We start from the raw sequence: 72,089 nt of genomic DNA, 5'->3' as shown, positions 1-72,089 counted from the left end.
ATTTGGGGGGCAATGATTTGGTCACCACCGGTAGACGACTTCTCCTGGAGGCTATGCTTTCCACGGTAAGTTGGTTAGCGAGGAGAGTTCCGGGGTGCATAATTGCGTGGTCTCATATGATCCCACGAAAAGTGTGGCGGGGGGCTATCTCGATCCCTGCTTTGAATCATTCTGTTAGAAAATTGAATAACAAAGTGAGTAGGTTGTTCCGTGCCAAGACATTGCATTCGATCTCGCATAGTTGTATTAATGATGACAGTATGTATCTGGGGGATGGTGTGCATTTGTCAAGGGTGGGGAATGAGTTACTCATAGGAGACTTCTTAGCTTGGTTAAAGTCGTTAAAACATGACCTTTAGGTAGGAGTTTTGTGGGGGGTCCGGATAGCCGGTCAACTATCCGGACCTGTGGCGGTAAGGTCATGATCGGTGAGCACTAATTGGTAGATCCCTATGAGTGGGCGTCACCCAACACGGATGGGAGCGCTCGGGAGAGGTGGCCATTGGCCCCTCAAGGGGGAGGCGGTCCCGTCTAAGGGCGGGTCGCCGGAAGTAAAGGAAAGGCGGTCAAGGCCCCTTCCTTTGTAGGAGGGGTTACAGCCCCCTCCTGGGGAATTTCCCGGGGCCAGTGTCATCTGCGACGGCAGATGCGGTAAGTTGTGTGGGGTGGGGGGAGGTCCACGATACCTTCCAGATACCACACACAAGTCTTCGAACGACCTTTAAATGGCGTCGAGTCTTAAGTGCCCCCGTCAAGTCAAGGGAAATTGTTAGTAGTTGCACTTGAGGTAAGCCTCTGTGCTGTCGCCCCTCCCAAGTGGGAGGGGTAAGTCTGGTTAGGGATCTTGACACCGGTTATGACCTTGCCGTTGGCCCTTAAACGTTAGGATGTACAATTTCAGTGTTTCTAGAGAATGTTTTGTAGGATGCTAGTTCGGCTAGGAGAACCTCTGTATTAGAGAATATGTTAAGGTTAGCCAAACATCGCAATGTGATAATGAAATTGTACATAACATGAAACGTTTAATGTTTTAATTTTTTGTTTTAATAAATACGGCCGGGAGGGTCACTCCCTCCCACATCCAAAAACTTTAAGAACTGTTTCCGGTTTCCCTCCTTTTGGGGATTGTGTTGAGAGGGGGTGGCGGGTATCTCAGCCATATGAAAAGGGGCGACCACTCGGTCCCCCCGAACGTATGGCGGAGTGCCTCGATCCCCCCGGGAAGCCATTTTTTGGGCGGGAGGCGCGTCTCGGCTGGTATGCCCGAAGCGGCGTAGCCAGGGCGCGCTTTTTCCCGCCCTAGAGTGGGCTGGCCTAGACACCGACGTAGCCAGCCCCGCCCTAGGGGCAGGCAGGGGCGGGTTCTCGCCCGCCCTGAAGACGGATAAAGAGAGACGCAAGACCAGAAGACGTCCTCTTGTTCTTGTGCTCCGAAGCTGCACCTCCTCGCTACCCGTGAGCTCGGGACAGAACGAAGAGCCAATTTTGACCCACCCACCAGCCCCTGAGGACAGCAAGTCATCGTGCAATAAAGTGAATGTTATAAGTATGTTTTCCGTTTCGTTTACAGGCTGTGAAAGTATCAGTTTGTTATTGATCATAATAAAGTATGGTGAATATCGTGTAAGTTGTTACGATTAAAATGATTTGATGTAGTGTTGCATTTTAAGCATGTTCTTTGGGTCGTAGCGACCAATGTTTTCCTGGGTTTGAGTAAGAATTGTCGTATTTATTTTTGGTAGGCGGTAAGGTCATGATCGGTGAGCACTAATTGGTAGATCCCTATGAGTGGGCGTCACCCAACACGGATGGGAGCGCTCGGGAGAGGTGGCCATTGGCCCCTCAAGGGGGAGGCGGTCCCGTCTAAGGGCGGGTCGCCGGAAGTAAAGGAAAGGCGGTCAAGGCCCCTTCCTTTGTAGGAGGGGTTACAGCCCCCTCCTGGGGAATTTCCCGGGGCCAGTGTCATCTGCGACGGCAGATGCGGTAAGTTGTGTGGGGTGGGGGGAGGTCCACGATACCTTCCAGATACCACACACAAGTCTTCGAACGACCTTTAAATGGCGTCGAGTCTTAAGTGCCCCCGTCAAGTCAAGGGAAATTGTTAGTAGTTGCACTTGAGGTAAGCCTCTGTGCTGTCGCCCCTCCCAAGTGGGAGGGGTAAGTCTGGTTAGGGATCTTGACACCGGTTATGACCTTGCCGTTGGCCCTTAAACGTTAGGATGTACAATTTCAGTGTTTCTAGAGAATGTTTTGTAGGATGCTAGTTCGGCTAGGAGAACCTCTGTATTAGAGAATATGTTAAGGTTAGCCAAACATCGCAATGTGATAATGAAATTGTACATAACATGAAACGTTTAATGTTTTAATTTTTTGTTTTAATAAATACGGCCGGGAGGGTCACTCCCTCCCACATCCAAAAACTTTAAGAACTGTTTCCGGTTTCCCTCCTTTTGGGGATTGTGTTGAGAGGGGGTGGCGGGTATCTCAGCCATATTCGATTAGCAGCAAACTGCACGAGACTGCTCTGGGAGGTGCAATAGAACCTAGTTGAAGGGAATAAGCAAGGTGGCAAGTTACACCAAGGAACAATTGTAATCCTGGCCCAAGAGGTACAGTGCCACATGAAAGGCTGCTCTATGCGTGTAAAAAAATATAGGGAGGACCAAATTCAAATTCAAAAAGCTTTATTCTGTACATTTTCCATGACCATAAAAGCATACTATAAAAAATAGAGTATCAGATATATAATTTACAATCATTATCAATATGTATAAATACAGTCCGTGTTAAACAAAACCAAAACATAATTCAATAAATACTATTTAAAATCTCATGAATTCACAATTATTTAGGAAAAACGAGTAATCGCATGTTATATAAAATACATTCCGTTTTAAAATTATAGATATGAAGTATCTAAGGGTCATTAGTTTTCATAATTTTCATACATTAAAATCTCCAAATACGAATAAGTCTTTCTTTTCTTAATTGCCATTTGGACAAATTTGCAAGCAGCATTCATAATATTTTCGTTCTCCAAGCTACAAATTATATTAAAAGCTTGTTTATAATGATAATATACATTTGTTTTGAAGAGGGGTTTCAAAATAAGCTTACGAATGTCCCTATAAAAAGCACAAAATAATAAAAAGTGCAACATTGATTGTGGCGAGTTACCGTCGCATGGGCAGTTTGGTAATGAGTGGTACATTTTCCTCTTTGCGGGGAATACAACCAAATAATGTAGACTGCCTAGTCTTAATTTAGTAAAATCGAAACTTAGCTGAACATTTCTTATAGTAACAAGGTAAGGTTGTATACACATAAAGAAAGGACGTTCATAGTAAGATGAAACACTTTGGGGCATATTATCAAGGGGGTTTATCTCCGCTTTTTTGGCTTTAAAAGCCAAGAAAGCGGAGATAAAATTATCTCCCTATTACCAAGCTGTCGCTAACACCAGTTAGCGACAGCTAGTAGGAGATAGCGACCATCTTGGGCCCCACTTTGCATGTCAGTGATATTTATCACTAATGAGATGCAAAGTGGGCGTGCCAAGATGTTAGAGACTGAAAACAGTCGCTAACATCGCTATCTCCTATTACCAACTTTTGGAGATATTCGCGCTAAGCGGGAATATCTCCAAAAGCTAACACCTGCCCTGAGCAGTTCTTAGCCATGTTATCCAATGGGAGGTGGATAACATGGCTAAGAGCATTTGCTCGATAATGCATGAATATCGCTGACTTTTCAGCGATATTCATGCATTTCGGCCGTTTTTTATCGCATTTGCGATAAACCTTGTTAATAGCAAGGTTTATCTGCGATAAAAATCGCCGATGTGCGGCGATAATTTTTGTCTCTAAACAAGTTAGAGACAAAAATTATCGCTAGTTGTTGGTAATATGCCCCATGGTTTTTAAATTTCCTCTCCTTCCCTCGCTAAGTCCATAGCAGCAATAAACCTTCTTTTCAGTTCTTTCTTACTGTGTTCTATTATTAACATCGGTTCTTTATGGTCTAGCTTGATGTTACAGCTTTCTAGGAGTAGTTGTATATATTCAAGCCACACTATTTTCTTCTCTTGTCTAAGGCCAGACAGTCTAATAATATATTCTGTGTAAACCTAGCTTCTTCACGTGACCAAATGCCATGCCATAATGTTACACTGGCTATTTTTATAAAGTCGCTAATATAAGGGACAGACAATTCTCTATGAACTAAGCAGTTAGGTGTAGAGCTTGGAGCTGCTAGCAAACGTTTTAAAAACGTATTCTCCTGTGTTTGGAGGGTTACTACACTAGCTCTCCCCCATAATGCTGCGCCATAACTTGCAGTTGAGACTGCTTTTGATCTATACAGGGAGAGAATTTCCCTCACGGGTTTAATCCCTATTTTTTCTGAAAATCTAAAAATCCCTTCCATACTTCGAGTAAATTTTAATTAGGCTAGATTAATATGTGATCCCCATGTCCCATTTCATTAAAAAGTAAACCCAAATAAGTAAAACTCGAAACCCTTTCAATCATAATACCATCCACATGATGTTGTTTAATCATTCTTTTGTTTCTACCACAGGTCATAACAAAGTTTTTGTTAAATTTATTTTGAGGTCCATTCCAGTCATAAAAAGTGCACATTTTTCAATCAAATGTTGCAAACCATTTGCCGTCTGCCATCCCGACGCAAAAAGGGACCGCCCGCCATAAGGGCGGGAGTCCCGTGGGGGACATTAGTATGCGCCTGCCACACTGGCGGGCGCATCCCGCATTTTTAACATTGCGCAATGCTAAAAATGCACATCATGCAGTTCAATGCACAATGTGATGTCCAATGCTTACTAATATACCCTGTTTTTCTCAGTGTTATTTCAGGAAACTGAATCTGTAACTAAGTTTTAGGCCCCCAAAATCCAGCTTTCCCATCATTTACCCCATCATCTGCACTCCTTCTTTGCATATATGTGCATTGTAATACCTAACATTGTTATATTCTCAAGTTAGGCCCATAAAACGAAGCAGCTTATTTCATACATTGTCCTAACAATATAACATTTTCAGCTGCGACCTTTAGCACATATTTGCGTGCATGACAATGTTGTTTACACATCCTGATTCGCACAACATTGTCACAACGCCCTGAACATAATGTACAAGGTCTTATTTTGCACTATGTACAAATGTCATCACTATCTTCATCCATGGGGCAACAGGTCTACCTACATAAACATGACATCACTAATCTATACGCACATCACAAGGTAGCTTTCAATTATAAAAGAAGAGCAACCCGAAAGATTAGCAGAGGAAGCACTTCCACTGATACCGAGGGCCGTGCATGCTGAGAAATCACCATACAGTGGACTGACATCTTGTGAGGAGTGTCCAGTTCATGACCAAGGTGGGGTCCTTCATTCTATTCCATCAGGTAATGGGGTTGGATCGTCCCTTGGAGGGATTCTTGGCTTTACACCTACACACACTCTAGGTACACTTAGAGTAGGGTTCACCTTGTAGAAGTACGCTTGGTTACTGCCTTCTTTTATATGCCAGCATATATACATTGTTTCAGCACCATGGTAGAACTATAGTATGTACGCTTTTGGTTCTTGTAATCACGTTTATCTGCTTCTGTCTACTAACCATTTCAGCACATGTATTTTATGCAAGAATAACAGTGGTTCAAAAAATATTATTGAAAACATCCAACTTTGTATTATCTGTATATTTCTCTCACAATAAGTGAGCACGAGTGATTGAGCGAAAGGTTCTGTACTATTTCCATGATCCCTTGTCATGTTCAGTGGTTGCCAGAAACCATTCGCTCCCCGACAGGTTAGGGGGGGTTACGGCGGCACTATGAGCTAGCTGGTGTATAGGTCAACATATCGTGCGGGGTGTCTAGAATTCAGTTTTGACACCAATCCCATAGTTTATGTTGTCCAACCAATGTGCAGATCCTAAGGATTAATAGGAACTACACTACATGGTGCCGCCACCATTGGCTAGGCTCTTATTTAAATGTCAAATCTGAGTAGTTCAATCATGCTTTCTCTGGGACCCCTACTCACATTTTAACCAGAGATGTCCGTAGTAGGAAGGAAAACAAATTAGACACAGCTGTGTAGGTACATCCTATGTATTGGCTGTAGGTTAATGATGTTGAAAAACAGGTAGTTGCACTAAATATTTCAGAAAAGTGCATATAGGCAGTTACCATGAAATTATTACAACATGGTCTACCGGCAACGGGTGGAGATGTTACATTCGTGGGTGAGGGACACGAAGCATTCAGAAGAAAGGTGTTCTATTCTTAGGCTAAATTCTCACCTGCAAATGCACACACACAATTGTTTCATGAATATATTGAAGTTGAATCACCTGATGAGTAGTTCCCAATCGTGGACTTGGAAGTTCCGCTTACTTACCAAGAGCACATTAATTGGTTAAAGAGTACCCTACCCAGTACCAGAGAATATGTGAAACTCAGTCTGCTCAGCAGAGAAGGATCAAACTGGCTGGTATTAGCTTCATATACAATGCATCCAAATATTGTTGCTTTATCAGCATCAGGAATTTACAGAAGTCTTACACCATACATAATGAGAACATTAACAGTTCAACATGCAAGAGCTGCTCAGGCTACACAACCACATATGGCTACTATAGATATTAGCCCACAAATACTGAATGCCAATATTGAAAAGATTCCCACCAGCCGGGAGCAAATCTCATTCTAGATAGCAAAAAAAAAAACAGCACAGCTTGAAGCAGTTTTTCCCAAAATGGGCCCGCAGGATAAACACTGAATAATGACAATTTGCTTACCAATTTGGATGGCTCCCAAGATAGAAGATTGTGTCACTTGGGGTACAATCTTTGCTGTCGCATATACAAGAACCCATGGTACCCACCCAACAGCAGTCATACCAGATCTACTGAAACAGATTCAGAATGAGTATGGGGCAGAACTTCCCTTAGATCTGGGGATGAAACTGATGGGCAATTATGCCCAGATATCATCCATTATGTTGAGTAACATAAAAGGGGAGGTAACAATGGTGGCTATACGCCAACAATTGAGGAAATTCACTCCTGCACGGCCGGAGCGAGAATTGCCTAAGATTATTGAAGATACATATGATTCACTTGGTAGAGATAATCTGAGAGCCAGGCCTGAGAAACCAATAGTTAAGAACAATTCTGAAAAGGATAACTCCAAGCAACCACCGACTCTTCAAAGAAGAAATGGGATGATAAACAGAAAAATAAACAAAACACAGCCAGTCACAGGGTGGGTCTCCTCAACAGGAGCACACCAACAGAAAATACAATTTGAGAAACCGTGACAATATTATGAAGCCTGACAGGTATCAGGATACTGATACAAGTTCCTCTTGTTCCTTATAGGAGTCATATGAAAAATGTTCAGAGAGAGACAAATGGTCAAAGCAAAGATTGGAAGAGTGAGTCAAACCGAAGAGGGAGACACATCGCACTTTGGACTACATCATTAAACAAGAAGATTAACAAAAGACTTCTAAAATTCAATTTGAAAAGAAAAAGGTAGCCAGGATTAAAATTAGAAATGCCCAGCCTTCTGAAGACTCTGCTTCTGAATGGGGAATAGGCAGTGATGATACTGGACAGCACAACAGAAGTCACAATAGCTCAGCAGAACGTGATGAATTATCTGAAGGTAGCAGTACAAGGTGGGCACATCACAGTGGAAATGCCTGATACAAGTGTAAGTGTCCCACATCGTTTATACAAAATAGCACTCCAAATGGAGGGGAAAAACCCAGGAAGGTAAAAGGTCTCTTTTGGGAGAACCTGACATATGGTTACGATATTCTTTTGGCCCCAATGAGGGAAGAAGTTATTTTACCTGTTTTCTTCGACCTCGTCCCATAATCAGTAAAAAATGTAGACACGCACTAGTGGGCATTAGTGTTAGGTCCTTTACTTTACCGCAATCATGATGGGTGGGATGATGAGACAATACCTGATTAAACATCAAGCAAAGAAACAAGTCAGGGAGATCCTAGATCAAGTTGAGTACCAGGGTGTTATAGAAAATTCCACATCAGCTATGATTAATCCCTTGTTTCCCATAATGAAACCAGAGGAGTTATATTGTCTGGTCTTTATAGACATTTAAACACATCCTGACCCACATTTGCAGTACAAAATGCACATAGTGGTGCACTAACGAATATTATCATGCGGAAAAAATACAAAACATCACTTGACATTTCTAATGGATTTTCTCCCACAATAAAGCACCTAAGAGCAGATATTTGACAGCATTTGATGAGGAGGCATTGTCCTATTTGGATATTTGATGGACGATGAATTAATGCAACACTTGTCTAGGTTTAACCACATAATTCTTTGGTTCGCCCACCTGGGATACAAATTTAATAAAAAAAAAAAATCAAAACTCCCCACCTCAGTTTCGTATTTTTGAGGTAGGAATTGTCAAGTGAAGGCAAAAGTCTGGCAGCACAATTTTTAGAAAAACGTGCCCTGCTCCAACCTGCAACGACCCTGAAAAGACAACAATCCATTTAAGGATTTTTTAATGTTGGCAGGACATACATTTTGGATTACGCCAAAAAAGTAAAACCTTTCTACAACTTAATTAGACCTGATTTTTAAGTATATATATAGACAAAGGAACAAACAGATATTCTATGTTCCTTAAAAGCTGACAAGATAGCTTCTAAAGATTTACACACACTGGTTACCACAACTATCCTGGTGATCTGTGTAGTTGCGGGACCAACTGGGTATTCAAGTAGGGGGATACCATACCTATAGCATACAAATCACATTTGTACACAAACGCTGAAATGTGTTCTGCACCCACTGAAAAAAGTTCTCACAGCGGTACAGACTGTTATAGTTAGAGAGAGAGAGAGAGTACTTGCTATGGGCAAATGTATATTTGACATGACCCTAGTACCGACCCTTGAGGCCGTTACAAAGGCAAGCTTCCCGAATGCCAAAGTGTTACATCCACAGTGGATTCAATTGGCTTACTCTCTCACTGCAACAGTAGATTATATATTTGACTCTACTGTACAAACACAGGCAATCTTGCAGTACAAACAAGAATATCCTCTTCCGTTTGAAATTAAACCTCTTGATCAAAATGAATGTATCTAGATCTGCCCAGCCGGGCATAGGAATAAAACAGCAATATTCTGCAGCATGCACAATTGTGAAAGGGCACATGCATGACGGAAAGTTCCATCCTGGGAAAACCCAAACTGTACGGTGCATCTGGCAGATTTAAAAGCTCTGATACTGGCACTACAAAATACAGACTGTGTGCAATTCATTTTACTGAGTCAGGTCCTATAACAAATATTTACATTATTGGGGCCAGAATGGGGTTAGGGATTTCAAAGGTTGCAAAGTAAAGCACAAGCTGCTTTGGAAACACATGGCAAAGCTGAAAGAAGGCCTGCCATTGGCTCATTTTATTCATACATTGAGTTATCAACATGTCAGTGTTCACATTGCCGTTGCTGCAATAACTCACTCCAGTATGAGGATAGAAGGAACAACTATGAAAGCTGTCAATGCCACTTGCAACAGCTCAGCCCTGCCGCAAGGCTTTCTACTCAAGTAATCCTACAAGTTAGATGCACAGAGTATTCCATATACTTAGATTCCAGGAGTTGGAGATAGAGTAATACCAAACACTGATAGCAGATTGGGAGTTTGATATTAGCTGCACACAAGGGTCTAAGTTCAGCTCATGCAGGGATCACTGCTACAGTTTCACTACTAAAGCAGCGGTATTGGTGGCCAGGTCTTAATAAACAGACCAAGGACTTTTTCTTTTCATATTTGAAATCTGCCAGCAGATGGAGGATTCCACCGTAGCACTTCCACCACAAATACCTTAATGGATCTCAGACAAACCTCTTGTGTGTATATATTTGGATCACTGTGGCCCCTTACGCTGCGACGGGGCTTACAAGTAAATCTTGGAGGCAGTAGATTCATGCTCCAGATTACTGTTGGTTTGGTCACAGCGCTCGGCTGACGCTCAAACTGTTATCAAGGATTTGCAAGTCTTTATTGGCACATACGCAATTAACACACTACATTACAACCAGGGTCCAGGGTTTAGCTCTATGGTTTACAAAGAAGCCATGAGAAATTTGGGTGAGGCATTGCAGTACACCTTCCCTTACCATCCTGAGGAAAATTTGATAATGCAGAGGAAAAACTGTGACTTAAAACAATTCTTGACAGCGAGGGTATTAGGCTCAGGTGTTGGGTCAGTCATCTATATGGGGTCCAGAGGGCACTTAACAACATGCCAATAAAATACCTGGGGGGGGGGGTTTACACCTTATGAACTCCTGTTTGGGGTAAGGATGTGGGTACCCACTACCAGAGTATTGAAGCAAACTCACTGCAATTCCCAGGTGCGGTTGTGGCCATATGAGTCTAAACATCCCATTGGAGCATGCACAGTTGCCCCCAGGGACGCATTTTTTATACATATGTAATGCATAGGTTTTCTGATTCTGATCATTAGATTCTTGAGTTATCCTACTGCAATTTCAATGAGCTACTATGGCCGGGCGCTTCTAAATATCCTATTGGAGGACAGTTTCCCCCAGGGGGCCAGGTGCTTTCCCCACAGCATTCGTCTTGATGCCAGAGTAATTTTACTACAATTTCAATGAGTCTAAAGTTGTCATGTGACCTTGAGCATCCAATCAACACCTGGTCTCCCCTTCCCATGAATCCTGGTGCCCCCTCAACCGTCTGTGGTACTCTGATCACTTTTGAACATCAGTGGGAATAATGCAATCACAGGCTATTTAAACTGGATGCAGTGCGACAGTCAGTTCCCTCTGACCTGGCATTGCGTGCTGCCATATTGAGGAAGCTATGATAGTAAGCGGGTTGCAGCAGTGGTACATACTAGTGATCTACATTTAAAAGTAATTTTTTGGTTTCCAACATGTTTTATAGTTGCAGGCCCAAGATAAATGATAGATGTATCTGCAGTGGAACTGTGTCCCCAGTCATGGATTACTGGCGGTTGATTACCATTAATGAGGGCAGTGTAATCCTTCTCATAAAATATTCCAGGTTAGTGCATTAATCCCACACTCCTTACAGGTAATAATGACCGGTGGCTTCTTGTGGGACAGGACAGTATATACCGGTTGGAATTATACTGGTTATCACACATGCATTAATTATTACATGATTAGCTTTAATACAGTGGGGTTGTGTCCCCGTCATGGATTAATTGCGGCTAAGTGACATTGAGGAGGGCTGTGTAATCCTTGTGATAAAATGTTTTGGGTCAGGGCAGTAGTCACACATTTTTTACATGCATCAATGGCATATGGCTCCTAGTGTGACAGGACAGTGCACTCCGATAGGAATAAGACTATTAACTGCACATGCATTAATTAATACATGATCATCTTGAATGATGAAGACAGCTAACTATGTTCCACCTAATGGTCTGTTGAACATATCAGAATACAGTGATGTCCGCCTTTGGCAAAACAAGCGGCACTGATTTTGGATTTTAGCATTTTTTTAAAATCAATTTAGCTCAGCATTTTACTCGCTCCTATCTCTTATTGCTGCTCGTTGTTTCTTGCTCTCTCCTATGATGCAATGTAAGGGAGACTGTTCCCTGAGCCTCACACCAGGGCCTGAGTTGAGGTACCTATCCCGAAATTTAGTGGGTAAGCCCCATCCATCACCTGTCACACTCAACTGTCCCCTTAATTTGTCCATGAGGACACAGGATCTGTTGCACGGGTGATATATAAAGTGCATATATTGAAGAATCCTGCAATATCCCAATGTGGTTTTGTAGGTCTGTCTCCTTGAGCTGGTTTGTTCCTACATACTGTACGTGGTTTGAATGGCTAACACTATGCATAGTATCTCTTTCAGGAAACCACCAGTGGATATCTATTTTGAACTAATATGTGGACCACTGGATTTGTATTTCTATACTTTTTAAATGTTTTATTTTACTTTGTGCACTTAAGCAGGAGCATCAATTATGTAGGTCCTGAGAAATGCCCCAACACCTCTGTGCAGGGTGAGAGACACCTCTGCAGAGGGTGAGAGGCAGGAACATGTTGACCTGCTTTCTTGGAAATATCCAGTGAGTATGATTATACCCGGCTGGATTTTTGCTTGGTTTTAATCAGACCCAGGGATGCATGAATAAAATGTGTTGCGTACCTTGGAGCCAGTTTTGATTTGCTCACCCATGCACTCATGCTCTTCTTCCCTCACAACTCCTTGCTCTTTGGAAAGGTATTTACCATACCTCTAAAAACATCCCTGAGCTCTTATCTCTATGTGATGGAGTCGTAGCCCGCACCGTGACTAGGCATAACCGTGGGAGGAGGTTCCCAATTATGAAGCATGCTACCTTTTGTGGGTGAGAAAATGTGTCCTTTAATGGGAATACCCCACATCCACTAGGCATACTAACTATCACTTCTCTCCATTCCTCTATCCAGACCCAGGTGTTTGTTTGTGTTTTGTTATGGCTGTTGGGAAATCATCTCTTGTTGGTCTCTAGACCTCCACTGACCCATATTTTGTGGTTTGTAAACTTCATGTCCCTGCCTGCTGTCTGGGAAGAGAGGCTCAGAGGAAAGGCCTATCTGACAGGTCCGGAAGGAAAGTATGGATCCAGGCTAACCCAGGCCCTGGCAGCATCGGTCGGAGAACCGCCAGACCGCAACGGGTTCCAGAGTACCCTGTCCCTAATAATCCGGAGTAAGGCTACCTCCCTTTCTTGTAATCTGTGTGCACCAAGTGACAGAGTAGACCACTTGTTACTAACACTCCCATCCTCCTGGAGCCCTGTCTTGAGTTTGATAATGCAAATCAGCCCCTCATCAGAACTTCCAGGGCAGCCAGGATGATGGCTTTTTGTCCCTTGAAATAACAGCTGAGGCTGGCCAAGCAGTCCATCCCTCAACAGACCAAGCGTGCCCAATCATTCGGGGTATACAGTGCTTGCTGAGTCCTCCCCTGGCAAGCCATCCTGCACAGGGATGTTGGCTTCCGGTCCCTGCTTGCTCTCATGAAGGCCCAGGGCTCAGAGGGAAGGCCGGTCCAGCAGTGCTGGAGGCTGGAATGGACCTGGGCCCATGGGCCCCTGAGCCCATGGGCACCCGGCAAGCAGGCCTGGGCCTTGGTGCCACTAAGCTGAGTACTGCTGTTTATGCTAGTTGGAATCTGCAAAAAGGAAAAAAGAAAAGAAAAAAAAAAGTCCTGGAACTTTGATGTATAAGTGCACACGCTTCACCACCTATGTGCACAGTTGTGTCATGACACTCTGGGCATCCCAACATGTTGGAAAATTGCAATCAAGGTAATGGATATCATCCTCGGAGTGGTAACTAAGACAGTGAAAGAAACAAAAGGTGGTTGAAAGTGTTTTGGCAGAAGGAGTGGGTGGGTAGTAAAATCCTGCAGCAAAGGCTGTTCTGAAAGGTTTTTTAAAAAACTGAAATTTAAATACAAGACATGGAAGAGTAGGATAGTAACTGAGAGAGGCTGATGGGCATGTATGCATCACAATGGGGATGTGTTACAATGCATGCAAAAACATGCATCGTGATATGTTGATGGACAGTTTGTTATATTTAATTTACCATTCAAACACGGCAAAGGGGCATGTTAGCAGAGTAAATTCAAACTAAAATCTGATTAAAAGGTGCATGCTAGTATAAAAAATGGAAGCATGCAGCCGGTAGCACTTACCGGGCCCTCATAAAAACTAAACATTAAAAATAAAATATTTAAAATGGGGGGCAGGATGGGGAGCGTTGGGAAACCATGGAGGAACAGTTTTCCTTACAGCTTCATCAAAGGGACATTTCTGGATGAAGAGGCTTCTTTCACTTGCCTCCCAATGGTATCTTCATGTGAAAAGAACTACTATTTGTTAAGGGTGGGCGTAAGTCGCGTAGGGGGTCTACGTGGAGTGGCATGGAGATGGAACCAATCTCCGCACTCTCTGCATAGCTCCGCTATGCGCCGCCCGCCTCCCGCCCGCAGAATTAAAACTTTACAAAACATTATAAATAACAATTTAAATCACCTTACCTTATCAGTGGCGTCCCCGGGCTTCCCTCCGTCTCCATCGTGTCTTCTTCTGGGAAACTGCACATGCCGGGAGGCAGGTGGGAGGCCAACTCCATTCCGCCCGAGTCTGCGGAGATTTGTCTTGTTTCTTCACCTACATCGCGGTAGGCGGAAGAGGCAAATCTCCTCACATTCCGTGGGTGGAACAGAGTTGGCCGCCAAACTCTACTATTTGTATGGTCCTTGGCCAGTGGCTCCTCATGCATGTAAGCGCGGTGGGGAGGGGTGGGGAAGGGTGGAAGTCAACATATGACAGGATAATGAAAGTAAAATAAATAAATATATAAAACCACTTACCTTGTGCCGCTGCCTCGGCGATGCTGCGAGCACAAGTGGTTTTATTCATAATAATAACATTTATTTAGAATAATAAAATATTTTATTTATTATTTTATACTTTAACAAAAGATTTGAGAAGTCATCCCTTTAAAGACTATATCACAATGCAACTCAGTGACCTATCCTTTGACTCACTGACTTTCAGCTTGCCTATGAAAAAGTTCTAAAAACCTGTCACAAAATCTACGCCAAGATGACAAATCAATTTTGATATAAATATTAAACATAATAGTCAGTCTAAACATTAATTAAAACTTCAATATTAAATCAGATTGAGATAATAAAATAATATATAAATCAATACATTGAACACGTAAACCTTCCAATCAAAAACCTTAAAGAACAAACTCAATCCATCATGTAAACCAAATGCAGCGCATAAACCATACATTTGTGAATACAAATCCAATATTATTTACACAAACAATGAAATATAACATTTCACACCCCAAAAACAAATTGTATAACACTGTTCGAATCCAATAGACATCGCTCAAAACAATCCAAAGTATACAGTAACCATTAAAAACCTGAAAAAGTGTTTTTAAAAGAAAACGCCCAGGGAAACCTGAAAAGAGGAAATCAAAGCTAAAAATATTGGTTTACTATAAAGCAAAAGTGATTTCCTTGAAAAAAAACCTGTAATTTCCAATGCCCATAGGACACATTCATTGATAGAAAACCTTTAAAGTGAAAGAGAAAACTCAAAAATACATATACATTACACTGAATAATCATAAAATACGTAACACAGCACAATATAGCAAAATCTAACATAACATAATGAAACATTATTAAAACATTGCCTGAAAACCCCAGATTACACACAAGTAAAAACACTACTATAAATACAACTAGGGGGCAGATTATGATCTCGTTAGGAAGGACTCCGAACTGGATTCAGGTTTGCTGAATCCGATACGGAGCCCTTGTTTCTGACCGATTACGATGCCCGTAAACTGGTAGGGCTGTCCGAATCGGTTCCAAAAGTCTTTCGGCTTGGTTGAGTCTTTCGGATCCGATTCATGCAGCTCTATGGGCTCTTTTTACAAGCGAGCGAGAACGATGACCGGTTCGGACAGCCGTTCCGAATTGGTTTCTCTGGAACAAATCGGCTGTCGCAATCGGTCTTTGGAGGCCTGTAGCAGACCCCCCTTCACCCAGGGCCCTTCAAATTGGGCCCATGTGAGTACTCAAGGGACCACCTTTTGCAATCATGCACATGGTGACAGGCACCATGGGGTGTCTGCCATGGGTGCAAGGTTTTCTGCAACGACCCCTTTCTTCAATGGGAGCCTGAGTTCTCGTTCTGAAGGTAATAGTAGTCAGACCGAATCGTATCCGGATGCATCATAATCTCTCGGTCGAACTCCCCTGATCTGAGTCGTTAGGAAAGCATTCCGGAACTGATTCAGTTGGACTACTTTCCAAACAAGATCATAATCAGCCCCTAAATGTACAAAGAACACACACACATTACTTGGGTAGCCTCTAGACCTCCCCCTCTATAACCCACTACCCTTAAAATCCTTGATAAAAAAACTTTAAAAGGGACTTACTTGTTCCAACAAACAGCAGCACCTTACTGCGACCTCAAGAGTACAAAATAGAAAATGGCCGCTAAATGAAACTTAATGGGAATTTTTTTTCAAACGTTAGACAAATGTATTTAAAAATGTAAAAAAAATTTAAGCATGTAAAACATGTAATAGAAAGTTTAAAATCATTGTAAAGTATACATTAAGTAATAGTAGAAATACAATTATTTAATGTAGACAAAAAAGTACGTTTAAATGATGTTCAAAATATGTATATAAAGCAATGTAGGAAAAGTAAAAAAAAGTCAAACAATGGAAAAAAGTGGAAAACGTACAACATGAAATCCAATGTAAATATTTATATTTTATGTAATTAAAATGTATGTATATGTTTAAATGTTAATTTTTCATTTGAAATAGATATATTTTACAAAGTTAAAATATAAATAAAATAAACTCTGAAAACAAATAAATTCAGAAAAATATGTTACTTGTAAATAGCACAAACTATTTCTACTACATCCAAAAATCATTTAAACAAATTATTTCAGACTAAAATTATAAAATTCAATATTCACACTCCAACATAATTCCTTTCAAAGAAAGTGTTGGACAGTGAAGAGGTGACATTTACTATTCCTACTTCAATCTAAAACGATTTGGGGAACGCGTTTGACACAAAGCGGTGACATTTACTATTCCTACTCGAATCTTTACAAAGTCCAGGAAGGTGTTGGACACCACTAAAGAAGTGACGTTTGCTATTCCTACTCCAATCTATACCAATTTGGAAAGGTGTTGGACACTAAAAGGGTGACATTTACTATTCCCACTCCAACCTATACTGATGTGTGGAAAGTGTGGGACACTAGAGGGGTGACTATTACTAATCACAATCCAATCCACGGAAATATTAAAAGGGGGTGGACACTAAAGGGGTGAAATGTACTATTCCCACTCCAAACTATACTAATTTCAGGAAGGTGTTGCACACTAAAGGGGTGACATTTACTATTCACACCAAATCTATCCCAATTTGGTAAAAGTGTTGGACAATAAAGTGGTGACATTTACTATTCCCACTCCAATCTATACCAATTTGGGGAAGATGATAGACACTAAAAGGGTAACATTCACTATTCCCACTCCAATTTAAGCCAAATTGAGGAAAGTGTTGGACACTAAAATGGTGACATTTACTATTCCAACTGCAATCTCAAACAATTTGGGGCCAAGTGTTGGACACAAAAGGGTTACATTTACTATTTCAACCCCAATCTATACCAATTTGCGGAAGCTGTTGGACACTAAAGGATTGCCATTTACTATTCCCATTCCAATCTAACCCAATTGGTAGAAGGTGTTGGACACTAAAGTGGTGACATTTACTATTTCTACTCCAATCTAACCCAATTGGTGGAGGGTGTTATATACTAAAGGAGTGAGATTTACTATTCCCACTCCAATTGAAGCCAATTTGAGGAAGGTATTGAGCACTAAGCGGGGATAATGTACTATTTCCACTACAATCTAAAGCATTTTATGCAAGATGCTACACACTAAACATTGTATATATACAATCATTACTCCATACTCACACAAAAATTTGAATATATAAAATTAACAAAAATTCACTTAAAAACACCCTAACCATAACTACAAACCTATTTATATTCATATTTAAACATTAAATTATAAAATAATGTTCTAACACTATTAATAAATAATGCATTTTTTTAAAGTATATCCTACCATTCCTAAACTTAAAACCAAAAAATAGAAAAATGAATCATAATCCAAAATTTACAATTATAAAAATAAAAACAAAATAACACCACTTTGTAAAATATATTTTTAAAATGACATTATAAGTTTCAACAAATAAATGAAAACTTTTTTTAATTATAATGAATAAAATATTTACTTACATTTTACTTTGAAATATTTTACTTTATTACATTTCATTTTTACATCTTTTAAATTTTATTATTTTAACTTTTAATATGTATTATAATATGTACAATAAAAACGCAATATCCAGCTGCTAAAAAAATGCTGGATTTATATAGAATAGAACAAACTTCAGTTAGTTACATACAAAATAACATTACAAACAATATTAAATACAACATTTTCTTAATCAATGTTTTTTACAACGATATTAAAGAAAACACTTAAAACAATATTTTGGCCTTCAGTATTCCTGTTGATATTGTTGGAAAATCTGATATTCTTCGCACAATATTTTTGTATCACAATACTTTTTTTTTGATTTTGTCCTCACACCACTGAACAAAATTCTCAGGCCTGGAGAGACACAAAGATTTGCTGCTACTGCAGCCAAGGTCTTGTGTGATTTTGTCGGCTGGAAATACTGGGGTAGTCGTGAACAGATGCCACCTGGTATACTTCTCCTCCTGCCTAGTATTGAGGACCTCTACAATGTACTTTGAGCCTTTTGTAGTTATTCAATAAAGATAGTAAATGATCTTTCCTTCTGGACAAATTAGTATGCTTTCTGTTAGTAGATGTAAAGAGGTTGATTTAAAAAGAGATAACCTATATGTTGCCTTTTTTTAGCTCAAGATGGCATTTGACATGGTCTCCAAAAACACACTCTATTGTGCCCTTAAAAATCTAGGGTTACCTGCCCCCTTTACGATATTTTAGTAAGATTGCATTGTAACAACTTTGCCCAAATTCGTTGGGGGCACGGGGAGAGACAACTGACTGCTTGGAGTTCTACAGGGGATTCAGACATGGTTGTGTACCTGGCCCTACACTGTTTCTCCTCTTAATAAAAAGCTGTTTCAACTTCCTCATGGACTGGGACAAAGACTACCCAGTCCTCAGGGGCACTAAAATCCCTGCATTATTGTTTGCAAACGACATGCTGTTGATTTATAAAATGCCAAAAGTTATTGAGTCTCTCCTCCTGAGGGTCAAACTATTTTGTTCCAACTCTGACCTAACCATCAATGACAATAAGATAAAGTGTATTGCAATACATCCACATAGAGGGTTCAGATGTGTTACAAGATTGGAAGGGTCGGAGCTTGTAAGAGTACATGACTTTGATTACCTTGGTAAGCGACTATTGAGTACTAACTTTTGGGCCAGTTAAGTCTTGAAAAACACGCTCATGCAAAATCATAGGGTGGCTACTATTCTAAGATTTACCAATAAAACTTATTTTCATCCTATCTCTCCAGTCTTAGAAGTTTCGGGAGCAAACGTAGCAGTAGCTGTCTGAAGCGCAGAGATCTGGGGTCACTGGGGTGTCTGAAAACAAGTTTCTGAGAGCTGCTCTTAAATTGCCTGATAGTTCTCCCCTGATATTCAAGCACGGTTTAGGTATACGATCCATTTCCCCCTTACAGCGCTTCAGACATATTCTGCATTGGTTGTTTATTTGGTCTACCCCTGAGCTCTCACATTACAGAGCGGGTCTAAAAAAAAACACACTGGAAAGCCAACGTAGAGGGTCAATTCTACTATGGTTGGATCATATAAAGCAGACTCTTTATTCCCTGGGCCTGTCTGAGTCCTGGCTACATACTTCTTTTGCCACCTCATTATCTGCCAAAAAGTGGAAGCACCAGTATTGGGAATGGGAGGAGATGAAGTTGTTGAGCCACCAAGACTCTGGACATTTAAATGATTGTGTCTTAGAGTTCAAGCCCTTTTCCACTTTTGGGACTTTTATGGATGAAATTGATCTACCATTTACTAAAGCGCTTTATATAAAGTTCAGGCTAGATACTCTCTCCCTGGCCCCATTATCAGCTAAATGGAGAGGTCACCTAGTAGATAGCAAACTCTGCTCAGCATGCAAACGGTTTGATGAAACTTGCTGGTTTTTTTGCCTTAACTATTCCAAGCAGCGTAAGCATTCGATCATCCCTTTGTGTCGTCTACTAGTTTCAGAGTTACTTTGAGAATTTGTACCACTTCCTTTTTTGTCTTTTCAATTGCTAAGTATCTAGAGAGAATGTGGCCGTTCCAGCGCAAAAGTCTCTAAACTCTTTGGGGCAGATTTACTACTTCTGGCACATCTCTGCAGGGAAGCGCCAGAGAGTTGCGGCGCATCTGCCCACCCGTGCGCCACCACTGATGCGCCGCATTTACAATGTGGCGCACCATGGTGCACGGATGGGCAGATGCGTGTTGCATCCCCCGGCGACGTAGCTCCAGCAAGGCTCGGGCTTCCTCTATGGTTAACATGCTGTGTCAATCCTTACGCCTGCTTCAAGCAGGCGCAGGGTTTTGACGCAGCATGGCCATAAAAGTGACTGAGTGAAATCTTGTAGATTTCACTCAGCCACTTTTGCGAGGTGTTCCTGCGCCGGAACGTCCCCCCCCCCCTGTGCTGGCACGCCCACATGTGGCAGAGGGCTTTTCAACGTGATGGATCTCCCTAGATGCGTCGCGTTGTAAAAACCCCGCAGCATCGTGCTGGCCTTGCGCCGCTACTGCGTCACAAAAGTGATGCAACGGCGTCGCAAATGTGGCGTAAGGGGCTTGTAAATCTGCCCCTATGTTCTTAATAGTTAAGTAGGAGGCCCATAATGCCCTTGATTGAGCTTGCTAGATGTTCCTAAAGTACAAGCTCTTTATTAACCATAGTGACAACAGCTACACCATTTGAAATATTTGTCTCAAATGCTTCTAATGATTAGCTCTGGTGGCCTGGGAATATCTTACTTCTTGTCACATTGAGGTGGGATTGCTCTTCAGACTGTGTACTAACCTCAAGCGCCATTCGGAAGAACGTATTTTAACTTCAATTGGTTTGCTTTATTAATATTTTAACAAGTGATTTTTTATATGTATTCCTGGTGTTTTGTGCTTTTAGTGATATTTATTACTATTAAGTTTACATTTGATGTTATGTATTGTACTATTGATCTGTGACTTTTATGGTCTGTGACTGAAATAAAGAAAAAAAAAGAATTCACTAGTTATTTGGAAATGCTTATGACAGCCACTCATCTTGTCCGTCACTGTTATCTTTAAAATAGTTTTCCTGGCGCTGTAAAATGCTCTATCTTGATCTAAAATGACATTATTTCTCATGAAGGTATTCTCGTTCAGGCGCCGACGCTAATGACTAACCTTTGCTGCGAACGCTGCTATGGTTGGCTGACTAAAAGTATTTGAAGGATAAAGGTTCTGTTATGTTACAGTACCGACAGTTCTAACATGAAATGTGATTAAATGTGACTGCTTCGAGATTAAAATGATTGAATAGGGTGACTGTATGGAGCACCTTCAAGTACTCAGATATTTTTTTTGTTATAAACAGGAATGCAGTGAAAAAGAACAAAAAAAGCACAATACAGTTCCGAGGCCACAAAAGCACGCATGCCCTTCGCCAAGGTGATGCTCAAGAACACATTTACGAAAGAATGGGCATATTACCAAGCAATAGCGATAATTATCGCTATTGCTTGGTTAGAGACAAAAATGTATTGCTGCGCTGCGCCGATTTTTACCGCAAATAAACCTTGATATTACCAAGGTTTATCGCAAATGCGATAAAAATTGCCGCAATGCATGAATATTGCTGAAAAGTCTGCGATATTCATGCATTACCGAGCTAATGCTCTTAGCCATGTTATCCACCTCCCATTGGATAACATGGCTAAGAACTGCTCAGGGCAGGTGTTAGCTTTTGGAGATATTCGCGCTTAGCCCGAATATCTCCAAAAGTTGGTAATAGGAGATAGCGATGTTAGCGACTGTTTCCAGTCGCTAACATCTTGGCACGCCCACTTTGCATGTCATTAGTGATAAATATCACTGACATGCAAAGTGGGGCCCAAGATGGTCGCTATCTCCTACTAGCTGTCGCTAACTGGTGTTAGCGACAGCTAGGTAATAGGGAGATAATTTTATCTCCGCTTTCTTGGCTTTTAAAGCCAAAAAAGCGGAGATAAACCCCCTTGATAATATGCCCCGAAGTCCTTAAACACAGGGTATTTTCTGCACGCACAGAGACCGAGTTTCCAATGTCTAAAAGAAATAATGTACTTGAAATGTGCTTGAATTAAGAAAAATAACATAGCCAATAAGCACAATCCACAGAAACACCTTACAGGAACCACACCGATAAAGGCAAAACAACATATGGAGAATCGCAATCAGGGATGCGACCCCACCCTTCAGGGGAGCCCGCCCACCATGAGACCTCCATTCAGCCCAAAGCCTGTGAATTTTAGTGAGATATGGGAGTCAGGGCCGGCGCTAGGCATGGGCAGTGTGTGCAGCTGCCCAGGGCCTCGCACTCGGCTGCAAGACAGGGGGCCACCACCGCTTCACTGTGAAAGGCCACACTTTCACAGATTGCCCATCTGCTCCTGCTGGGCCCCCTCCCCGCACAATCACAATACAATACACATGCAAGTCTGGAGTCGACCTTGCTGATCACAGCGTGTTGGCATTCCTGGGGGTGCAGGGGTGGGGGGAAGGCCGAGCAGCCAGCCAGCATCACAATGTCAGGGGCAGAGCAGCACCTCTGTTAAGTACCGGCCATTCCCTGTCTGCATTTTGTTGCCAGGTGACAGAAGGCCCCCTTTGTTTCCAGGACCAGCCGGACACAGGTAAGGGAGGTGGGTGAGGGGAGGAGGGAGCGGCCAGATCAACTGGCTTTTGTTAACACCTTCGCTGCTACAGGAATTTTCCTGCTGTGCTGCCCTTTTCTGAACAGGGTGTTGTCGTGACGGAACCATTCCGTCATCAGCAGAGCTCAACCGTGGCTGATGACGGAATGGTTCCGTCACCAGCATCGAAGGGGTTAACTTAATGTATCTAGAACTGCCAGTGCTAGGGCAGTGTTTTACGAATTGACTCACAGCTTCAAAGCCCCAGGGGAGGGGCCCTCCTTCCCCTGTGCCTCTATGCACCATAGAAAGCTGCAAGGTACATGTGTGGGGACCCCCTTTCTCTGGGCCTCTAAGCACTAGAGAAAGCTGCAAGGTCCAGGTGTGGGGGGGCCCTTTCCCTGGGCCTCTAAGCACTATAGAAAGCTACAAGGTCCAGGTGTGGGGGCCCCCTTTCCCTGGGCCTCTAAGCACTATAGAAAGCTGCAAGGTCCAGGTGTGGGCCCCTTTCCCTGGGCCTTTTAGCCACTTTATTTGTTCTCCAGTGAAATGAATCCAAAAAATAAAAACAGTTGCTGGAAAGGTCGTATTTTTTCTGACATTTTTCTCTTCCAACCTGCAGCATTGGGATGGAGAGAAATAAAAGGTTCAAAATGTAAGTTTCGCCCAGTGGGGCAGTATGGTGTTCAGTGAGGGAGAGGATGTGGCACTATGGTAAGAACTGCCAAATTTGGAACTGGGGAACCAGGTTCAGCCTTCATGACCAGTCCACCAGACCACTCTCCTAAGAGAGCACATTTAGTAGGCCCCGAAAGACTTTAGAAAAATGGTGTCTGAGCACCAGCAGGTGGACCATAGCGATGGCAAGTGTGGGTTAAACTTGAAGGCCTGTCCTTTACAACCCTTATTGAAGCTCAACTTGAATCTTTTGGGCAGGCCTTCGAAGCAGCACACCCTAGTGACTGTCATTGAGGTCATAGGACCCTTGAGCAGGAAGGCTCTAGGGCGGTTCGACCTATTAGATAGCACTGAGTGCTGACTTCGGGTGGGGGAGTCATGTTTGCGAGTATATTATGTTTCTTAAAGCACTTGTTGCCTCCTTCCTGGGCTCCAACAATTTTGGCCACAATAAAATTGTTATGAATACTCCGATGATTAATGTTCTTCCTAGAGAGAGATAGAGTTTTGTCAAGTGGAAGTTTTGACTTCTTTAAAAGGTAGCGCAGAGGGTTAATGTGCCTGCTGCAAAGAACATGTACCATGCAGATCACTAAATCCACATCATTTAAATAGGCCAATGGGTTACTGCTTTTGTCAGAGAGATGCTATTGTTACTTGCAGTTTATAAGTCAAAATCCTAACATTGAACATTGAGCTATTAACTGTCATAAGAGCTGCATGCAAACTACAAGGTATAATTTACAGCGTTATGGTTTTTCCCCAGTCTTTGATTATCCCAATGTTGCAAAAAGCGTTAATTTGGACATAAATCCAATCTGGTTATTAAATAGAACCCTGAACCATGGCATTACATTCTAAATTCAGAGTTTGTGTTTTTCCAGATCAATCACTAATACTCCATACTGCCTACTAGTAGGATTGTCATGTGACTCCTAGTCCTTTGTCTTATGTAACATTACCTATTGTGATTTATACACATAGGATTGATTGTCTCCATGTAATGTGTGATATAAAGTTCTCTGACACCCTACACTGGTATCAGTGGTGCTGTAAATCAAATTAAATGCATCTGAGCGAGAATGTGGTTATGGAGACTTGAGGGGCACTGTTAAAGGGTGGTAGTGAGGGAATCCGTGCCAGAGCGAGTCATTGAGGGGCACCAACATTGTCGCACAGGGCTCCACCAGCGCTAAAGATGGCCACTTCTACTTCCTACAGTTCTACCACCAAATCCAAAACGTTGATTTGAAAACCCCTCTAATCTGGAGTTTACCTTCAAGTCAATGTAGGATTTAGCAGTGCTCTTGGTTGTTTCAAGTCTTTTTTCATTTATGGACAATCTTTATTGGTTTGCAATGGTGTCTTGTAATTTTGTACTATGCGTTGTGTTTTTGCACTTCACATAATTCTGGCGAGTAAAGAGCCCACACACAAAAAAGATTGTCCTACGTCTCTTAGCATGTGTATGCGGGATACTGGTGAGAGAATTTATGTTGAAACAAATTGCGAAGTATTAATGTCATCTTAAGATAGCACAATAATGGCACAGAAGGATAAGGGAGCCTTTTCAAATTTGCAATTATTTCCATGGTGTGAGAGATTTTCTCTCGTGTCATTTTATATTTTGAATGATCCCACCCCTCATTACCTCAACAGGATCTCCTCCCTTTATGAGGCAGAACTGGAAATTGAATCTTGCACTCATCTGGAAACAATCAGTTAACGAGGAGTAAATAATATACATGTTTGTGAGAACTGCACCTAGCTTTTCCATCCAATGTGACAAATGTAATCCATTTAACATAGTTCTAAAATATATGGACTTATTTTATATGTATATTTATCTTTTTGTCCATGTTACTGGTATCCAAGTTAGGTCTCTTCGGGATGCCGAATAAGATCAATTGTGCTGAGATGTAAATTTCAGTGATGTCGCTTCTTGTGATGTTACCAAGGGCGGCTCCTTCACTCGGGCGGAGGAGCGTCGCCCTACTGCTTTCTCACAGTGCGAGAAGCAGAAACACAAAATTGTAAAACTCCCATTTTATGTTTCTGCTTGTCGCACTGCAAGAAAGCAGAAGTGTTTGGTTGGGGGTGGGCGGGTCTGCTTTAGGGCAGGGGAGGAGTCCCTTGCCCACTGCTAAGGGCGCCGACTGTTTGGTCGGCCCTCCGGGCCGACCAAACCAGTCATGGGCACTGCACCCTACATGGAGAAAAAGGCCTCCCCATAGGTGCCTGGCTGGTCGGCGTATCGACCAATCACAATGCTGCCATTGCAGCCTTGTGATTGGCTTAGGGAAAGGAGGCTGCCTGCTCCCTGTTCCTGCCAGAGGCAGGAAAGCAGGAGAGCAGGTCAGGATCTGAGATGACTACGAGACCTGGGAAGGTAAGTTTATTTATTTTTTTAATTACCCCCCGCGCCGAACCCCTACGAGACCCCCCACCCGTGTATCATGCCGGCAGCGACTGGATGTTACATAGAAATTAGGGGGGCTCACATCTTCCCTTTCGCCCGGGGCCCCAGAAATTCTAGGACCGGCCCTGATGGGAGTTACGTGTTTCCCATAGATCTTGAGTTTCGTGTTACAGATGTAAGTTAGAGTTGTACCAGCTTCAAAATTAAGACAACAAACTATACTGTACACATGAAGGGAAAGGCGACAAGCCTTGGAAACGCAAATAGTTTTGGATGTTGTATTGTTGTGTAGAGAAATGGGTTTATCATGGATGATTAAGACACTCAGCACAGGGACAACCTGTAGTGCAGCAGCAGTGCACTATTCCTCTCACACACACAACAGCTAACAATCAACAGCACAGGCCTCCCTTTGGCATTGTGGAGTTCTTATATCGGTTTATCAATAATATGACAAAGCCATGGGAGAACAGAGGTGTTGTTGGGCTTCGGAGAGGGACATAAACACGTAAAACTGGAGGTTGTGTTGCCTTTAAAAGTAGACAGATCACTTGTCAAACCATATCTATTACCATACATTGTCAAAAAGGGGAAATCCAAGATTACAACTCTAGCCGCCTGGATTCAAAATCAGCAACTGAACCACTTACACCATCCCGTTAAAAAACTAAGCAAACAACATGCCTTCACATACACAAACATCGAAATACAACACACTATATGGGGGGAAATAATATCAGGTATTGTGCCTAGGTGGGACAATTCGCTCCTCTCTGGAGATTAAGGTGTTGCTTCGCCATCTTGCTGAATGGTTTGCATCACTTACTTGTCATGAAATAAGAGATTGATGCATATTTAAAGGAGCTCTTCTCTTGCCCGCAGGTCGGATTTGCTGACGTAGATCAGCAGCTGCTCCTTAACATGTTGAGCCTGAGGAAGTTCTTAAGCACTCTTGGCTGAGGCAGAAACATACGACAAGTGCCTAATTTGTAAAAAATGTAAATACATGAGCAGAATTGCTTTCTTGGGAATCCACCACTAGCACTTCGGAATTCTAGAGTTTCTGAGTCCCAAAGCTACCTAATCTCAATTCCTTTTCACGTCTCTTGTTGTGTTCTAGTGTCTGCACGCCTGTGACGCAACGGGCGTGCAGCGCGAGGAACACTTCCTAATAAAGGGGCCCGCACGTACGTCGGCACTTGGCGGCGACGTGCAGAGCAACACAGTCATTCCAGTGTCCGAGTGTTATTTATGGTAGGGCCCACTGTAGGATATCACGTGCAATCCAGGTGCCCCCTTGAGAGTAGGCCCCTGATTCTAGCCCCAGCTATCCCTGGCACCCGGACACAACAACTGACGATGAGGGTGGTCGTGCCCTCGCTGTGTACGCCACGTGTGCACCCCGGTGGGAGGCGGCTGCAGCCTTGCAGTGCTCGTGCCTCGCATGTCACACGTGCGGTGCGGGGAACGGAGTGAAGTCTGCGGTCCTTGCCGTGCTGCAGGTGAGCTCCTGTGATACCTGGCGCCGCGCCGCCGCGTCTGGCGCCGTCCGGCATTGTCCGCCAGTGACGGCCATCACCGCACTGACCGGGTGCTTCACCGCTCCTGCTCCCGCCCCCAAGTCCCATGCAGTGCCGCACCCACAGGGATCGCGGTGTGTGAAGCGCGCTGCTCGGGTGAAGCGGCGACCCGGTGCGCTATGGCCCAGCCCCGCCCCCTCGCTGCCGCGTGGACTGGGCACGGCCCACGATTCCCCACGCATCCCGCGTGAGTGCCGGCGTGTCAAGGTTGTCCACGCCTGCTTCCCAACGCGCTGGCCTATGGGGGAGGGCCTCTCGCACTCCTAAACTAAACAAAAAGGAAGGAGGGGAAGAAGGCGCCTACACACAGGCGCTAGTGGGCAGACAGAGCCCGGCGGGACAAGACAAAGTACACACGCATTGGACACCATCCAGCACACGGTACCCAGTCCCCTGCTTATCATCCGAAGAGACGACCGTCACACATAGGGCCCGGCCCTTCGGACACAGTGACTATACACCACAATGGCCACGATACCTCCCATCGAGCCGTTTGTGGTCGAAGGATCACCATCCTCGCTGGCCCCCAAATGGAAAGACTGGGTGGCTCGCCTACTCATATTCTTCAAGGCTACTAAGGTCCACAAAGAACAGAAGAGGGCCATGGTGCTCTACTTAGGAGGAAAGGACGTACACAATATAGCCAAAACCTTAGTGGAGGCCACGCCAAAGACTCATAGTTCACTCATCAATGCCCTGAATGCATACTTTGAGCCGATGGCTAACCAGGACTATGAGCGATTCATCTTCAGGCAAGGCAGACAACTGCCAGAGGAGTCACTGGACACATATCATGCAAGGCTAAAAAGACTGGCAATGTCGTGTGGGTTCTTGGATGTCACGGAAGAAATAAGGGGCCAAATAATTCAGGGCTGTGCATCGGCCAAGCTCAGAGAACGAATCTTGGAGTAGTCCGGGAAACCCTTAGCTGATATTTTGACACTGGGACGCACAAAAGAACTGTCCAAAGCTCGACCTGCCCACATGGAGGCAGCCCTCCAAGCACCGGTAAAATCTGAACTGGTCAACAAGATTCAAGTGAAGTCACCAGCAAAGTGGAATAAGAAACCCCCTAGAAACCCGATGGGAGCAGCAGGGAAGTCGTGCGGGTAATGTGGCGGACCATCTCATGTTCAGGCATCGGAGTGCCCAGCTCGAGGGAAGAGGTGCTCAGGCTGTGGCCGATTCAACCACTTTGAAAAGGTGTGCCGATCCAAGAAATTTCGCAAGCCGAGACAGGTGGTGAATGCCATACCAGAAAGCAACCACAGCCAGAGTGACATGGACGATAATGAGGAAGAGGAAAGGACAGTGCACAAAATACACATGATTGGCACAGCCACTCGAAGAGCTCGGAAACTTCCTCAGTGTTGCATCAGAGTCGCAGACCAGGAAGTAATGGCAGTGGTCGACACTTGAGCCACCATTAATCTCATGAGTGCGGCCCTATACCGGACAATGGATCACCCACCTCCACTAAGCCCATCGCCCATTACTGTCTTTGCCTATGGTCAAGACACACCACTACGCATTAGAGGTAAGTTCAGGACGGCAATCAATCATGGCAATAAGACTGTCACCACTAATGTATTTGTGTCAGAGGATGGGCAAGGCATGCTACTCGGATGCCGAGCCGCAGAGGACCTGGGAGTAGTCACATTTGCATTTGGAGTTCATCAAGAATCAATACAACAACTCATAGCTGACTTCGCGGATATCTTCAAAGGTATCGGAAAATTCAAGGGTTGCCAGATACATCTACACGTGGACCAAGCGGTCCAGCCGGTAGCCCTCAGACACTGCCGCATCGCATTTCACCTCCGCCCACAGGTGGAAGAAGAACTCAAGAAGCTGGAGGAGGCAGGTATCATAGAGAAGGTGACAGGCCCCACCCCCTGGGTATCGCCCATCGTGGTCACCCGGAAGCCGAAACAACCAGGCGCTGTCAGAATATGCGTGGACATGCGCCTTCCCAACGTTGCCATCAAGAGAGAACGCCACATCACACCCACCATCGATGACCTCAAAGGGGAAATGGCAGGAGCATGCTGGTTCTCAAAACTAGACCTCCGATCAGGATACCGCCAACTGGTCCTCGACGAGGAGTCGCGGAATATAACAACATTCTCGACACATGTAGGGCTCCGAAGATACACCCGACTCAGTTTTGGCGTGTCCAGTGCAGCGGAAGTATTTCAGAACGTGATCCAAGAACTGATTGCTGACATCCCAGGCGTCATCAACGTCAGTGACGACATCATGGTTCACGCCCGCACCACACCCGAACACAACCAGAGACTGGCCCAAGTATTCCGAAAACTGAGAGACGCGGGTCTCACCTTGCACCGGGAGAAATGTGAATTCCTGAAGCAGAAAATAGGATTCTTTGGGTACACGTTCTCCGTTGATGGAGTCAATCCGGACCCCGAAAAGGTGAGAGATGTCAAAGAAGCGGCTCCCCCACCTCAGTCACCGAAGTTCGCAGTTTCTTAGGAATGGTCAACTACTGCGGACGATTCATTAGGGATCTGGCCAACTTGACATTGCCACTGCGAGAACTTACGAAAGAGTCCATGCCCTGGTCATGGGGACCCGAGCAAGTTAAAGCTTTCAAAGACATCAAGGCGGTGCTTTCAGACAACACCACCCTGGCGTTCTTTGACCCCCGGAAGCAGACCCTCGTGGCAGTGGACGCTGGGCCAGCAGGATTAGGGACGGTCCTCATGCAGAAACAGCGAGATGAGATAGACTGGATCCCAGTTGCATTTGCCAGCCGATCCCTTAAGGAACAACACTACTCACAAATTGAAAAAGAAGCCATCGCCATACATTGGGGGTGTAGGCACTTTCATCTGTACTTGTATGGGAAACCATTTACAGTAGTCATGGATCACAAACCGCTGGTCGCCCTATTCTCAGGGACCTCAACAAAGCCCCCTCCGCGCATAGAAAAATGGATGCTCCAGCTACAGGACTATAACTGCCAGATAGAGTATCAGCCAGGGTCCAGAAACCCAGCAGACTACCTCTCACGACACCCAAGAGCAGCCACCCCGGAAGAAATGGAAGAGGCTGATGACACGGAAGCCTATGTCAGGTGCGTCATCGCACGTTCCTGCCCACGGCCCATATCCATTAGCCAAATTGCAAAGGCTACCCTGCAAGATGACTGCCTACAGAGAGTGAGGAGAGCCCTTCGAGGCGGCAATTGGTGCAGGGCCAACAAGGAGTGGAAGCTGTTGACACCACACGCACAACGCATCATGGAAAGCCTCTACCATGTGAGGGAAGAACTGAATGATGATCAATCGGGATGTTTGCTAAGGGGTCACCGGCTGGTGATACCCTCTGCCCTGACTGATCAGGTGGTGCAACTTGCCCATGTCGGTCACCAGGGGATGGTGAAAACGAAGGCAAGACTGAGGACCAAGGTATGGTTCCCTCTGATGGATGATCTAGTGGAGGAGATGGTAAGTTCCTGTGCGGCCTGCCAAGTCGCTGGAGACGCCCCGCGAGAGGCACCCATCGCAGTGGAACCTCGACCTCAGAAACCATGGGAGTGTGTTAGCATGGACTTCGGAAGCCTTCCCGACGGGCGACACACCATGGTTGTGATAGATGATCACTCCAAGTACCCAGAGGTGGAACTAATAACTACCACTAGCGCCACGGAAGTCATACCCAAACTAGAAAAGATCATAGCAGCTCATGGAGTAATGCGGGAGCTAAGAACGGACAATGGTCCTCCATTCCAAGGCCAAGAATTGGCCGACTACTTACAAGCCCTCGGAACGCGACATCGCAGCATCACTCCTCGCTGGCCACAAGCGAACGGGGAAGCGGAGCGATTCATGAGAACTCTCAATAAGGTCATCCGGATCGAACATGACAAGGGACAATCACTAGAGATGGCGATATTCACATTTCTGCGAAGTTGTCACCAAACACCCCATACCACCACCGGAGTGGCCCCGGCACATGTTCTTATGGGACGAGTAGTGGCGGACTCCATTCCACATCATCCCCAGTGGACTCCCGAAAGGGCCAATGAAAGCAGAATCGAGGCAAGGCGACAAAAGCTATATGCCCAGGCCAGCCGGCGGAGGAGACCCAGCCACGCCCGAATCCAACGGGGCGATCTGGTGCTACTAAAGAACCGAGTAACCAGCGGGAAATTCAAACTAACATACGAAAAGAAGGTGTGGAAGGTCATCAGTGTGAAAGGCACCCACATCAGTGCCACCTGAGGCTGAAAAACAATAACCAGAAACATATCACACTTCAAACGATTTCACCAGGAGGTGCCAATGACCCCAGTACGGAGTGTATAGCCCCGCGAATGGTTGCGAGCTCAGCAGCTGAAAACCTCCAGGAGCGGAGCACTGACCCCGGAATAGAGGCTCCATCCCCCACGGCAAACGGACATCCAGTTGAAGATGAAACACATGGTGCAGATCCCGAGGTTCCAGAAGATGAGCCGGTCAGCAGCCATCCTGCTTCCCCGACCGTAGGAGAGAGTCCCTGTACTCGTGGGACCGCCAACTACAAACTGAGAAGTAATCCAGCACCTTCCTGCCGCCTGCGGGACCACGTCATGTAAGACTGTTTCAGTATGTTATACACATGTTTACAGTGCCTTAGTCTCTGTTGTTCGTTATGAACCTGCTCAGTGTTACAAGTAACCAAGAACAGTATGATACAGCCAAAGACTATCATGATGCTACTGAAATTTGTTGATCTTATTTTTCTTCATGTTTTAGGAGGAAGGTTGTGTCCACGTGTCTGCACGCCTGTGACGCAACGGGCGTGCAGCGCGAGGAACACGTGACCGGTTTCCTAATAAAAGGGTCCCGCACGTACGTCGGCACTTGGCGGCAACGTGCAGAGCAACACAGTCATCCCAGTGTCCGAGTGTTATTTATGGTAGGGCCCACTGAAGGCCATTACGTGCAATCCAGGTGCCCCCTTGAGAGTAGGCCCCCAGAGTCTAGCCCCAGCTATCCCTGGCCCCCGGACACAACAGTCTCTTTCTTCCATCACCCTACGCTTCCAGTCTATTTATCTTACTCTTGGATGCTATTTGTCATCCCCTGCTATCTCCCTTGATCACTGTTTGATCACCTTTCTCATTCTCCTTCTTTCCCACTTTTTTGCCTTTCTCTCTCCCTCTTGGCCAGAATCTGATGGTGAAAATGAAGTTGTGGTCCCCGAAGATGATAGCAGTTGCAGGCTGCGTGCAATCACAGGCACGGTATAAGCACTGCACAAAGCCAATCAAACATGAAGCACAACCAACAAGAAGGGGATACACACACTTCGTAAGATAATGGATGTTGAACTTTTTGGGGCTATAAGGAAAGGTGGAGATGGAGGAGACCAAAAACCAAAGGGGCCTCCTAGGAGTGATGCAACAGGATGAAGACAATAAAGTCTGGAAAATCCGTGAGAAACTAGCATTGATAAATAGGATGGAAAGGTAATGAAATGTGGAAATGTTTTCAGCTGAAAGCAGATTATAGTTCCAAATGATCAGCAAACAGCATTCTGAGAAGCATTGATACCATAAAAAGTTAAATGTGCTATGCTTCGACCATGTGCTCTATGAAACACAATGAGAAAATAGCAGGATAGGTGATTCTATTTGTCACATTCTGTCCTAGACCCCATTTTGGCTTGGACTTTAGACAAGATATTTTGATTTTATTAAAAACACATACTTATAATATACTTGACTGTATGGGGTATCAGCTAGCCTTTTCCATCCATTGGTCTGTTGCAGTGCCGTTCACATTTTATTCAACGCACAACTGCATATAGCTTGGGAAACAAATCAGTTCACTTCAGCCATTGACCAATTTGTTATTCAGTGACAACATTCTACTTGTTTACAAAGCGCACTGGGGCAAAAAAGCATCCCCCTCACTGATTTGGCCTTTTTTTTCAAAATAACCATGTGAGTGCCCAGCAACTCCTGAAATGCTGCTACTGATGCAGCAAGACTCCGGAAATTTCTTCTTAAACCTCGTCACCTTACCCTGAAGTTTCAAATTGCACATTTACTCATTGGTGGGGCTCATAACACTGCGAGTCACTCGTACACACTTTCTCTACTTCATGGATTGATGAGACTCAAAGGAGAGCTGCTGGATCATAGCGGAGTGTCTAAATTAAGCTAAATATTTATATTATGTACACCTGCAGTTTAAATTGTTTTACCATGGTTTTATCAAAGAGACAATTTATTCAGACACACCACAATTAATTGTCAATGGATCTGCTAATAAAATATTAGGCTAAGGATGAACAAGACCAGCTTAATTCTCCATGTATCTAATTTTTATTTAAAGAAAATCTTTTAGCATGACCTTTATTTATTCACTTATGAATTTGTTTAATGCAAATAGATTTTAAGAGAAAAAAGATAATTTTAACTCATACATTTATATTTCATTTTAATTCAAAACTCAAACTCAAAATTAAGCACTTTAATATTAAGATTATCGGACATGAATATTAGCAAAAGACATAATAGTTCCCAACGTTCATCTCCCTATTCTCTCTAGCTATTAACCTCATCTACAGACTCCTTACTCATTCAAGTGAAGTTAAAGTTTAGAAAGTCCTTACGCCTCAGGAACACTCAGCATTCCGGCAGCATGTCAGGATACACAGATGGAAATCGAAGAAGAGAGTTTTTTTGTCCGAACACACTCTTTTATACCCTTTTTCCCTACTCAATCTATCTACAAAAGTAACTATCAGTGTCTTTTAACAGTTCTGATTGGTTAATTCAAGGGGTGGATGAGCATAACCGCATCATCTTATTGTTTAATTTCCGCAAGATCAGCTCAATGAAAATGGTCTTTGTCATTATTATATCCGCTTCGCTCATGCCGTTTAACTGGTAAGTTTTAGTTCTTTTCCCACGTTTCTCAGCACAGATGTCCATTTTGTTGGAACTCAGCAGGACTTTCAAGGCACGCTGTCCTTGACCCATTCTGCACAGGCACAAGCAGTTCATACTCGTCTGCAGTTAATTTCTCCATGTGCATGCGTACTGCACTTCAATCTCGAAGTCACGGAAACGTCAATTTTGTTCTAGGCCTCATAGGCCAGAACGGGAGCTATTATAGGAACAAACACAATCAAATGTAAATTATTGAATTATAACCCTTCTGTTTACCTCCCCCTTTACTAAGGTATCTCTGTTTGTTATTACCTAGCAAATAAAGCAACATATATGCATGATTTACTCACCAATCTCCCTGTTTTTGCCACAAATAAACAAACAGAAAGCACATTCAGGCCGCTTTTCGTTAGTTTATAGCTGCTGCATTCATTTTGAACGTAACAACATCACTTAGTTAGTTGATTATAGTTTGCAACATGAGCAAAATATTTTCCCATGTGTACTTGTGTGTGCATTCTATTCTATGTTGATTAATTTTCAAAACCACACGATGATTTCATGTTATTGTTATGAGTAATTGACTTCACGAGGGGTACACCTCGCTCCATCAACTCCCTCCTTTGGTGATTTATCACCAAATATCTCCCAACATTTTGCAAATTTTTATCTTAACATGTTTCAAGTTCTTTCGATCAGTATAGATTATACTCTAGTATCTTCCATTTTTCTGCTGCCTTGATGGAGTTTCTCTTGAAACTCTTCCATCTCTATATCACCCTTTTCACGCTCTCTTTTTGTTTTTCTTTGATCATCTTCTTTATTGACTTTTTAACATTTCTTCTCTTTCTAATCATGCAACATAATCTTAATAGCAAAATCACTACTATTATTATTGTTACTGGAATTAATACTTTACCTATAATAGACTACCTATTTCATGCAACCAATGTTTAACTGCTGAAAAACTTCTACCAGGTCGTTCAAGGACACCATCAACCTCCAGTGATTTGACTTCTTTGTGAAATTCTGTAAGATCTTCAATATATCTCTCAATGTTTTGACTTTTATCTGGAATATAAGTGCAACAGTGTTATACTTTCAATATTCTACAAACTCCTCCTTCTTTTGCCAAAATGATATCTAGAGCATGACGATTTTGCATCACCATAGCCCTCATGGTAATCATTTCTGTGTTTACCATTAAAAATCCACCTGCAATGTCTGTTGACAAACGATTGTCATGCCTGTGCCTGCGCTCACCGGAGATCAGATGCCTAGTCGACCAACACACCCGATTATCTCACCTACTTGTTTTATGTTTACATGCACTGCAGATTGTTTGTTCCTGACCTCTGCCGCCGCTCTTCAAGTTGGGGTTGGCAATGGTTGGCAAATTGTGGTTGATAGGCGGTAAACGCATGCGCAACGAGTAGCGCATGCACAATGGCCTGCGTGGGGCATTTAATCCCGCCCAAGACGCACAGGAAACGCATCGCGTTTAGCCAGCTTGTTTGGATCTCGTTCCGGGTCACGGTGACGGGCGTCCGAGGAGTTAGTGGTTGAAGCCCGTGTTTCCTGCTTGTTCGACGTGTGAGTTCTAGAAGCGGATTAGCTTCGCGTGAACAATCTTTTGTTTCCGATTCTGATTTCTTTGTGATCTCTACATTGCAAACAAGTCTATCCTCGCTTGCATGGTATGCTTTTCGCCCTCCTCTTTCCTTATCGTTGTGGGGTTTCCACACTTGTGATTTATACCTTGTGAATTGAACAAGGCTTACTCTCCTGCTACACCTTGATATTACTACTGATTGAAGTTAGGCTGGATACAGTACATCCTAGGTGAGCTCTTAGAAGAAAGTAAACTCATATCCCTTGAAGTCTTGTCAGTACTTAAGGTGTTGTTTCTGTCTACAGAAAAATAGGCAACCTGGTTTACTCCGCCCTCCAGCACCATTATTTCATATTATTCCAGTTACTTATTACCAGCAGTTCCTCCGCATTCTGAATGTACATAAGCTATGATACATCAGTCATTGGGGAATAGATTGGGGAGGGATTGATTTCACTAACCTGTGTTTATTTTACTGCAGTGCCAGACTAGAGAAGATTGAAACAACTCTGTCTTTGGTGAAGAGTGGGGAGAGCTGTTTTCATCCCCCTCTATCCTTGTTTTGTTCCCCTGTTTCCCCCTTGTTACCTTTTGGGGTTAGTGTTGTATCCTGACTCCCAGGGGTGATAGGGGTGAGGCAGAGAGCTTAGCATCGAGATTCCAGGACACTCCTGAGACAACAAGCGCGTGCATGACAACGATCTACTATTGTTGACAATTTCCGAATTCTGTTTGCATTAAAAGATATCCCCACTGCAGGTATCAGTGCTCCAAAAACATCACCTATTATTTCTATTACACTCTCTCTTTTTCTACAACTTAAAGGTTTACCTATCTCATGTATCCCATTAGTACTTTTATCTACATGAAACATTTTAGGAAAAACCAGGTCTACATAACAGGTCCCATACCAATGATCAGGCAACTTATAATAAGCTTTGTTCGCACAAATGAAATAGATTCCAGGAAAAACTGGGTCATTACCACCTTTAAATCCCCAACCCCCTATTATACGATAATTGTCTTCACATTGACTCGCTCCCACAAAATAATTGTCATAACCAGTATTGTCTCTACGAATAAAAAATTTCCCTAATGATGGAGTATCTATGCTTATGGCCATGTTTACATTTTGTCCATTTAATTTTTCATCCTCAGATTCTCAATATTTAGATTTAGCATGGTTCACTTTTTCATTTCTTTTATATTCAGTGCTCCTTTCTTCAACCATAACTAAAAATGCTTTTTCTTCATTCCTCATTTTACAAGCCAAATTATGTCTAAAAGCATAGTCGTGAGTCAATTCTTGAGTTTCTAAGAAAAATTCCCCCATAACGTTTGCAGGCTTAACTTTGTTCATTTCATTTATAACTCTCAATTTTGCAAAAACATCATCAGAATTTAAATAATAATCCTCTAATTTACCTGTTTTGTAAAATAAACTTACTATTACACTATATGTAATTCCATATGTAAGTGGAAGATGGTGATAGGTCACCCCTTCTGAGACTGATGCTGGCAATTTTACGCACACATAACAATCACTAGCATCCATGATTCTAACATACTCAGATAATAACCTTGAAAAAGAATTCTTTGAAAAATCACTAATAGATTTATTCTGATGAATCTCTGGCTTATACACATGTACTTTATCAGTTTTTAATTCATTATTTCGTCCATTCATAGTCCCATTTGCTTTCATTTTCTCAAAGTGTTCTCTAAAGGGAATAATAGCTCAAATCAACCATACCATTAATAGTCCGGTACATATTAACCACATTCTACACCATTTTCTAAACATAGAACATTTCATAGTTACATTATTAGTAGACTTTTTTTTTACACAGCAATTTTTTTTACAGTTTTCTCTACTCAAATTTTCGTCTTTAATAGACTTTCACTTTACACTCTTAGCGTTTTCCTATACCAATGTTTCAAGTCTTGCTTTTATTTTGGAATTTCAGATCAATTATTTCTTTTTCTTTCTTTGAGTCTCAGTTTTTACTCACTTTCTTTCTCTTGACTTGTGAAATTCAAGTTCTCTTGGCTGCTGTTTACTTCCTCAAAAGGAGGCAAAATCATGTAAGCCCATTCAGGTGATTTATATTTCTGATTTGGTCTTCTCACTCATTTTGGCCTTTGAACAACCTCTATTCACTTTCCCAACAACTCTTTCTGACTTGTTATTTCATTTACTTGATCTTCTGGTGTTCTTGCTTTGTTAACCAGTTTGAATTTCAGTCCATTATTTTCTCTAAGCCAATTATCTCCTTTACGAACCCTCTTTGTCTTTGGTTCTGTAGTGTTATATTCCACTATACAAGCTCTTTTCCTTGAACTCTTTCTCAATTGAGTTTCATCTCCACTGTCATCACTTTCACTTGCAGTATTTTTAAGAGTTTCATTAATGATGAACTTTATAATGTCTTTTTCTTTTTTAGAATCTGTTTTCTCTTTACCCAGCAGTTTCACTCTGTTAGGAACACCTCCATAACTGGTACTTGGAATCTAATCCTTGTCGTGAGTTATTTCCTCTTTTCCAGTGTCAGGGTTTTGGTTCCTGCTTTCAGAGCTTTCTGACTGTTCTTCACTATTTTCTTGATTACCAGTTTTATCTCCGCTGTGTTCAATGTCCTTACTGGTATCAGTTCTTACCAAATCTCGACTTTCATCTCGAACTTCAAAATTTGGTATTCCAATAGTTTCACCTTCTCCTTCAGATGCAGAACTAGCATCCGATACCTCCAGATGTCGACGTTCTTGTCGGGCTTCAATATCTGGATTTCTCTCTGGTTCTCCTTTAGAATCAGAATCAGTTGTACTTTCACCTTTCTCGTGTGGATTTTCAGGTTCAGGGACACAGATGGTGTGACTGGTGTGCACCCATCTTTTTACTCTAGCGCATTTAACTGCAGTCGTGCTGACCAAAATAACCTGTCTCGGTCTTTGCCAGCGAGGTACTAAGCAATTTCTTCTTCGGTGTACCTTTATTTGAACCCAATCTCCAGGGACTAGATCATGAGCTGGATGTTTCTCTTTTGTGTTTGACTCAGTTCCCACCTGATGGAACACAGAAGTTACCACGTCAGACAGGTTTTTGCAGTAATCCAGTATGATGTCATCATTAATAGTTAACAGTTTATCAACTGGTTCAAATGCTTGTCTCATCACTCTGCCCATCAAAATCTCATGTGGACTCAGTCCAGTCATTTTGTCAGGTATACTCCTTAAGGTCATCAGAAAAAGTGGCAATGTGTCCGGCTATTTCAGTCCTCTTGCCAAGCACATTTTTGCAATTCTGTTTTTTATTGTTCCATTCACTTGCTCAACTACCCCTGAAGCCTCTGGTCTGTAAGCACAATGCAGTTACTGACAAATGTCCAGTGCTTCACAAACCCTTTGTAATAGTTCATTCTGAAAGTGGCTTCCACGATCTGTTTCAATTGTTACTGGAAAACCGTATTGTGGCATGATTTCACGCCAAAGCAGTTTTTGCAACAGTTACTCCATCATTTTTCCGGGTGGGGAACGCTTCTACCCACCTAGAGAATAGGCAAATAATTACAAGCACATATCTGAGTCTGTTACATGGTGGCAATTCCATGAAATCCAACTGCATTCATGTGAATGGACCTCCCTCCCGTCCTATGATATTCAAGCTCACAACTGTTTTTCTTCTTGGATTCCACTGTTGACAAACAAGACACCTATGACATGGGCTTTCGTTGATCATCCTAAATTTAGGATTATACCATGTCTGTCTGAACATCCGAATAATGGAATCACTCCCAACATGAGCTTGACCATGGTACATTCGGGCCATATTTGAAATCATGTTATCAGGCATTACTGGTCGTTCATCTTTGTAAACCCAGATTTCATCTACTTCCCTTTGTCTACTCCCTGCTTTTAGCCAAGTGTTTTTCTCTTCTTCACTCACCTCATCCTGCATCTGTCTCACTTCCTGCCAAGTCTCAACTACTGTGGTTAGCATTAAAGGACTTGAAACATGTTCTTCTTTTCTGTCCTGCTTTATGGATGCAAGATTTCTGGCACAGTATTTTACAATGGAATCAACATACCTATTGCTTCTAGTGATGTAGTCATCTCCTTTCCTATGAGCAGCGCATTTCACCACCGCAATTGTATCAGGCAACTGAATAGCATCAATCAACATTTTTATAAATTCTGCATTTCTAATGGGGGATCCTGCAGAAGTTAAATAACCTCTTTGAGACCACAATTGTCCGTAATCATAATCAACCCCAAATCCATACTGACTGTCAGTCACTCTGGTGACTCATATCTCCTTTCCTAGTTCACATGCTCGAATCAAAGCAATCAATTCCGCTATTTGAGCAGAACGCATTTCTTTCAGACAAGATGCTTCCAGGACATCTGCCACCGTACACACGGCATATGCAGCACTCAAAGCACCTTCCTCTGTTCTCAAGCACCCACCATCAACAAACATCACATAATCAAATTCAGGCAATGGTTCCTCCTTAATGTCAGGTCTTGGTTTGGTACAATACTCAAGAACATCTAAACATTTGTGATCAACCTCATTTCTTACCTCAGCTTCCATAGCATCAGTTAACAATGTAGGTGGATTTATGTTCACACATCGTGAAATTGTCACATTACCTGCACCTAGAATTGTTTTCTCATATTTTGTCATTCTGTTATTTGTAAGGTATTGTGTTTTTGTCCTAGTGAGGAGAATCTCCACAGAATGAGGTACATATACCCTCACAGGAAATCCCATCACTATTCCTTTACTCTGTTACAAACTTACACTTGTAGCTGCTACTGCTTCCAGACATCCTGGCAAGGCTTTTGCAACTGGATCCAAAACAGCTGAGAAATACGCAGTTTGTTTCCTCAGTTTTCCATGTCTTTGAATTAATACTGACAATGCACATCCTTCTCGCTCACTGCAATATAGCTCAAACTCTTTTTCAAAGTCAGGCATTCCTAAAGCTGGAGCTTCACATAAGCTTGTTTTTAGCTGTTCAAATGCTTCCATTTCAGTCTTATTCAGTACAATAGGGTCTCTTATGTCTGCTTTAGATAGTCTCTGTAAGGGTTTTGCTATTAGTGAGAATCCACTAATCCACTGTCTACAGTAACCCACCATTCCTAAGAACATTCTAACTTGTCTTTGTGTTTTTGGTGGTTGCATTCCTTGTATCATTTTGATTCTTTCTGCAGTGACATGCCTAGTTCCTTTAGCAATCTTATGACCTAAGTATTGCACTTCTTTCTGACAAAATTGTAATTTCGATGGAGACACTTTATGTCCCTCTCCTGCCAAATGGATCAATGATGAAATAGTATTGGATATGCATTCATCTTTTGTCTTTGATGCCCCTAACAGATCATTAATATATTGAACTAATACACATTCTCCAGGCATGCTCAAACTTTCTAATGACTTCTTTACCAGTTGATTAAAAATAGATGGACTTTCAGTATATCCCTGTGGAATTCGGCACCGTGCCAAAATGCAATCTCCAAACCGGAACGCAAATATTGGCTGGCTTTCTGGGTGTAATGGAACCGTAAAGAACTGTCACGCCTGCCAGTCTCCCAGAGAACGCAAGACACAAGCGAGACCAATCCAAGATGGACTCCCCGAAATGCGCATGCGCGAGGAAATCGAGCAGGAGTCAAAGCCCGACCTGCCCGAGACTCAGCGCTTCGCCCTCTAGTTTCTCGCTGTCCATACAGCGCGTCACTTTCGCCTCGCCCCTTGTTTGTTTCCTTGATCCTGATCTCCAGTCGCGGCTGCTTGTTTCGGAGCTGTGCTATCTACCTTGTTTTCCTGAATCACTTGAGCTTAGCGTTTTGCTCGCTGTTCTGAAGCTCTAATTTCTGTTATCCATCTCACGCCATACCAGTTTAGTGGCGAATACTCAGTCTTCCGAGTCTATCCCTGATTGTCCCTTTGTTCGTGCATGCTGCTCTCTGTTACTATTCCTTCTGGGCGTACCTGACCTGGGCTGCTGCTTGGTTTGTCATTTGGCATGGGTGTAGGTGCTCACAGGGGCATTGTGGGAGTTGTGGTTTGCCGAGCATTTCCTTTGTGTTATCCTTGTCCCATTGACCTGTAATTTTGCTGTTCTCTGGACTCCTTTGGATGCTGGCATTCGTCAGAGTGCATGGGGCTCAAAGACCTGGTAAAGCGCTTGTAGCGCCCTATATTTTTAGATAGTGTTCCCCGTTGAATGCAGCTAATATTCTTGTCTGTCTGTACTGTATTTTCAGTTGAGCTACTTCTGGAATCTAATCCTTTCCATATTCGTCACACAGTTCAAGTGATAGCCAATAAAGGGTAAGCCACCATTGATCTAGGTTACCATTTACTTAGAAACTTCAGTTCCCAGAGGTAATCTTTCTTATTTACACCAGACATTACGTGGCTCTCCAGGCACATTGAATAAATATATGGTTCCAGAAAAACTCCACTCGATACCCTATGCATAGCCAGGTAAAGGTTGTTTAGGTATTGGAATTAATTGAATGTGTCTTGACTGTTGCTGTATGAATTTAACCATTCCTTGTAGGGCCTACTTACATGCAGAGGTAGAAGCGTTAACGAAGTCCAGTGTCTCTTTCCCTACTTTCCTTGTTTTGTTCCCTCCATATCACCCTCGCGTTCTAGTGTTTGATAGACGCAAGAGGTGTAGGGGGGAAGGGCTGGGCTATTCATCGGTTCCTGGCACTCCTGCGGAAACTGCTCTCGAATCCTTACAGGAACGCATTACATAGATCAATCACGGTATACCATTCTGCATCTTGTGGAATTTTATGTAGAATTACTGCTGGATTTGGTACAATCGGACAACATAGGACACCAATCTTATTAAGCTTTCTAAGATCTTGTACAATCCTAAATGTTCCATTAGGCTTTTTCAATCCCATTATCAGTGAGTTACAAGGACTGCTTTCTATATCTCTTAAAATGCCTTGTTCAATTATCTTGGTTATTACTGGTGTTATTCCGTCAATTACTTCTGCAGTCATTTTATATTGGGGAATGTTTGGATAACTCACTCCTTCCTTTACAGAAATTTTCACAGGATCTACATCTTTCATTAATCCAATATCTTCTCCTGTGAAATCCCATACTTGCTCCTTTACTGTTTCTTTCAATTCAGCAGGTATCTTTTCTCGATCAAACACAAAAAACAATTAATTCTTTTCTGATTCTATCATTGACATGGTCATTTTATACAAGCTATCTTCATCTGAGGTTTGGAGTTCTATACCATCTGGTGAACAATATATGGCACAGTTCATTTTACATAGAATGTCTCTGCCTAACAGGTTAACTGAACTACTATCACAAACCACAAATCGGTGCATATCTTTGAAATTTCCAATTTCTACTTCAACTGGTTTAGTTAAGCAAATTTTATTCGGCCTATTAGCTACACGTACAACTTGAATGTGTTCTCCCGAGAGAGGAAGGTTTTGAACTTCTACTGATCTAACAGTAGAACGGGTAGCACCAGTGTCCACTAGGAAAGTTACCTTTGCATCATTCACCTTTCCTTTCACAAATGGACCAGAATGATCTACCTCAAGAGTGGCTCCAAGCACACACTCTTCTTCCTCTCTCAGGCACCATCAGAAGCTATCATCCTACTCAGTCCCGCCACCCTCTTGTAACCAATACTGAGGACTCACATTAACTCTGGGTGATCGGTTTACCTGCTCGCCTACACTGAATCCTGTCTCTGCACTGTATCTCTGCAGATTTACACTGCGTGGTAGTGGCGGTTGTGGCACCTGACTTTGCTGAGTAACTACCTGCTGCTGTTGCGATGATTGTTGTATTACCTCATTCTGCACCTGCGGATTCAATTATGCATTTTCGGGATTAACTCTTGGTGGGCACTTACACTCTTTCTTCCAATGCCCTATCCTGCCGCAATTATGACAAGGATATTTTTTATTAAGCTCCTCTATGTTCTCTACTAATTTAGGTTTATTGAAATTTCCGTTCACTTTCCCTTGACTCTCGTCTGCACTTTTGTTTTCCATTTGTGCCACTTGATGTTCTGCTACCTTCACTTGTGCCAACATGGCTTTCTCTTTGAGCTTTCTCTGCTTAACTTCAATTTCAACACTACAGTATTTTGCATGTCTCAATACCTCGACTACAGAACATGACTGTCATCCCATCAAAATATGCTTCATCATGTCTCCTACTTCTGGTCTTAATCCAAACACAAATCGATACACAAAATTACTCATAACTTATTCATTTAGTTCGTCATATCCACTATATTGTTTAAAAACTAACAACAGTCCTTCAAAAAATGCATATACAGATTCTTTCGGTTCTTGCAAAGTCCTGTCAATTTTTACCCAATCCGTTTCTTTCAGTGGAATTTTATTTTTCAAAAACACTATTACTTGTTCATATTTCCTCATCACTTCCGGCGAAGTGATGAGGTGCTCACCTGTCACTTTGTCTTCGAGGATATTCAGTTTTCGGCCAGTTCAGTGTTATTTTGCACTCAGACCATAGGTCTGCTGGTACTACTATGTCAAATAATCCATCTAAATCTTCCCATAGTACCTTTGAAACTTTTACAAATCGATCCACCTATCAATACCATTCTACTGGTTTTTTCCTCAATCTGGGGAAATCATTAGTGAATGATAATATGTCCTGTCTAGTCTAAGGAACATGTACATATCCTCCTCCCGGTATCTCTCTCATAGGGAATTCATTTACCACTGTATCCTTTTCTCACACTGGGAACGCTAATGTAGATTTATCATTGGCTTCTTCTCTTTTCTTTGCCCCCATTTTGCTTTCCATTTATTCAAATCTCCCCATCTTCTTAGTAAAACAATTAGTTCTTTTATTTGGGTAATCTTCCTGCAGTATTCATATTTTCAATATCCTTTTCTGTAAAATCTACTCTGTAGGGTTTCTGTAATGTTTTATTCTTTGCAAGCTTTACATCTAATTCATTAGCTAATCCTTCCAAATGGTCATGTATAGATTTTGCTTTCCATGTAATACTTTTACACATGAACATCAGTTCATCGTCCTGAGTCTACCTGTTCCGATTGTTCCAATAATTAATTTTTCCATGTCAACCTTTAGTCTAGCTACGTCTAATACTTTAGGTCCATGTTCTTTTACTTTCAGAGTTTTAAGCCAATCACTTAATTTAATTCTTGTTCTGTTGTCCTACCGGGGTTTGTGTTAAATCCATTTTCTCTACATTTCTTTCGGGTGTCGCAGAATCAGATTCTGCTCCAGTTGGAAACCTATATGGTAGGCTCTGATTAAAAGTCAAGTCAGACGGTATTATGTTACTTGTTCGCCTAATTTCAGACAAATCTGGATAAATCTTCTCTCTTACTTTTTGCAAACTCTGGTTTAAAGGAATTATTAAAGTTGGTTCTTTTATTTTCTGATTTTCAAACACTGGAATTACAGGACCTATTGTTACTGGGACTGTTACAGCTTCTATATTTTTAGTAAGTTTCTGTATCTTTTCTGTTAATTCATTTGTAGAACGTATATATTCAGAAGTACTTGAGTGTTCTTCAATTTGTCTCTCTACTCTTGCTACACCTTTTCCGATTTCATCATTTTGCTTAGGAGTACCTGTAAATCTAGTTTTTACCACTGGGGTTTTTTAATCATATCTCCTTTCTACCCCTCCTGGAAGGTCTCTATAATTTGAAAATCGTTTTGGGGTTTCAGCAAACCTATCCTCTACTGGTGGAGCATTTGGAGTGGTCCATATAGAACGCAGTTGATATGGTGGTGGTCTCCTATTTAATAATCTCCTCCAGCACCGTATCCTTTGATTCACCATCTCCATATTTTTTCCTTCCTGATTCCAGATTATTCTTTTTCTCTGTGCATTTTCACTCTTCTATTTCACCTGCCAATCTAACCGGATACATTCCATCACACATATCAGCATTTCTCCATCTTTGCATTCTACTCTCATGTGTTTCTCCCCATAATCCACATAATCTATCACTTGGTCCTAGATGATTTTCCAACCTTTCTCGCTCTAACTCATGCATCTCATCTTCCCATTCAACTAGTGCCTCAAATTGAGTCGGTCTAGGTCTAGGTAAATTTCGTAAAACTGTCAGATTAAAGGATCCTACTTCCGGAAATGCTTACGCACCATAATGTTTGATATATCTAGCCCAATTCTCTAGCCAAATGCATGTATAATAGCCATATTTCGTCATCATGTAAGAAGCAGGCGTTTTTGGCGGAGGAAGTAATTTTCCCTTTCTCGTTATTATCGCCTTGTCTTTCTTGAATACATTTTTCAATCTCTTAAATCATGAAGGTTTCTCCTTTTCTTCTCCATAATAAAACTAGATTTTTCTGATTGTTTCCTGTCTTTCACAAGATTGCGCACTCTTCCGCAAACTGCTTTGTAACACCAACCTATCACAACGTGGTTCACACTATCGCACCAATTAGAACAAGATACGTTGTCTTAGTGCTTAACCAATAGTCTCGCTGATTTACTGATGCACCAATCAGCCCTTACTCTGTCTTGGTCACAAGGACCAATCCCTACGCAACACTTTTGACGTCAGCTCTGCTCCGGCTTCTGCAGCTTCAACTGACCCCTCCTTTACAAGGTTTATCGAGAAGTCGTATTTACACTTTTATACAACTGAATCGGTTAGTAACTACATAAAACGCTAAACCAAAGTGATAGTTTTCTCACTTGCACAAGTATTCTATATTTCCAGTAGACAGCGCTTACCTCTTCTCTAGCACAGAATTTTAAACTCGCCGATAAAGTGGCACATCCCTCTACCTTACCCTTCTCTCAAGCTCGGGTTAAGCTCTATTACTCTCTCAGCAGTAAGTTTTAAATCAGGATGCATAATGATCCCTGTACTTGAAGGCTAAGATTTTATAGACTGTCCTCGCCCTGCATTTATCCTTTCACACGTAAAGTCCCTAAACTTGTGATATACAACGATTCCACTACTTTTTGAAGCAGACTATGTGATACGTGACTTCACTTGCCACACTTCCTCTACCTGCAGACAGTTACCAGCTTCCCACACTTTCCGGAAGCCTTTTCCAGTCTACATATAACATAATACAAACTCAACAGATGTTAGTCATAATTCTGTACATCAAATCCTGTATACATCACTTTATACATTATCCTAGCTAATTCCATAGCAATCTGCTACTAAGTTAATTACTGATGCACCGCTACTCCGGAAATATCTTATAAAACCTTGTCACCTTTACCTGAATTTTCAAATCGCACATTTACTCTTCAGTGAGGCCCATAACACTACGAGTCACTCGTACACACTTTCTCTACTTCATGGTCTGGCGAGACACAAAGGAGAGCTGCTGGATCATAGCGGAGTTCTAAATTACAAAAACATTGAAAGACAATCTCTGGGCTTTTTAAAATGTGTTTTTTTTGTAAGTTTTGCATAAACATAACATGCACACTCGTTGGAAAACCAATAGGGTTGCAGCCAATGCGAGACATTTTGGCTTTGACAATACTTGTTTTATAATATCAATGAAATAACTAACCATTATTTGTGCTATATTTACTATGACAAAAGTTAGAATGACATGCCGAAAAAGTTAACAAAGGTATAATTTGTGAAACAGATGAACATTTAACAAAACATGCAGGTGAATTTACCTCAGGTAGAGCAGGATTGGTGCACAAAAAGATGGGAGAGAGAAGAGTAGACTGGGAAAATGAGTTGACAGCAGAAGAGGACGATTACTAGGGTAGTACCAAGCATGTGGGAGGAAGGTACAGTGTCATATGAGGAATTAGGGGCGCACCGGCCAAGACATATTTTGAGGGCCCCTGCAGGGGAAATATTTTGAATTGTATTACACATTTCCTGATAATTCAAGCCAGCATGAGTCAAACAATAGTAGATGATATGCTAAGCTATACTTCAGGGAGTATAGGACAGCCCACCCCAGTTTTCCAAAGTAGTTATGTTCACACAATCTAATTAATGAGTCTATAGAGACATCATCAGATACCTCCAACTTACTGCCAGACAGTACAGTGTGTGCTCTAAAGGTGCACAAAATACAGGTTTTTCTGAGCATAACTAATGGGGAGGTATTGGTCAGGATCACCCGGCACCTGCACAGTATTAGTCAGTACGCTGAGGGTGACACAGAGACATGAAGAGATGGTCAAAGTTTTACCGAGGACTGTTTTCATTGGGACCTTGTCTAGATGAAAGGCAGATGGTCAAGATAGGAGTGATACACAGAACACTGCGCCCACCACTCACAGGGTCTGGAGGTATCTGCTATTGACTGGATGTATGTGTGGCTGTTGGCTGGGACCATCCATGGTTGGTGGCTGGTGGTATGTGTCTAGTCATTTGCTAGATGTATGTTTGTATGTAAGTTGGCTAATAACTGGGAGAATGGAAGCATGATAACTGGGAGAATGGAAGCATGATTGGGGTTCCAGTCCTTAGGTATATGAATGTGATTGGCTTCTCAGCCTTTCCGCACCTGTCCAATAAAAATCGGTGCCCTACTTGTATGGATGAGTCAATGGACTGCAACAGTAAAGTACTGAAACTGTGACCATTTAAAAGTCATTGAACTATCAATACAGTCGATATATGACCATTGGTTTGATCTGTTCTCTAGTAATAAACGGAGCCACACAAGTGGGGTACCATTTCAATTGAGAGAAGTGTGGGAATAATAAGTGCTTGGAATTTTGTAGATCCCCGATGATTTCCAAACGTCCCCTCACAGAGAGGTTGGGGAAAGTGTGATTTTAGCAAAGATTGAAATTTTTAGGGGATTTTTTGTGAGAAAAGGTAGCAGTACACATAATTCATACCCTCCTAGACTCAACTGGATGTCTTGTTTTCTAAAATGCTTGGATTTTGTAGGTTTCCCATAGCGGCAGCATAGCCCGGTTCTGTAAGTATTCCTCACAGAAATATGAGATAAATGCATAATTTTAACTAAATATTTGAGGTTTTCAGGGCAATCTGCCTAAGTAAAAGTTGTGGGATCCACACAAGTCAAACCACAATGGATTCCCATAGATGTCTGGTACAAAACAAGTGCCTGGGCTTGAATGGTTTCAGTGGGAAGCTGAGATGTTATGTAGTATACCAAAACAGTATGTAGAAAGTCCAGATGACCCTTATTGGTTTAGAAGGGCTAACATTAATAATTGCAAATGCTGTTTTGTGGTGGAGTGGGTGAGTAGTTTAAGCTTATCCAAGGGTAGTGTTAATGCATTTGTTGAATACCCACAGAGTCAATAAATGAGACGCACACTCAAAAAGAAACTTAAGACTAATTTAGAAAAAAATAAATATATATATTTATTTTAAAAAAAACAAGAACTACATTATTGGGTAAGTTCTTTATAGCAATACTTATAGGTAAGTAAAATGTTCACTCAAATGTGTTTTTATGCAGTAATGCTTTCCTATGGTTCCTAAAGGTTTTTAGGGATCCCCTCAAGGACTTAACAGGCTAGGTAGCCTAGGTCCAAATTACCACCAGAAGTTCGATTTTATCTGCCTGGAGTGTCTGGGTGCAGAGGTGCTGGACAGGTTGATAGCCTTATGTGCTACACGATAGGCAAAGAAAAGGGCCACTTAGAAACAGGCAGCAGAGGAAGAGTTGTCTGGGAACTCCCAATGGGGGGCTTGGTTCACGGGGGTCCTTGGAGCAGGGGACCACTCTTGGTTGTTGTGGAGCTGGCCCGGCGTTGTTGGGTGCCAAGGGTTTTGGGCGGCGGGTGCCTGTCTGTCACAGGCACCCACGGATATCAGTAAGACCTGCAAAGGGGGTCAAAACAGGACAGCTGGGCCACTCTCGTGCTGGTCTCTGTGAAGCTGTTGTCTCTTATTGGCTGCTCAGTCTCTGCAGCATTGGAGTCCGGATTGGACTAAAGCAAGCTTTGGTTGATGGAGGGTGTCCGATACCATGAATATTGGCCCAGGGCGGCTCCGGATGGTCCTGGCCTCTTCTCACTTGGTACGAACAGTGAACCGAACGTAGTGATTGGTGCCCACAGGATGCAGGGAAGTGGCTCCTCCATTTCAAGCGGGATACTGATGGCTTAGAAAAGTGCTGGAGGCCCAGCAGGGCTATCAGAGGGTGCACAGCTTCAAGATAAGTTGGGTTGTCGCAATTGTCAGAACAGGAGCAGGTAGGCAGGCAGTGTTTGGCACCAAAGTCCACCAGCTGTCCGCAGTTCTTGCTTCTTCAGCTCTTTTGTGTCCTCTGTTCTCAGTCAGTCAAATCTGGAATCCTGGTGTCAGGGGAGCACCTAAATACTCAATTTAAGGGTATTAAGAGGAGTGACTGGTAGTAGCCAATGGGCTACTCACCAATCACCATAGGGGTCACTACACTCTCTATATGACCACTTCTTGTTGAGAATGAGCACAAACCTGTCCCAGAATTCCAATTTCCCAGAAAATCAAAATAGTGGAACCCTTCTTTCATGTGTCACATCAGGCAGTCCACCTTAGGAGTGTGACTGGCCTGGTAGTGCACCATGCCTCCTAGCATAACTCTTTCCTACTTGTCACTGTGCCAAATGGGTCTCAGGCAATGGGATTGATGAGGTGTGAACATCTTCCTCCGGTACAGGCTTTGTTTACGACCTCAGAGAGCATGGGCTCTCACCTGCAGAGGGACAGAAACATGCCTGGGGTGGCAGGCTGGACGTTACCAGTCAGCCAGTACACTAAGAGGATGGTAGGTTTTCAGGGGACACCTCTGATGTGCCCTTTGGGTGCATATTTATATAAATCCACTACTGGCATCAGTAGGGATTTATTAAGAAAAGGTGTTGTAATGACCAGTACCCAGTGCATATAAATGAGATGGCTCCCTATTCACTTGTACTATCTAGCATTTGAACTAGACAGCTCAGGGGCATATCTGCCCATGCAGCTATGTCCTCAAGTGTAGTATGATGCACTCTGCCTTAGGGCTAGGAGGCCTACTGTAGGGGGACATCTATATATTGCATGCAGTGTCTCAGGGCATGACACACAGGGTGTGTGCCATGTCGTATTTTAACATTAACTGCACCATTTCATGCGTCTGCAATGGCAGTCTGAATGAGTTTGGTAGAGTTTACTGCTCAGTTTATTAGGGTGGCACAATACATGCTTCCGCCCCAAGGGACCTTTTCATTACCCAAGTACTAGGTACCAGGGGTACCAATTTGTAGGGACTTACAGCTGTACTGAAGGTCTTGCCAATCAGGGAATAATTTCACTTTCACTTTGTTGTAGGAAAAGAGAACTGGCACTGGGGACCTGGTTAGCAAGAACTCAGTGCATGCCAGTCAAATTTGCATCAAATTTCCATATAGTGGTGAATAAAAGCATGGGTACTCACCCACTATCTCACACTGCTATCACGGATCCTTGTGTATGTAGAGGTGCTTCAAGGTTAGGGGGGTTCACCCCTCCTCCTATAAAGCATGTAATCTGGCGTATAACTTGACACAATTATATCAATTCCCCAAGCACACACTTAACTATAAATTACATTGTGAGAACAATTAGGAAAAACAGCATTTGTTCTTGTCTTTTTTATTTTCTTTCTTCTTTTTACCCAACATGTGTTTCATCAGGAAGGGTGTACCCCACAACTTCTTCAGGGCTGTCTTTTCTGTAAATGGATTGTAAGTTTAGTCCTTGAAAGCGGTTCTCCTTCCGCCCTGGATATCAGACGAACCCAGTCTTTAAAACACTTATCCATCTTTCGTGGTCTTGCGGTCCGAAATCCTATCTCATTGGTGTGTTCATTATATTGCATTCACCATAATATTCATACTGTCATTGAAATCCAAAATTTGTAGAGAATGACCAACTTCTCCTGGGTAATATAGTAATATATGCAATTGCTGTTCTCATGATCTGGTGTGTATTGGCGAGTTCATTGCACGCATCGCAGCATCTCTGATCCGTGCCACGGCATGTAGCATACTTGCTAATTTCAACAGGAAGGAAGTGCCACAGAGGCTCCAACTTCCCCTTCCTGTTCAGAAGGCTCCTCCCAGTGCTTTTTCCATATCCTGGTCACTTTTCATTTGGATTTCAAGATGAAAGGATCCCTCTCTTTGTCTACAATTCCAGCTACATATACCATTGGATTTTGAGAACTTTGTTTTTGTGACTTCACAACAAGTAAGTTAAAAAAACGTTTGCTTAAGGGTGTTGCTTGTTAGAAGGCAAGCACCAGTAGGTACTTGCACCTTTTATTACATCTTTTACTTTGATTTTGGTTGTGGTGGGTGCCTGGACTTGCAGTAGGGGACTATTTTTTGCATACATTTTTTTTTGTTTTTAGAAGGGAAATGGATTACGTTTTTTTTCTTCATGTTTGTTAAATTTGCAATATCAATTTATTTTACAATTTGGTCTAGTCTACCCACAGGCCATCTAGCTGGTGCTAGGCATTGCGTATATGAAACAACTGTCTCTGGTATATGTTGTTTTAAAACATCTATGATTTAGGGATGGCATGTGATTGAATGCAAAATGTGTTTTTTCTGTATTTCACATTGTTTCTGCAAAAAGTGTACTTTGTTGGGGTAATATTTTGATGCCTTGAGAAGATCTGCATTGTTGGATTTTTTTTTTAGCTGACGTTATTTTCACAGTTGGCATTGCTGAATGAATGGTAGTATTTTCTCCTCTGTGTACTATGCCTCCTTTGTTTGTGTGTGTGACAACAGCTGTTTTGCGTAGCTATCCAGTGTGCTTTTGCTATGGGCCTGCATTGCTTCTTTGTTGTCCATGCCTTCTTGTTTGTTGTTGTTTGAACACATGTCTCACAGCCATTGCATGTAACCAGCCAGTGTGATTTTGCCATATACCTGCATTTCTTCTTTATTGGCCATGCCTTCCTGCTTATTGTTGTTTGAACATGTGACCACCAGCCATTTTGTGTAGTTAGTCAGTGTGATTTTTCCATAGGCTTGCATGTGTTCTTTGTTGTCCAGACCTTCTTGCTTGTTGTTTGACCATGTGGCCCACTGACATTTGTGTAGCCAGCCAGTCTGATAAATCCTTTTTTTTGTTATTTTTAAAAAGCAAAATCCTCTGATATCAGTTTAAATGTGCTTGAGGATGATTGTAGTATGTATGTACAGTGTTGATATATTATTATATGCATTTGTCCCTGAACCTCTTTGCCTCCCAGCAATTACTTTCTTTTACATTATTTTACTTTTCCTTGTAGCCCCTGCCTTTCACGCCACACACCAGCATTTATTTTTTTAAGGATTATTAATTTTCCCCTGCACACCAGGCCTGCCATAGGTGCACACCCACATTGATTTTTAAGGATTATTCCATTACCCCCTGCACCCCCTGTCTGCCATAGGTCTCTTAGGCCTTAGGCGCACACCAGCATTTTTAAGGATTATTCCATATTTCCCATCACCCCCTGACTGCGATAGGTCTCTTTGGCCAAAGGCGCACACCAGCATACATTTTTAAAGGATTACATAATTTCCCCCTGTACCCCTCTGTGCCATAGGCACACACCAGCATTCATTTTTTAAGGATTATTTCATTTCCCCTGTACACCCTGTCTGGCTTAGGCACATACCGGCATTCATTTTTTTAAGGAATATTCCATTATCCCCTGCACACCCTGCCTTCCATAGGTGCACACCATCATTACGTTTTCTTACGATTATTGCATTTTCTGCTGTACCTGCCTGTCACAGGTGTCTCATAGGACTTAGAGGCCCATAAAGAAAACTTTTAAATCTGTATGCTGTTATCTTAATTGAAATATTATGTTATGGTTTGGATTGGAATGGATGCACTATTGTTAATTATTTGCTATAACATCACTAAATTATATTGTCTGTATGAATAATTCAAACTGCAAACATGCCACATTTCATTGAATGTTTTTCTTGTTTGTTTGCTTGCCAGACAGAAGGCGGACACAAAAGTACACCACACCAAACCACCTGAGTCCTCCCCTCCTTCCGCTTGTGCCAACCGACAGAGCTGGAAGATGGCCCTAAAGAAAGATGTTCCTGCCAAGAAAGTGGCCAGTGAGGTGAAAAAGCAAATTGCCACCACTGCCATGCCACATTCCACCTTTTTCAGGAAATATGGTGTTCCTGTTGCACGACCCTCTGGGCGGCAAGCTGGGAGCAGCACTCCTGCACCGACAACAGCGCCACTCCAAACTAAGCCCATGTCCCTTAGCGAGGCAGCCACTGCAGTCATGGGAACGAAAAGTGAGTATGAATTGGATTTGTCTCAGCCACAAAGTACCCAATTCTCACACGAAACTGGGCAAAGTGGACAATGAGAGCCACATCCATTACCAGTTCTTCCTGAAGCAGGAGGACAGAAAGTTGAACTTCCTGCTGCACAAGATGTAGCTCTTGAACCAGTAGCTTCATTGTCTCCAGCAAGAAAAAGAAGGGTCACTCCAGCATCTTTCCCAAGTCATCCTTCTGATGATCTGGACATGGATTGGACCCCAGCCAAGTCCGAGACACGCCATGAGAAACAAGGAAAAAGAAGGAATGTTCCTGAAAGCCTTAGAATTATGGAAAATGACAGTGATGAGGATGAGCCAGAGATTATCAATATGGAGGGTAGCTCAGAAGACACCGAGATGACCACTCCTATTCAACCTGCCCAGAGAGAAGTGGCACTGGTTCCACAAACACCACCACTTTCACCTTCAATATTTGTAAGGCTACAGATGAAACCTGAATCCACCACTACCTCAGTTGAAGTATGCACTGCAGAGAGGCAAATGACACACCCATCTACCTTCAGATCTTCAGGCATTGGCACACTAAAAAGGTTCTCCACCCCAGTCTGGGAAATCTTTATGATTAGAAAGCAGGAGGATAACATTTTAATATGCTCCATTTGCCATGGAAGTTGTTTGTTGATGCAAGCCAGGTTCACACTATGCTGCTGGAGACCAAACGTCCCATTTGAAAAAACATCAAACAATCCAATGGGAAGGGTACCTTAAAAAGTATCTAGTGGTGGTGTTGAGCAAGGGGAAGAAGCTCTGATCACGGTGATAGAAGGAGGTGATGAGGATGAAAAGGATGTCAGCTTTACACAAAACAGTCCTGTGCCCTGTAGTGTTCCAGCATCACCTGTATTAGCAACCTCCAAATGGCACCTGGCTTGGATGCAGACACCCTGACATACAGTGATTCCCCCAAGGCACACATTGAGCCTACCAACTTCTGGATCTCTCCTGAAGTCGCTTGTGGCAGTGACTCCAGAAAAGAAAACAAGACACGCTCCTATTACAATATGTTTAGGCAGGATGGGCCCTACAAACACAAACACCCAACAGCATGTTTGTTCAATTAGAAGTTGGCTTAAATGTTAGTGCTGGGCCTCCTTCTTTTTTCTTTTTGTGGAAAGATTGAGATTTTTGAATTTGTGGCAGCCATATGCCCCACATGGAAGGTTCCCAGCAAGACCTATTTTGCCAGAGCTGCTGTTCCAGCACTCCATCATATTGTGCCGCAATTCGTTGGCCAAGATGTGCTGATCACACTATCCATCTGAAGACAGACATGTGAACCAGGTGTCAAGCAACTGATTACATGTGTATCACTGCACTCTGAATATCCTTTGTGGGGGTGAGGCAACAGCTATATATGCAAGTCTCAGCACAGAAAAATGTTTCAGGGCGATTGGCTCAATTCAACGGTAGCAATGCTCACCATTGGGAAATCCCATACAGCTGCAAACATCTTGGGAAACTTTAACAGCAAGGTGTTTGAATGTCTTTGACTCAGAGGTATCAGAACTGGATTTGTTCTCATGGAAAATGACATTGATCTAGTCCTGTGTTTGGTGCATTGCATCAACCAGTTTGTGCAGGACTGTCCAAGAAAGAAGACATAGTCAGCAAAATACAGGCCACCTGCAGAAGAATTTGTACTCATTTCAGTCATTCTTTTGAAGCCAGTAGCAGTTGAGGGTCATTCAGCATGCTAATAGAGTACCAGGTAAAGCCTTTTTAAAGGAGGTGCCAACACACTGGAACTCGACCTACTCAATGTTGCAAAGTTTGTTTGAGCAGTACAGACCGATAACTGACTGTGGGGGATGCAACTGTGAAAAGCATGACTGTGGAGATGGACAAATGGGTGGTAGCCAAATGCCTGATACAAATGCTACTCCCTTTTGAGGTTTTCACATGGGAAGTTCGCATGGAGGACGGTCCGATGAGCCAAGCAATCCGGTTGTTGCATCTGCTACAGGACGAGTTAAAAAAGTGTTGCAAAGGTGTGCTGGTGTGAACGAAGCAGCATATGAGTTAGTTCAGAGCTTAATCCTTCACTTGGCTGTTAATACCAGGCTGCAAAAAAATCAAACTTTACAACAAGAACATCTGTGCCACAATACCCGATCCACCGTGCAAAATCTTTTGCTTACTTTCATTCCTTTTTCGAAAGGTGATGTTTCACAGTACAAGATTTGTATTGTTTACCATGCAAGAGACCTGGAAGAAGAACATCTGGAAGTTAGAAGTAAAAGATCAAAGGTTCTGGCATGCAGCCTTCAACCTCCAAAAATGGCAGTGCTGTTGTCTCACAGCAGCCAACACCAGCAACAGAAGAATCGTACCCACTGTCTGCAATGGCTTGGTTTCAAGTGGCAGGGCTTAAGGCAAGTGCAGAGGTTAAGGCAGTGTGTTGCCTGGTCATTGTATTCACATGGGGATGGGCAGGCAAGCCATGCTGCATCACAATCTGCTTAAGTTGGTGGCCTTGCTGGGAGCCCTCGAGGTCGCACACGTGAGATGATCTGGCCCAGAAACCCGCCCTAACTACAGCAAGGGAGCAACATGCCACCCTTATTGAGTCAATGTGATGGTTAGATTGTAGAGTGTACCAGGCTAGGATGCCTGCAGAGGATGACAAACCAGGCCACATTTTGACTTGACATGGTTATTATAGAATGCTGTGGCGACCACTCCTATTACTGCCATACGAGTGTGCCCAACACAGTTTGCCACTTATCAAGTTAACATACACTTGGCATTCACCTCCCATTACCGATCTCTCTACAATCACCATCAGGTTGATGGACAAGCTCTGATCCGTAGATTCCTCAATGCGATCACAGTGCCTTTCATTGCTTAGATAGGAAGAGAGAAACTTAGTGCTCCTATCCGGAAGCAGGAGATATGGGGTGCCACATTGTGTGCTGAAACATATAAGACCCCTGGATTACCTGCTAAGTGTTGTAATGCATTTGAGGCTCTGCTGGTTCAAAAACTGTTAAGAGTTGTATAATGATGCTCTTGATGTGGATCTCCTATGTCTGACACTTAAGTAGGCACTACTGGTCTCACTTCCCAAGTCGGGAATGGATCTTTTTAATTTGATGTCATACTGGCCCCTTTTGATGCTGGGTATGGACTATAAAATACTGAGTAAGATCATTGCAGTGCAGTTGCCTGAGCACCTTCCCCACTTGGTCCACCCAGACCAGATGGGTTTGTCTGGGTCACACCACTACCTCAATATCCATAGACTTTATTGAATGCTTGAGAATGCACCTGATCAGTGGCCCTATGTGGTGTGTGTGGTGCTAGACCTAGAGAAAGCATTCTATACTGTTGTCTTGGAGTACATGTTTGCAACCCTGACCACCATTGGCATAGTGGGGAGGCTCCAAAGTCTAATTGCAGCCCACGGTGGGGGTGAAGATAGGGAGATGTGTCTCAGCCCCAGTTCGTGTCAGCAGGGGCATGTGCCAACGCGGCCCCCTATCCCCATTACTGTTTGCCTTGGTGGTAGAGCCATTGGTGCAGCGGCTTCGATGGGAGGACCAGGCCTGAGGAATACCACTGAGGGGCACCAGCACCTGATCTCACTATATGCAGACAGTGCATTAATACACGTATGGGCCATACAAGTTGGAATTGATGCTATAATTACCATATTAGCAGAGTTTTGCGCCACCTCTGGACTTGGGGTATATTGGTCAGAGACCTGTTAATTTCCGATTCGGACAGACTGTATGCAGCAGTCAATTTGTGGTAAATAAGCATCCCCTCTGCTGGAAACCGCATGCATTCTGATATTTGGGCATTAACATCTACCCCGCCACTCATGACCTCCTAGATAGTAACCTCACTATAGCCATTGCCTCACTCCAACCGCAGATCACCTTCCACTACGAGTGCAAGGTGGAGTGGCACTGTCATAAATGGTGGTACTGCCTCAAGTTTTCTACTATTTCCATTACCTACCGGTGATCACCACCAGCAGCACCTTTTGCACCTTGCATGCGATGCTGGGAGGCTTTCTGTGGAGCAAATGTAGACAGAGAATAGTGCTTTTCAAAATGCAGCTCCCAGTGGAATCAGGGGGCTTCGGTGCTCCAAACTTTGAGCATTATTACCTGGCAGTACAACTACAGTTGGCTTGCCTGCTGGATGATAGGCAGATACGTGGAGGAGCTGGGACTGACCTCCGAGATCCATGCACAGCATCTGTTCCGTGAAGCTTTCCTTCCACAAGGAGTGCTCCCACAGCAGGCCAAAGGCTTGCTGTGTGTGGCCTACAGCAGCTATCAGAGGAGTTTATGCCTCATGCCAGACATGCCCCCAATATGCACCCATGATCCATTTAGGATATATTAAACTATTCAGAGAGCTGCTAGGGGAAGAGGTAGTAACAATGTAGAAAGAGGCGGGAGTGGGTTCAATGGGGGACTGTTCCAGGAGGGTGCCCTTTCGAGGAGTTGCATTATGACAGGGATCTTTCAGTAGGACATTTTCTGGCTCATGGCCGGCTGATAGCCGAGTTTGGATGACTGTGGCAAATTACTGACACAGAACAGGTGAAGGCAACTGAAGTCGAGCAAGTGGCAGCACCAATGACTCTTTAGAGGGTGGCCCAGGACTATCTGGATAACCCAAAAGGCCTCTACGTGGAACACAACCCATTTCTTTATTGGTATGTGAAGATGCGCAAATGGCCAGAGTTCAGCTGGTTGGCAATAAAGTATCTGGCTTATCCAGTAGGCATTGTGTCTTCTGAGTGTGTGTTCAGTGCAACTGGCACAGTAGTCACAGTCAGACGGACCAGTGTCTCACCTCAAAATGTGACAAGATTGACCATGACTAAAAAGAACCAACACTTAATACCACAAGATCACACTGTCCCTGAAACAGCACAGGAGGATAATGAGGGCAATTGGTCAGGCTCCAGTGTGTTAGCTGATAAACATCTGGGTGAGCATGCTGGGTCTGAGGACAAACTACACTTTCCCTGAAGGAGTAAGCCACAATAGACCTTTCATTGTTAAACTGCCGTGCAACTAAAAGAAATGGATATATGAGACTATTTATATACTTGGTGCCTGACTTATTCAGACCCGTATTTATTCACATGTATGGACTGGAGTGGAGTGGGACCAGTGGGCACAGAAGAAGCCTCCCCATCCGCTTAAAGTACATGGCGACACTACCTCCCATCCCTATCCTTCTTTTCTTCATTCCCTAGCTGGGCTGCAAGTAAAGACCATTCATTTACAAGAATGCCAATGTTTGTTGCTTCCATGGAAAGAGTTGATACAATACAATAGACAAATTTGCACCACGTGCTTGTTGTAACAGGTTACTAACTATTGCCCACCAATGAGTGAGTGATGAGGATTTGTGTGGTGGGAGTGACGGTGTTGTTCTACTAATTTGTAAACTTGATTTGCAATGTTTGAAGCTCGATGAGTCGTTCATTCTGTCTGAATGATTGCCCCTTTCATACTTTGCTAGAATTACTTACATGGTCCACTTCTTGCTGTACCTTTTTTTGGGTTCTTCAGAGAACAGACTAGTCACTTCAGGTAACAAAACGCATAATAACTTTGGCCCTGTTTAACAAATCTTCACGAAACTTACCAGAACAAAAGTTCATCCCCCTCAGCTTTTTCCTGGGAACTTTCATAGATGAGCCATCAAGCAGGGGCTGAGAAACAAGGGGGGTTGCACAACAAAAATTCTCCATGCCTTTTCCATAGATGTCTATAAGACAGGCTATATCAAAAATTTCTGCACGGAATTAACACCAAAGTCCTCAGGAAGCTAAATATTGGTCTGCAAATTCTGATTTTTGTGATTTAATGTAAAACCATTCAGTAGTTTTTGAGATATTAAGGGTAAAAAAGAATAGTATATTTTGGCAGTTGAGCTCGCAAGAGTTCTGAAGGTGCCCGCGAGAACACAAAATAGACAAGCCTTGACATAGCTAATAAGTCTCGCCTTTGGAACCTTATACGTGTTTAGCCAGAGCTATTGGCTTTACCATTGTCTTTAAGATATGTTGTAGAGTAAAGTGACTGCTGTGTAGCATGTTGAAAATATATAATAAAAAAGTGTTATAGGTCTTTTTTTACCTTATATATAACCAATAGGACATTACGTACAACTGAACGACCCTATTTAAAAAATAGTTAACATACAAAATATCTTCTACTTTTCTTTTCCTTGCAATACTTATTGGGAAGAAGTGTAATTAAAAGTAAATAAAACAATGTTACGATGTAGCCAGCGCAGGCTGTGTTCTAGCTTTTTTTATTATTATAGAGGGACATAAACCACAGGGAATGGCATAGAGTGGAGTGGCATAGAGTGCAGTGGCGAAGAGTGCAGTTGTGAGTAGTAGTGCGGAGTAAAGTGCTTTGACATAGAGTGGAGTGGAATGGTGTAGAGTAGAAAGGCGTAGAGTGGAGTGGTGCAGATAAGAGTGCAGTGATGCAATGTGGAGTAGAGTGGTGTTGTGTGAAGCGGTACAGAGTAGAGTGCAGTGGCGAGTACTGGTGCAAAGTAGAGTGGAGTAGGGTAACGTGAAGTTTGCATGGTATGGTAGCGTACTGCCATTACAGACAACACATTTTCCATTGAAATGATCATTACATTATTTACCCGTAGAGTGATTTTGAATGATATGTTAAGATCTGCCAGATATTGTCGCAATTATGACCATTTAAGAACATGTAGGCTGACTTGGAGGGTTGAGAATTTTGTACAGAGAGCTGTGTGCAGATTGCAGGCCAAAGGTTTGAGCTATGGTAGAGTTGTCTCACCATTTCATCCTTGGGAAATTGATATTCTGAATGCTTATCTACAAGACCTAATATTTGGTAGCATCTGTACTCAAAACCCATTTTGTGGTGTGCACGTGTAAGACCCAAGGATATATTTGGTACTTTCTGTGTAGCCATCATGCAGAAGTCAGCAATGCAAGTAACGCAAATGCAGACAATGAGATAAGTAAAACTAATTCATCCTCAGAAAAAGTTAGAGCCAATTAGGGCCCACATTAGGGTATAAGAAAATAAAGTTGCAAACGTGTTTTAAGAAAAACAAGGGAAAGAACCTGAAAAAGTATTATTGCTACACTAACGTAAAATTGTGAAGAAAAATAACTTCAGTTCTGCATTTGAGTAATCATTCTTGTGTAACACAGGGTTCCACTAGGCATGTACTTGTCATTTTTTCACAGACAGACCCTTTTCTATGATTTGACGAGGAAATAACAAGAGTCCCACAGCAGAATTGTTTCATCTTTAAAGTGACAGTACATGCACTTTTAAGCATGACTGCTAAACGTTTATAGGAAGGGCTGCTGTGTTTTGCAGCACAGCAGGCATATATTCAGGGACTATTTTCAACAGAGCTGAGAGCTATTTTTACTTGGCTAAATGTGAGGGAACATGTCTTCTGTTATTTCTAACAATATAAATGTTGTGTTATATCCTTGAGGGAACAAAGTCCTCATGTTGCACTCCAATTATGAAAGTTGAATCTTGTATATATCTGCTTAATGTCTCACTTTATTAGTACTAACACTGTAGTCAGTTTTATCAGTTATAGGTAATCATGTATTCAGTTTGAATCTTCCTATTAGTAGTGTCGCTCCATCACACTACAATTATTATTATTATGCATGTTTTAGGAATCCCAATTCATTTTGGGACTAGCCCTTTATTGGGGGAATGCGTCCTGTAATATAATCAACATCTTATGGTCAAATTACCAAGAATGATACACCCGACCAGTCATATGTATAATCAGTGAAAAAGCTGTGTATGTTAGTGCCAAATCATAAAGAATAAAATCAAGGAAACGTGTGAGGATGTGTCATGAAAGTACAATCCTAAAATGATTAGTTATTGTGAACTGTTACCAACTTATGTAACCCAAAGAAAAAAATGTGAAGTGAAACAGGGTATCTCTTTATGCATTATTTTGAGTTAGCTAACATTTTTCAAAACAAAGAATGGTCAAAGAATTTGGTTACATACTGGAGGTATACTGACAAAATATTTCTCATATGGAAAGGCCAACAAGCACAGTTAACTTCTGTTATAAATTACTTGAATGCCATAGATGAGCGTATCGGCTTCCCTAACACCATGAGCAAAAGTCAAATAACATTCTTAGATGTTGAAGTCACATTCAGGGACAAACTCTTGGAACTAATGTTTTTACTAAACCAACAGACAGAAACAACTTTCTTTATTATAACAGTTGTCATCAAAGAGCATTGAAACAACATCTACCTTACTCTCAGCTACTAAGAATGAAAAGAATAGCATCCAATGAAGAAAAACAGAGGCATTTTAGTCATTAAATTCAAACAGAGAGGGTTTCCTAATAGCATTATAAAAACAGCTATTGAAAGCAACCAACTGCTTACAAGTGCAAAACCTTCTAATACTACTATTAGATCTGTTTTGTTTCCAAATTTTCCACCAGGAGTCATGACATCAAGAGGATTGTGTTGAAACATTGGTCTGTGCTGCAAACTGAAGAGGAATTCAAGGGTATTTTTAGTCTTACTCAACTTTTTGAATATCAGAGAACAAAGAATTTGAAGTAGATTTTGGCTTAACTGATCAAACCAAAAGCAGAACAAATCCACAAAGGAACTACACCATGCTGCAAATGTGGAAACTGTAATAACATTGAAAATGGTACCACTATTATGCACCCTGTTCAAGGAATCCCCATCAAACTGTACACTTCGGCTACTTTCTGTATTGCCCACGTATGCTAATCCACATGGGCATTTGAACTCATATACTCCATTTGTAAAGTCTTTAAAAATGGAGTATATGTGTTGAAATGCCCATGTGGATTAGCATACGTGGGCAATCCAGAAAGAAAGATAAAAATCAGGCCTACGGAACACAAAAGCAACATTTGCAATAAGAACAAAAAAATCATCAGTTGCTGTTCATTTTAATACACACAAACATAACATAAGTCAACTCAGATTCCTTGTATTGGAAATGTTACTGATCCAAGATGGCAGTGACAATAAGAAATACCTGCCTCAAAGGGTAATATATTGGACTCCTTCCTCCTGAATGAATGCTCAGATCTAAGTTGTTACCTTTAATACTCACTGATTGTTCCTCTTTTGTAACTTTACAATTCTTGTCATTTAATAGTATTGCCAGTTGTTTTTTATGTGACCTTCATTGTGTTTGCTGTTTCCCCTTTTCACTTACAAGATGGCGCTTACATTTTAATGGAGGAGTATCCCCTCATCAAGGGAGGCAGAGAAAATTCTCTGAGTCTAGGGTTTAGCGCTCGAGCCAGCACATTATGCCCCAATCCGTTGTCGGATAATGCATATCCTTATAGAAGACCCCCCACTCACCAACCTAGTTGGTGACATGCTTCATCATCGGGGTCCCGCCCCATAGGCCGAGTGCCCACAGGGAGTGCTGCGACACCTGACTACAGTGGAGCTGGTTAGTTTTTTTTTTATATGTGCTTAACTTATAAAAAGTGACACGTGAATTAAAAAGGGCCAAAACTACTCACTTCAAGTATTTCTTCTTGAGTGCTTGAACGCTTGTAAAAACAGTGTGGCACCAGTGCCTAGTTAGGTAGGTTTTGGTGTCTCAAGAAGTATGGTGTGTTAAAAATAGCGAAGTGTGCTATGTGAGATTTTAACAAGAAACTTGGTTGCTTTTCCTTTAGGACAAGCAAAGTTAAACAAACAGGCACCTACTAGCTGCCCCCACTAACTCCATGCTATACAGCCCAGGCCTATTTGTACGTATGTCCTATTCTGACATCTGGCCATGTCGTTTGCTATCCTAATCTATGCAGATTGTAAAGGAATGCTTCCTCTTATGAAGACTTGATCACTTTTATTCACTTTCACATTAAAGCACCTGGTCACATGTTGTCTTCACTTTACTGCACTTTGCACATCACATGGATGGAGGTGTTTAACCTTGGAAACGCATTGTACAGACAGACCCAACTCTTTTAGTTTCAAACCAGACAGCAGGGTCTTGTCTTTTCTTTTCAGGTGAAATGACCAGTCTAGCCAACAAGTCACAAAGAGTTTGATAACAAACATTCATGCAATCTTTTAATATCACACATACTCTCCCTAGAAAAACATGGAGTAGGCAGTAGCACAGAGTACCCAAAAGTCCTTTCAGGTTTGAAAACTATGAAAAATATTACAATGAATAAATACAAAATCTTTACCATGCTAATCGTCCTTCAAAAACCAACAACAAAACAATGTCATGCTTTGTATGTTTCTTTAAATCAAAGTTAAAACATTTCATCATACCAAAGACTATGCACGGGTGAATATTTTACGGATTGTGATTAGTTGCTGAAAAGCTAATTGAATAGCATAATATTTGATCGACTGCTCTGAAATATAAAATACCATGCGCCGGATGATTGTTGACAATGTTTTAGCAGTTAAAGATGCAGACATAAGTATTCAAACAAAGAACTACCATCATATATTTAGTGAAATCGCCAGTAAAACACAAGTACATAAATTGGTTTGGCTCAATGTGGTCTTCCACTACAAAAAAAACTGTATTAAATCTCTGATGTGCATACCCTCACCACAGTTTCAAGAGTCTCACTATTAGTTAACATTAATATTCATCAGTTTGGGTGCATTCTTTCATGTTAGAAGGTAGACAGGAAGCATATCCAGTGAGGTCTAGTTAGCGTTTATTTAACAAGTAACGGCAAAAAAAGAGACAGCCTCGTCATGAAGGTAATGACATCATTGCGCATGACGTGCAGCCGCCATCTTACATTGGGGCAATATCCAATAACAATAGTAAAAGGTAGTGATTTTTTCTGCGTATCGGCAGTGTGTAGCTGGAAATCAATGTCAAATAGTTTTGGTCACTATTCTCTTTGAGCAGCTGGGGCAGAAACAACCACCCCCAGAAAGCAGTTTCTAACGTTTGGAATGTTAGAAATGAAAGGACAGTCATTAGTGTTTAATGTGAAAAATCGGGGGTGTTTTGGAAATGAAGTAAAAAGCTTATATGAGGTGGCAGCAAAAAGGCATGTTGTACCCATAGGTTTAGAGAGGAGGTTTCTAAGGGAAAACTACAGCAAAGATTATAAATGTATACTGCTTATAACTAATTTTGGGGATCTCACTGGACTCTTGCGGGACCGCGAATTGTAAAAAGGAGTAGATGAGTTCTCAGTAATCTATATTAGCGGGAATATATATTGTGGTCTTTGTTTTTGATAGGAAGTGTGTAAGATATAACTACTGTGATGATTAGAAGTTTAATATTTTTTTAAATGTACAATCTTGTGATAATCCCGAGGGATTGTAAAAAGTAGGAAGGAGTAGATCATATTTGAATACACTCTGGTATGCAAACTTGTTGCTGTTGGAAGGAGTCTTACTGAAGATGCTGCTTATCAGAGTCTACTATTTCGTAAGAGTTGTAAGTAGAGTACAGTCTCTTCACTCTGCTAACCTATGATCAGAGAGAGTGGTGTTAGCAGAGAGGATAGTCCCTCTATACACACTAGTACACACACCCGTCATCTGAGAGAGTGGTGTCAGTGGAGAGGCCAGTTTCCCTAAACACACCCTACTATGTGCACTCATCATTTGATAAAGAGGTTTGACAGGCAGGAGAAGCCAGTCACTCCCCATACACCCTGCTATGCACACCAGTCTTGCCAACTCAAGGCCTCAAAGGAGAGGCCTGTACCTTCTACACTCTTCTATGCACACCTGTCATTTGAAAGAGAGGTCTGAAAGGAGAGGCCAGTCCATCCACGTACCCTACTATGCACACTTATCATCTGGGAGAGATCTAAAAGAAGAGGGCAGTCCCTCTTCACACCCTACTATGTACTCTCATCATTTGAGAGAAAGGTCTGAAAGGAGAGGCTTATCCCTCTCCATACCCTAGTCTGCACACCCATAATTCCAGAGAAAAGGCTCGGCAGACAGACCAGTCCCTCCACACATCCTACTATGCACACCTATTATTACAGAGAGAGGTCTCAGCAGAGAGGCAAGTCCCTCCACATATCCTACTATGCACACCCTTCATCCAAAAGAGAGATGTCAGCTGAGAGGTCAGTCCCTTGATATGCCCTACTATGAATACTTGTCATTTGATTGAGAGGTTTGAAAGAAGAGGGCAGTCCCTGCTTAAACCCTAGCATGCACACCCATTATCCAAGAAAGGGTTCTCAGTGAAGAGGCTAGTCCCTTTCCCATACTACTATTTCCCTACAAGTATGTTGTGATCCAGCAAGAGACTCTTGAGAGTAGCATGCAAGCTTCATGCGATGCGGCTTGCCAGATGAAGCTAAGGCAATCCCGCAAGACCCGCATAGAAAATTACTGGGCCGGCCACAAAATGTTTTAAGCTCCCGCAAGAGTGTCATGAGGCCATGTGGGGAGGAGTAAAAAACAAAATGGCCAAGGCTCAACTAATAGTTATTATTTTTATTGCATGGCTAGAGAAATGCTGTGATGTGCAGAACCAGAGATAGTGCAGGTTGTTCTTGATGCTTTGGGGGAGAAGGAGCCCATTTAAGTCATGCTGAACAGAAGTACATTTATGTGGAGCTGAAAGAGCGGGTGTCATGTTTAGGTATTTAACAATAATGTTTATAAAATGTGTTGTCAGGTGTCAGTAAGTGTACTAATGTTGGTTAACGTATTGTACATCAAGTTTACAGAGTTAAAAGCTGTCCGAGGAGAGGAAGATGTGCTAATATAATTTTTGAGAGGTACACATTATATCGTGGATGTGAGCAATGTTTGTAGATTGTGTTGAACAATGATGTTTTCGAACTATATGTACTTGTAAGTAAAGGAGGCAGTTTTTCTCAAATTATACAACAAAGAATGTGGAATGTGTTAACACAAGTCCTAGTGTTTTTATGAACCTCACTATACATATCATTTAGCACTATGAGATGTTTGAGTCGTGATGTTCCTATGTTTGGAGTGAAACACTATGGTGAATGCTAGCAAAGGTGTGGGAAGTGAAGGTGTTACTTTGTAAACTGTTATGGAAGCAGAGTTCACAGCATGTTATAATTTAAATTTGAAAGTATGAAAATAGAATGGTTGAGGGTGTGGAATTTTTCATGAAAAATGAATACTAGTTACTAGTGCACTACACATAAATATGTAATATGGGTGAAAAATGGAGTAAAGCTTAGACAGTATAGTGATGTATAACTGTTATCAATTCTTTGATCAGTAAGTTTTTTTTATCTTTTTGGTTATTTTATGTTTTTTACGAGGAAAATGGAACTTGTCTCTGTGGAAAAAATATCTGCTTACATAAGCAGCAAAAAATAAGACAAGCTGGATTATTGTCTTGTTTACCAGTGATTACCTGAGCATACACACCATATTTAGGTTTATAAGATGTGGAAGCAAATGAAGAGCTCTGTACTTCATCAGCATGAGCTAACTCTGCCCAAGATAGCTTCTGTGAACGCCTTTTAAAAACAACATGCATGAGAATCTATGCTGTGATATTTTTGCTAGGTGAACTCAAAACAAAATAACTGCAATAACAAGATGTTTTGCCATGTTGAGGATGATGAAGACATTATAAATTAGTAACGTTGGTTGTTTTGTTTGTTTTATAATTGTCTATATAGTTCTGTGGTCAGCCCCCAGGTACACCACACATATATAAAACATGTGATCTCACGTGAGAGACTCTCTTAGAAACCAGAAGTGTCTTGTTCACATGTCAAAACATGTAAAGCGTGCTGCTCATTAAATCACTAATATATATTCACTGAAAAACCATAGGTTTCACACTTGTTATAGTTAGCTGGACATTTCACTAATACAAAACCTTTGATATTCCCCCGTTATAGTAAGTTCAGCTAACTATAACTTGCGCGACCGCAATGCACTGCTGATGATGTCACATATTACATCATTCATGACATGGTCAGTGACATCACTAATGACATCACTGATGACATCTCAAATTACATCACTGATGACATCACAGATGACATCATCCAGTGAATGTGTATCTTTCTGAAAAATATATTTTTTTAATATGTATATCTAAAGGTTGATGGAAGAAAACATGTGTAAATAAGTGTCTAAATTTATGGTCTTTTTTGTAAAATTGATTGGTTAACTGACTTATTGAGTGTATCTTAGTGACTACATATATTAGCGAGTAATGTTTAAATATTTAAATATCTGTATCTGTGTCTCACTTTGTGTATAAGTGGCTTCATGGGTTGGGGAGTAGCTGCATGAGTGTGTATATGGGTTATTAGTTGTTTTTTGAGTATCAGTATGAGTGTCTGTATGGTTCGGTGGGGGATATTACTTAGCGCACAGATGCATGAATGAGTGACTCACTATTTGTATGTATTTTGAAGACAGCATGTGTGGAAGTTTGTATGGGTGGATGATTGTGTGTATGGGTGGGTTAGTGAGTGAATGACTTTCTCAATAGTGTATTCATGAGTAACTACATATGTTTTAAACTAGTATATGTGAGTATTGATGTATATAATTGAGTATATGTGAGAGTGAGAGTTTGGAAGAGTACCTGTATAAATAAGTATGTGTTTTTATAATTTATTGTTTAAGAGAGTAAATATGTGTACGTGTCTGTAGAAGTACGTGTAGTGGTGTGTATATAGCAGTATAATCAAGTAAATGGATTTTTGATAGTTTATTTGCATGTGTGAATATGTGTGTGAGTAACTATAGTTAGTGTGCTTTCAAGAGGGGATCTGAAGAAGCACTACTCATTTAGTATACATACCATGATTAGGCATGTAAAAAATGTGCATCCGGTTAACTTTGCAAGGGCATCTACTCAAGCCCTTGCAGCCAAACCTCCAGCTGCTGTCCCCAGCACCTCTGCTCCTGGAGCTTCTCCTTCATCCACTCCTTTAACAATTCAGACACTTTTCAGTAATGTACATAAATACGTTGCAACTTCTGCAATGAGATTTTCTGTTATGGAGAGCAGAGTGTAAATTTGATTGAGATGAATTAGGCTTACACATGCTCCCGCACTTAATTTTTTTTATTTAATATTTTTGTTCCTGTTGAACAGTTTTTCGTTACCTGTTTATTTTTTTGTTTAAAAAAAATCTCAAAAAATATAAAATTGTTAAAAAACTACAAAAACAAAACAAAACAAAAAAGACAAAAAAACAGTTCTTTTCAGAACTAACTTTACTTTTCCAAGAAGAGCTATATCTCTTATATACTGTGTCATACTTTTTTTGAATGAATGTGTAGTGTATAAATGAATGACTGAAATGACTGAGTGAAGGGGAGAAAGGGACTGATGGAATGAGTGAGGAAAGGGTAGTATGGTGAGTAAAGAAAGGGGAGTCAAAGAGTGACTGAAACAAGGGGACTAAGGGTAGGGGAGTGAGGTAAGGGAGGTGAACGAGTAAGCGAAGGGCAGTAAGGAAAGGAAAGTGAGGGAGGAAGAGTGAGAAAAGGGGAGCAGGGGGCGGAGACAAGGAAGGGGAGTAAGAGACAGAGAGGGAGAAGTAGAGCAGGGTAAAGGGAGTGAAGGTGACGGAAGGGGAATGAGGATAAGAAAAAGGGGTAAGGGAAAGGGAGAGATGGGGAGTGAGGGAGAGAGAAGTGGAGTGAGGGGATGGAGGGAGTTAGAAAAGGGAAGTGCGAGAAGGGGAGTAAGGAATGGAGTTAGAGAAGGAGAGCGAGGGGGGGGTGAGGAAAAGGGAGCGGGAAAGTGAAGGGGTGAGAAATACAGATAGGATGAAGTGCAGAGGGGGAAAGGGAGTGACGGTGAGTGAAGGGCAGTGACAGTTAGGAAAGGAGTATGAGGGTGAGGGAAGATGAATGAGGAAGAAGGAAGAAAATTAAGAGAGAGGGAAAGTGAGTGAGGAAGAGAGGAGGAGTGATAGAAAGAGAGAGGAAAGGAGTTTAAGGGTAAGGGAGAGAGAGAAACACCTTATAAGTAATAAAAAGTTAATAATATATTTTTAATAAATATAATATCTGTGGAAGAGAAGAAAAAATTGAGTTATAATATATATTTCACAATACAAAATAATTTGTACACTATGTTATGTATTTTATTTTGCTGTTCTCAGAATATATTGAATTTCACTGAAGACAGTGAGTTCAATAGTACTCATCATATATCAGCGGGCAAAAAAAAGACAATCAATAAGATTGTCTTTAAAAAACCCATTCAACATTTTCATTATGAATGTAACAATTAGAAAAAACATATCTTTAATGTCTTTTTCGAACAGCAATTTTTTACGTAAGTAAGGGATATTACCAACAATCACAAAGTAACAAAACATTATTACTTCTTTTTTATACACTCTAAATAAAGTAATGTACAAACATATGCTAACAACATTTACCCGAAATAGTCATTTTTTGTTTCAAATACCATTCTTCATGGTCAAATAGTATGTGTGAAATCCTTAGTATGGAAGATACTTAATAGTACTCTTAAGCGTCGGTTTCCCAACCTTCTGAATCAAAAGCACCAACATCTTTTGTACCATCTAACAATGGTTATACCTTCACCCGATGCTATTTATCATGTACATAGAACCTTAAACAACTAGCGTGCTATCAGAACCTCAACATCATCTGGTATGCCGATCACACTCTGTTCATCCTTAATCTTACCAAGGAGCTGTATACCATTAAAAGAAACCTCTACAAGGGAATAAAAAATTTCACCAACATCTCCAACAACTACAACAAATCTAAAACACCTCTGCCTCACTGATGATCAACATCTCCTGTGATAGCTACATCACCCACTATCTGATACACTTACAATACCTCTACGTCAACTACAAGAATTTTTTTAACCTCATCACCCTCACTCACAAAGTACTTTTCAACACCAGACTACCCTTTCTTAACAGCAGTAATTTTCCCAGGCCAATTATTTATCCGAAAAATTTGGGTTGTAAAAACACTAGGTAAGAATTTGGTAAGCCATAAGGCAAACATTTAAAAATCAATTGAGTATCATTACAATGAGTCCAGCCTTTTGTACATTTTAAATAAGCTGTGTAATGTCCTGATGTTGTAGAAGGACCATCATGGAAAATATTTGCTACACTTACAAAAGTTATTCCTGATATTGATAGTTGAGAAGCCACACTTTTTTTTTATTAAAGTTGTCAGTTTTCTTCCATCAGGTCTGCATCGTTGCAGCATTAGAATTACATACTGTCCATATGGCCGGGATGCCTGTCACCCCCTCCCAACACAATCCCCAAGAATGGGAAGACGGACGCAGTTCTGAACTTTTGGAAGGCGGGAGGGAGTTACCCTCCCGGCCGCATTTTTTTAAATATGAAACAAAATTAAAACATTAAATAAAAGTTTCATATCATGTACAATTTTCATTTATTACATTTCGATGAAGACATGTTCATTGGCTAACCTTAACAAATCTCTAATACTAAGGTTTCCTAGCCGAGTCTAATATCCTGCAAATGCATACATTCTAAATTAAAATTGTACATCCTAGCATTAAGGGCCAACGGCAAGGTCGCATCCGGTGTCAGATCCCTACTACCAAAACTCTTGCCCTCACGGTGTGAGTGGCGGCCACGCAGAGGACTGTACCCTCCGTGCCAACTCTAATTTCCCTTGTCTTGTTGGGGGCCCCCATTTCCGCTCGACGCCATCTTAAAGGTCGTCCGAGCACCCGTGTGAGGTATCTGTAGGAAGGACAGCGTGGACTCCTCCCCTCCCCCCCACACTCTCTATCACATCCGCCGTCGTGGATATCCGGGCCCCTGGGAAATTCGTAGGAGGGGCATATAGCCGCCTCCTCCCCTGGAAGGGGCCTATGGCCGTCTCCCCCTAGGCGACCCATACTTAGTGGGTG

This window comes from Lissotriton vulgaris, chromosome 10 (genome assembly GCF_964263255.1).
Source record: "Lissotriton vulgaris chromosome 10, aLisVul1.2, whole genome shotgun sequence".
Lineage (NCBI taxonomy): Eukaryota > Metazoa > Chordata > Amphibia > Caudata > Salamandridae > Lissotriton > Lissotriton vulgaris.
Note: the sequence above shows the minus strand (reverse complement) of the source record.